The 71,727-nt window shown below is 44.6% G+C and overlaps 1 protein-coding gene and 2 long non-coding RNA genes across 8 annotated transcripts in view; 1 reads left to right on the top strand and 2 right to left on the bottom strand.

Annotated features, from left to right (window-relative positions):
- The first annotated feature begins 31,274 nt into the window (after positions 1-31,274).
- Positions 31,275-43,749, top strand: SMIM20 (small integral membrane protein 20). 6 transcript variants are annotated; one of them, XR_011073935.1, is made up of 4 exons: positions 31,275-31,477; positions 31,962-32,016; positions 42,255-42,311; positions 43,070-43,113. XR_011073935.1 is itself a non-coding variant. In XM_068543132.1 (3 exons), the coding sequence occupies exons 1-3, from the start codon at positions 31,369-31,371 to the stop codon at positions 43,105-43,107; spliced, it is 204 nt and encodes a 67-aa protein (XP_068399233.1). In that variant the 5' UTR covers positions 31,275-31,368; the 3' UTR covers positions 43,108-43,749. The 6 variants fall into 6 exon arrangements, 4 of the variants coding, with proteins under 4 accessions (XP_068399233.1, XP_068399234.1, XP_068399237.1 ...); XR_011073934.1 differs by having other exon boundaries at positions 31,941-32,016; positions 43,070-43,092; XM_068543132.1 differs by lacking the exon at positions 31,962-32,016 and having other exon boundaries at positions 43,070-43,749.
- A 1,076-nt stretch (positions 43,750-44,825) lies between these two features.
- LOC137764227 (uncharacterized) lies at positions 44,826-59,187 on the bottom strand. The gene is made up of 3 exons (XR_011073936.1): positions 59,032-59,187; positions 49,503-49,609; positions 44,826-45,381 (listed from the first exon to the last, which is right to left on the bottom strand). It is a non-coding gene; the product is annotated as an uncharacterized lncRNA (long non-coding RNA).
- A 12,384-nt stretch (positions 59,188-71,571) lies between these two features.
- The window catches only part of LOC137764228 (uncharacterized), a 9,789-nt gene continuing 9,633 nt past the window's right edge, over positions 71,572-71,727 (bottom strand). The window contains exon 2 of the long non-coding RNA XR_011073937.1: positions 71,572-71,727. This exon is cut by the window's right edge and continues 80 nt beyond it. This is a non-coding gene — a long non-coding RNA (uncharacterized lncRNA).

Raw genomic sequence — 71,727 nt, 5'->3', positions numbered from 1 at the left:
CAGTGGTTAAGAATCCGCCTGCCAATGCAGGGGACGTGGGTTCGAGCCCTGGTCCGGGAAGATCCCACATGCCGCAGAGCAACTAAGCTACTGAGACTGTGCTCTAGAGCCCGCGAGCCACAACTACTGAAGTCCGTGTGCCACAACTACTGAAGCCCGCGCGCCTAGAGCTGGTGCTCTGCAACAAGAGAAACCACCACAATGAGAAGTCTGTGCACCGCAACAAAGAGTAGCCCCTGCTCGCCGCAACTACAGAAAGCCCGTGCACAGCAACGAAGACCCAATGCAGACAAAAATTAATTAATTAATTAATTAATTTTTAAAAAGAGCTAAGGACAAAACTCCTTTAGAGTCCACAAGGTCCTACCCACGCCCTTTGCTCTCTCTCCTGCCACACTGACCTTCATTCTAATCCTCACATAAGGCGTACTGTCCCACCACAGGACCTTTGCACAAGGTGTTCTCATTTCCTCAAGCTCCCCTCCACTCCCCCAACTTAACTTAGTTAATTTACTTGCTCATTTAACCGACATCAGCTCAGCCTATCACTTCCGTAAGAACTCTTCCCAGACCTCCGTAAGTCAAATCCCTCTAATACACATTCCCACTGTACCTTGCTCTTTCTTCAGAGCACTCACTGGTGCAGTTTTACAACTCTTTGTGTAATTATTTGAATAATGTCTGGCTAGGACACATCATTGTACTCTGAGCACCAAGCACAACACTTGGCATATCATAGATGCTGGGGAAGTATTTGTTGCCTGACTATTTAATTAAACAAATGGACAAATGAATGAATGAATGAATGAATCTATCCTAAAATGTACAATCAACAGCAATGCCATAGGTGTGAAACTGTGTGTGTGCTTAGGTCCGGGTAACCATCTGGATTGTCAGTATTTGGTATTTAGATTATTGAAAGGAGCAGAAGAGAAAACTGGCCTACAAAACAACTGAGAAAAAATTGTATACCTCACTTAGAGCGTCATTAAGTTAGAGAACAACTCCCACACTGTGCTTTAAAATGAAGCCAACATCCAGATTCTCATTGCAAAGTTGGCTCCCCTAGAATTCTCCTCTTTCCTGGTCCTGCTGCTTCCTAAAAGTGAAATATCCATAGCTGCACCATTCCTTTACTTTTTTCTTTTTTTTGCTTGGTTAAGCTTCCTTCTTCAGTTGTATGTTGTGCAATACCCAAGAGGCCAAACAGTACCATGTGAGATATTTAAATACAACTTTGAGAAATGAGTCTGTCTTAGATATAAAAGCCTACCGTCACCATGATGAACATGGCTGCAATGTTTAAAATCCCTAAATAAAGAGATGCAGAACTTTCTGCATATTCATTGCTGAAATGAATATTATATATGATTCCTGATTTTGTAAGCATTCAAGCAAGGCAGGAGAAGGGAATGTGGATTTACTTATTTTTATCAATGAAAACAAACGGCACTTGACCAAAGAAAGAATTGTTTCCTCTAGGATAAAGAGTGAGGTGTACGTGGAAGGCAGTTCTGTGCATTAGTCTCTGAGCAAAGCTTTATTTTTAAATTATTGTGTCATTTTATGCACAGGCCCCAAATGCCTTGTCAGTGACAGCCACTCATTAAATCACTTAAACTATCATATAAAAATAAAGATGGAATTTAAGCTACACTGAGTCAGGCAGTCCATTAGCAAATCCTGACTGCTCCCCATGGGGTCCCAAGAATTCTTGCAGGTAATGGAGGTATATATTAAGGAAGTATATGGTCCGTTTCCTTGAAAGGACTTAGAGGCGAATCTAAGTGACAAATAGATGAACGTGTGATCAAAATAAGATTATTCAGATAAGTACTGTCTTGAAAAAATAAACTAAAGGCCAGCAGTGGATCCTCTTTACTGACAGAGAAGGGAAGCTGGTCCCTGAATATGAAACAGTTTGGTGAAAGGCCAGAAGGTCATGACTCTGGATAAAGAATCTCCAAGAGGGCTTCCCTGGTGGCGCAGTGGTTGAGAATCTGCCTGCCAATGCAGGGCACACGGGTTCGAGCCCTGGTCTGGGAAGATCCCACATGCCGCGGAGCAACTAGGCCCGTGAGCCACAACTACTGAGCCTGCGCGACTGGAGCCTGTGCTCCGCAACAAGAGAGGCCGCGATAGTGAGAGACCCGCGCACCGTGATGAAGAGAGTGGCCCCCGCTTGCCACAACTAGAGAAAGCCCTCGCACAGAAACGAAGACCCAACACAGCCAATAAATAAATAAATAATAAAAGTGTTTTAAAAAAACAAAAGAATCTCCAAGAGGTCAGCTTGGTTGAGCTCCTCCACTTTGGGACAGGTGAAGCCACAGAATTAACTTGGTACATCTTCCAGAAGGGTCATTTTCCCTTTCTGGCAAAAAAGGTATAAAAATTTTCAACATGGAAACAAACATGGCTATATCATAGGGAATAATTTTTTTTAAAAAAACCTATGAAAATGTGGAGCCACAAGAACTCTCACAGACTGAAGGTGGGCGTACAGATGGGTTCAGTCACTCTGGAAAACTGTTTGGGAGTACTGACTAAGTTGAAATATGCAAAACTCACCATCCAGAAGTCCATTTCTAGATATATACAATCCCAAATTCATGCTCAGGGGCACCAACAGATATTTACAAGAATGTTCACGGAAGTATTAGTCATAATAACCAACCTATCAACGATGACATATATAAATACATTGTGGAATACTCACATAACGCACACATGGCAATGAAAGTGCATGAACTAGAACAACACAGAGCATCGTAGATGAATCTCATGTTGAGTGAAAAAGCCATATACAAAGGAATAAATAGTGTTCGATTCCATTTACATAAAATCCCCAAATAGGCAAAACCAACAATAGTAGTTGGTTTCCTTTGGGGTGAAGATAGTGAGGCACAAAGGGGCAGGGGGGCTTCTGGGGGCATTTCTTTACCTGGTGGTCATACACCTTGTGATAACTCATTAAGCTGTCTATTTACGTTTTGTGTACTTTCTGGAATGTATGTTATGCATATTTAATTTAATCATATTCCAATGATTAAAACTTTTTTCTTAAAACATGTAACCCTTTGAAAATAAAAACACTAGCTTTCAGAACAATATATTGCTTGTGGGTGGGACTACCTCCCACCCCCAGGGCCCCCAATTTGCTGAAGTATGTGTTCATCCTTTGTGATTAAGTTCAAGAGGTATTGGCAAGGGAGAGGGGTTATCGTAGAAGACATGGGAGCTGGAAGGTAGGTGGGAGTTGGCCAGGTTCTGTTTCCTAGCCTTAGGGGGAAGCCCATCAGGGACACTGTCACCTGGGGACTGCCAAATGTAAGCACTAGACCAGGGTTACCTGAAGAGACTGGAAACAGATTAATCCACAATGCAAGAGGAATTGGGTTTAAGTATAGAAGTCAGAGGGTAGAGCCAGATAAATGGCACCAAATGACAGATATAACAAATGAGACAGTAAAGAGGAGACAACTGGAGAGAAGTTGCTGAGGAGTTTAAGTGAGATCAGAAAATAGAAAGGTGGGTTAAGAGCTGGGACCTGGGGGACTAGGGCTGGCTCTCCCATGCTGCCATGTTCCAGCATTAAGACTCTGAGGACTCAGAGAATCTGAATTTGAATCTAGGCTTCTAGGTGGTGTTAAGGTAGGAAGATAGAACATATTTTGTCTAGAAGCTTGTTAGACTGATTTATAACTTCTAAATATTTGGATATATGGTATGCTGGTCTTCATTTGTACTCTCACCCCAGGGCCCTGGAATGTTAGGGGTGGACCCATAGGAGCCTCACATTTCCCCCTTAGGAAAGCACATTTTGGTCACTACTCTAGCTTATCAAGAATTTTTTGGAACAGTGATGCCAACATATCGATGCCAGTTATTAGCTGTTCCCCATCCCCCAGCTATGGGCAAGCTTCACATTGATAACATGGCTTCTGATTTATTCGTGCCAGTAAAAATGTTGAGCAGGACAGGAGTTGGGTCCGAAGTCTTGTGAGTACTTGTTAGAGATCTCCACGATTGATGTCAGCCTTTTCATGTGTATGTTTTGGGGGCCATTGTTTGACCATCAACATAACCACCTAATCAGTTCTGCCCTATCTATAAGGACATGGTGGGAGGTTTTTGAACTCTGATTCAATCAGTATACTTAGCAGGCTGCTGATCTCATACTCGGGGACTCCTGATGAGAAGACATGGAGTGGTTTGACCAGACTTGCCTGGTTCCTGGTGCTCAGTGTTTTGCTGCCTCTTTTGTATGTGACTCTCCACTCTGTTTCCTGCTACTGACTTGAAGAGCACAGTCAAACTTGGCCACTTGATAAAGGCGGAGGTAAGCAGTACACAAGGTAATGAGGCAAACCTTCATGGTGATCTCTGAAGTTTCTGGTCTGATGGGAAATTTGGCAAAGTCTTTGGAGAACCAAAGGGCAGGGGTCAGCCCACTTTTTCTGTAAAGCACCAAATCATGAATATTTCAGACCCTGCAAATCATACAGTCTCTGTTGCAACTACTCAACTCTGCTTTGAAATCAACCATAGTGGGAAAACAGCCATAGAGAGCACTGAATGAAATGACGAGGCTGTGTTCTAATAAAACTTTATTTACAAAAACAGGTGGCGGGCCAGATATGGCTGGTGGGCCATAGTTTGCAGACCCCTGTTCTAGGGTATAAACACCCCCTGGGAATAAACAAAGAACTTTAGGAAGTGGATTAATTTTCTGAATCAGTGAAAAAAACAACACCGTGTATCACCTTAAGGAGGATCTCACTGAGAGGCTCTGCTCTGCAGATCAAAGGCCATCAGGAGAAACCATCTAAAACACCAATCTGTTTGTGCCTTTCTCAGCCTGAAAATCTTCAGGGCTCATATTCACACGGAGCCTGGCCCAGCCACCCTGCCTTCTTTTCCAGCTTCATCCTTCATCATTTTCACATACACCATGCCGTCCAGCCATGCAGACCTCTTTCCCGATCCCTCATTAGCTGGGCAGAGTCACATCCCCCAACCTTTGCCCATGCTGTTACTCTGCGGAGAAGACTCCCCTTGCCATTTGCAAACTCTTATTCATCCTTCAAGACACCATTCAAATGTCTCTGTCTTGACATTTCCCCAGTCCCCCTAGGTTGCGTTAATTTCCGCCTCTTCCATGTTCCCAGCACACTCTATACATAATCTACTCTTCAGTGCAACTTCAGAGTGATCCCTTCTAATTGACTTCTAATCGTTTAACCTTGTCTTGTATAGTATTTTTAAGACCTGTTTGCTTCTTCCCCACTCGGTTGTGAACACTTTCAGACACGGTGTTGCCTTGTGAAACCTCCTTCACCTGGAGTTAGGAGCAGATCTGCCATGCAAAGGAAGGTGAGTTCATGTTTGCACAACTGTTTAACTCAGTGCAGAATCCAGTCTGGGCCACCAGGGGTTCGTGAAATGATTCACAGTTTAGATTGTCTGTATTTTTATACTTTCAGTGGCTTAATAAGCAACTGTTTTTGACAAGGCACTTGGGAACTGTTCATAAATGACAGAATGACATGAAAATCAAGTCAGGTTCGGAGGTAAATATACGAATCTCTCCTCTACCTACATTATACGTTCCCTTCAAATCAGGAAAGATGATTGTTTGAGTTTATACAGCTGTTGTCTGTTTCTGCATATGCATTTTTCTCTTTGAAAGACATCTCATGAAAATCTCATTCTTGTATTAGATATGGGACCATGTTGCATTTTTTCTTCTTTTAATGGATTTCCTAGAACTTGTTGATTTGCTCTCCAGTTCCATTTAGAACGCTAAAATGATCATTTATTCAGGGGAATCCTAGCAGCTCAAAGTGTGGCTGCAATTTCTCAAAGTGCCTCCTGGATGATCCCTCACAGGGTTAAATCCAGGGGACAAGAGAGCCCATAAAATGCCAGGTGTCCCCAGGCCTACTGTTACATTATTTGTCCAAGGGAAAGACAAATCGGTATTTGAGATGGACACGCATTAAGTACTTAGTTGAACCCTGCCACGTCATCAGGTTTTCTGCAGCACCCACTTTCCAGATGCTGCTTTTTCTGCATATTAATGAATAGGGCACACAGGACTGGGGGTGGAGGTAGGGCAGTTGTACAGGTGTGTTCTGCCCCCAGGCTCACCCAAGAGGGCAAGTGGGAGGTCAGTCACGCTGCCCTGACATTAGTCCTAGCCTTGGGCTGCCCAGGGTATGGGGCCAGGGGCAGGGGGTCATCTTTTCATAACTTACACACAGACACCTTATGGACCAGGACTGGCCCCAAGGAAAACCAAGGCAAAAATTCCAAAGACTGAGCACACCCCAAACCTCAATAAACCCTCACTTCCTGTAAAACTTCAGACAGCCTCACATTTTTCCCCTTATTTGCCCCAAGAATTCTTGGGGAAACAGTAGGTCTATGAGAATCCCCGCAGCTGACAAGGTAGACTTGGTCCTGCCCCCGGTTAGGCGGTGGCATCCTCACCTCTCTCCCTTCATCCCAGTCGCTCCCTCACCAGCGCCTCTGGCTGCAGTGAAGAATCCACCCTGCCGGGAGCGCCACGCCAGCCTGAAGCCCGCGCAGGCCAGCTCCGCAAGGTTACAGAGGCCACGAAACGAGAGAGAGGAAAAGGAAAAGTGGTGGAAATCAGTTTCTTTTCGGCTTGCCTGATTTCCTCTGGGCTCTGAGTTTGGCAGAGCATAGATAGATAATCAAAGATTTTTACTTTCCCAGGTTGGAATTATGTAATCAGAGGCTGCTACTCCTTTTGTTTTTCTGAAACTTCACTGGAAGGAAATTCCCCTTGCGTTCTCAATCACACTGAGCGTTTCCCCTCTGTTTTTACTTGGACATCTTCAAGTCAACAGCCTCTGAAGCTAATCAGATAATTCTGTGTAAATTAGTGCACACACTGGAGTTTTAAAAATATATCCTTTATGATCCTTTGGAGTGTGTGTGTGTGTGAGAAGAGATATCATATACCGACATGGATAACCCATTTCAAAAATAGCCTTGATTCCTTTTCCCAGATCCACTGGACCCAGGAACTTGGCCACACTCCCCTCCACCCCAGAGCTTCAAAGATGCGTAAGTGCTCTGTCCCCGCTCCCGTTCTGAGAAGGTGAACCTTTTAACTCCTCTTGACAGAAGAAATAATTTCTTCCCTTAATGCATGGATTCTGACTCTCCGAGGCTTCAGCCTCCATTGCTGGTGACTCCCAACTCTACCTTTGGCTCCTGAGACCCACCCTCCTCCTGGACGTCTCCACATATTTATCCCCAGCCATCTCCAGCTCCGCCTGTCTGTCCCACCATCAGCCCACCAGACCTGCACTTCCTCTGGCATTTCCTGCAGCGCTGGGAGTATGCCCAGTCATCCAAGCAAGAAATGCAATGCCCCTGGCCAGGAATTCTTTTCTGGTAAACAAGCCTTACTCCTACTGTGTCCCGGCCCTGAGCCCAGGTCCACAGGCATCAGGATAGCCAGGGGAGGCTCCTACTTCCTGCTTGTCTCCGCATCCAGGCAGTTTTAGCCCCTCCATTCCTTCTCCCCTTGCTCTGGCTCAGGTCCTTTGCTTCTTCCCCAGACCTCCTTAAATTAGAATGATGCCTCGTGGGCATTTGGAAAGACAGGGGTTGGCAGGCTTTTCCCATAAAGGGCTCAGGTAGTATTTCCAGTTTTGTAGGTGAAGATGCAAAATTAAGGCTATGATATAGGTACTTATATAACTAGAGAGAGAATAAATTTCCACAACATATTCTACTGACAAAATTCAAAATATAATAATAATTGAGGACTTTTTTTTTAATAATATAGATCTGCTATTTTAATAATACGGAGAACAATGGAATTCTATTGGGGGGGGGAAGATAGTATTTTGCTTAATTAGGTTCAAAGTTAGGGTTCCCTATCATCAAAATCTTTTGCAAATGTTCATCTGTGAAAACTCATGCTTAGCTCGTGGGCTAAAAAAAAAAAAATAGGTGGTGGACTAGATTTGGTCCATAGTTCTTCTAAATACTTCAGAGAAAGAATAAGAGATAGTGAAAAGTACCTAACACACTATGAGTATTCAAAGGATGTCGGTTATTGTAATTATTTCTTTTCTTCCTATCCACATTCACCCTTGGCTTCAGCCATGTAAATACTTGGGGTTCCTTGAGCTGTTTCATCCCTCTGAGCCTTTGCTCATACTGTGCCATAAGCCTTCACCTCCTTAGGAATCCTTTCCTGTTCCTCTCCCTTCTTCCATGTCTTTCCATCCCTCTCCCCCGTCAAGGTCCTGCTCAGAGGGACCCTTTACAGAGCCCCCTCCTTGCCATTGTAGCATCTGATGGTGTACTTCCTCCCCTTCAAACTGTGAATAGAAATCATGCATTACTCAAGAGATCCCCAGCTCTGGGCCCAGTCATATTATGTGTTCAACAAATATTGGCTGAATAAATAAATGAACCTCCTCCATGCAAATGGGAGACTCAGCAGAAACCTTCCTTGACTGCCCCAGTTCCCAGGGAGCTCTTCATTCTCTGCATACCTAAAGCCCTCGTGGATTTTCTTATAGGGACCCTTGGCTCTGGGTACAAATCCCACCTCCATCACTTCCTAGCTTTGTCGCTTTGTACAAGTCACTTAACTTCTCTGAGCCTCCACTTCCTTGTTGGTAAAACAGGGATAACAATGGTACTCATCTTACATGCTGTTTGCAGATTAGATGAGATAGAGCATATAAAGCTCAGCACACTGAATACTCTACAAATGTCTGTTGCTTTGTTCACATTTATTGAGTAATGATCATGGTTTAAGTAATATGTTTATTCCTCACAATGACCCTACAAGGTAGGTTCTATTGTTATCCCCATCTTACAGATGAGAAAACTGAGGCTTTAGAGGTTGTACAACTTGCCTAAGGTCACACAGCCCATGTGGCAGAGCCAGGATTCAAAACCAGGTTGTCTGCCTCCAAAGCTGTGCTGCTAACCCTGGCTGGTAGAGATGTGCCCCTTCTGCAAGACTGTAGGCTCTTTGCGGGTCAGGATTGTGTTCCAGAATTCTCTGTATCTTTCCTAGCTACCAGCACAGCACCCTGCATGAGGTGAAGCTCCATAGACACCTGCTCATTCATTTACCCATCCCTCCTCCACCCTGATCCAGAGTATTCTAGAAGTGTTCTAGAGACATTTCCTCTTATCCAGGCTTGACCACCAATGAGCACCTTTGTGTCTCAGAGATGGCGATAGGAAGGGAAACAGAAAAGGATAAACTAAGGAAGGAGTGCAGATGGGGTCTGGGGAGAATTTTGCCTGCTCAGAAGGTGACAGTGGGCTCTCAGCTTATCTCGCAGAGCTCATATTCCCCTTGGGAGCACCAACCCCACCATCAGGAAGTAGCTCTAAGGACACTGACCAACACAGGCTGACTCCACTGATTGTCTGTAACGTGACTGTTCCTCTTAATCAAAGTGATGTCCTCCTTTGATTTCAGAAAGTGAAGGAGAGCAAAATTAATGATGGCTCCAGTGGGCTTCTGATGGCCACAGCCGGCAAGGGGTCATAGGGCTTCGGAGCCTACTGCATTTCAATGATGCGCACGGGGATTTAATCGCTAACAAGGGTGCTCTAAGTCTTAATTACCCAGAACCGAAGCCTCACCTTGCCGCCTGTCCCCCCGGGAGCTCCCTGTGAAGTCAACGGGAGCTTTGCCTTCAGTTCAGCCTGGTGAAAACGTGCCTGTAAATGTTTGCAAATTACCTTGAGCACCTCGGATAGAAACAGGAGAGAATTATTTATTTTTAGAATGTTGGCATAGCCCCGTCACTGCCTTGCCTGACACGTACCGCAATGCTACTCAAATCCCCCTCCCCTTACCTCTGATTAATTCTGGACTGTGGGTCTCTTTTCTTCCTGGTTGATGATACACTTCTTTGGTCTTGCTCTTAGACAAACCACTGGTAATCTCCCACTGTTCTCACCTCTCGCTTAGCAGCTCCTTCTAGAAAGCCTAATGCATTTTCCATTAGAGGAACCGATTTGCCCTTTCCTTTCCAGCAACGACAAGCCGAAATCTACCCCCTTGGAAGAGGTCAAGACCCCCTCGCTGGCTCTTCCTTCCCTCTGGGAGTAGATGCTCTTGGTACCCGACCCATGTCCCCCTGACCAGGAGCTGCTAATAGCTCACAGCTGCTCCCTTCTCCTGAGACTTGCCCTGGGAGAAAAGCACCAGGCATTTTCACCTGGAAATGCCTGGGAGGTTTGTCTCCCCTCTGGGGACAGCCCACGGCCAGGACGGCCTGATAACGAGGCACAAGGCTCTCACGTCCCAGAGCTCCCCGTGGGATCAGGCTGGGGCTAGACCACGTCTCCACCCGCCCTATTCGTGCTTCCTGCACATCTTGTCGGGTTTCACCTGAAAGCACTCCCCCCAAGAAACTGCTTGCCCAGAAAGCCAGTCTCAGGCTCAGCTCTTTGGCATCCCAACCTAGGACGCCTCTCTATGCTACCCTCCCCACTGCAAGCAGTATAGTCTTCAGAACCTCAGCCTGATCTTGTCACTTCTTTTCTTAAAACTGTCCATGCCTCCCATTGGCCAAACTCCATCGCATGGGTCTAAATCCCACAGACCTGGTGTTGTTTACCCCTCCTGCCTCACTTCTCATCACGCCTTCTGCCTCACCTGAGAGGTCACTTCAGATGGGCCCACCCAGACCCGCCTCAATCGGGCCTGAGACATCTGTGTGTGTCTACACAGCCCTCTGGGCTGACCCCTCCCATAAATCCCCTCGTATTGGAACGGCCTGCCTGCTTGCCTTTCTCCTCCTCTAGAACACAAACCCCTCCAGTATTCCCGAAGCCCACCATGCATCTGGCCCACATGAGACTTTCAGTAACTATTTGTTGATCGACTAAATGAACCGATGCATGATTGACCTAGATAGTTCATAAAGGTTTACTAGTGAGAGCCAAATTCCCATTTCAAGTTGATATGTCAACATTGCCTACTTGTGGTTTATCTAAAGTTTTCCTAAATAGAAGAATTCACTGGAAATGTATTAGAAGGATGCAATGTCTTCAATACACACACACATATGCAGTCTGGTTAGGGTGTCTAATATAATCAAGGGATGACTAGGCCCAGATATTTCAGAAGGTTTCCATTTCTCTTGGACCCTGAGCTTGACAATCAAAGATTTCCCAGCCCCACCAGCCTCTAACTCTCAGTGATCCTCTGCTGAATTTTAAATCCGCTTGCCTTCCCTGTCTGCTCCCAACAACAACAAAAACAAACAAATAAGAAAAAAAAGCCAAAAAAGTGTGCAATTCCAAGTGCCAGAATAGCTCTGCTCATCTGAGGAAGAAACCCTTGAACATCAATGAACCGTGATTTTAAACTGCCATTTCACGGCCAACTTTTCAGAAAAGCATCACCCTGTGAAGAAGTTGCTCTTGAATGCAAACCTTGTGACTGCCGGGATCGTCCAAGGTTCTGACTTGCCTCATTCTCTCTTTGGAACTGGGTGTATTAGTCAGTAGAGGTGCATTAATTCTCAGCATGACCTCAGACGAAACACAAGCAGCATTAACAAATTACCAGTAATGGAGAGGCAAATGGAGAAAGGAAGAATATTCAAACAGCCCTATTGCTCTGTGCTGCTACCTCGTCTTGTCCAAAATTCACAGAAATATTAATCCTCCTGGAATGCTTAGCAATGCATATACAGTAACATTCCTGAGGAAGCTAATAATTATCTCTTGTTAGCAAGATCAACTTACTGCAGTCTTTCACTGCAGGGACAGAAAAATATCGTGACTTGCTATGCTAAGTGAAACACGGCGACAGGATAAATTAGGACATTTAAGCTAACGGTAATAAAGACACACAGCTCTGGTTCCCCTCTACATATAACTGATAAAATTAACAGAAAATAGACACCATGGTAATGGAAGACCGCATTGTGAATGGTTGGTTGAAACACAAAGGGACAAACTTTTTCCATTGCTTACGTTGTTAGAGCTAATATTTATTAGGTACCCACTGTGCACGGCACGACTCTTATCAGGGGCAAAGATAATAATAAATTACTACCTGTCAGCCATGTGCACCGTAACTTCATTATGTGACGAGGCAGCACTCTTATTAAGTCTTTGGAATCTATTAAAAGTCTCATTTTGAAACAATGAACCACGAGGAACAAATTTATGAATTGTGGATCCCTGGTATTAACCCAAAGACTCAGCCTTGGAGAAAGAAAAAAAAATTCTTAAGAAAAAAATTAACTTCTGCCAAGGAAAGTCTAAGAACATAACGTTAGCTGACCCAACCAGATGCCTCTGGCTGTGCTGTAACAGAGATGAGGCAAATATCTAATTTCACAGGAAAAAAATTTATAGACCAGACTTTGAATCAGGCAGAGTCCAGAAACCTTCCCTGCCGGGTTCTCAATCAAATGGCGTAATAAACCGCCCTGGCCTCGCATGTCCGAGATGGCCCTCTGATCCCTGGCTCTGGTCGGTATCATGCTGTCACCTCCAGAAAGAACTTGCCCTTTACATTCACTAGCTTAATTTGCTTAGTGAACATTGTAGATTGTTTACAAATTTGGTTGCAATAAATCCTCACATCAGTGCATGCACATCCCTTTGCAATGTTACTTTGAACCATCTCCTGTTGAATGGTGGGGTCTATTCCTCCTTGCCCTGAACATAGGAAGGCTTTGTAACTTGCTTTGACCAAAGGAATACAATAGAAATGATGTTTTGGTGACTCCTGAGCCTAGGCCTTAAAGGGCTTTGCAGCTTCTGCTCTCACCTTCTTAGAACCCAGGACCACCATGTAAGGAAGACCCAGCTAGCCATCTTGAAGATGAGAACTTCGATTGTACAGCCAACAGCCAGTACCAATTGTCAGATGTGTGAGTGAGGTCATCTTGGACCATCTAGTCCCAGTGCTATGGAGTTGTGTCCCTCCAAATTCACATGTTGAAGCCATAATCCCCGATGTGATGGTATTTGAAGGTGTGACCTTTGGAAGGTAATTAGGTCATGAGGGTGGAGCCCTCATGAATGGGATTAATAACCTTATAAGAAGAGAAATGAGAGACATGGTCTCTGTCTCTATCATGAGAGGACACAGGGAGATGACATCCCCTGCAAACCAGTTAGAGAGTCCTCACCAGGAACTGAATCATCTGGTACATTAATCTTTTTTTTTTTTTTAATTTATTTATTATTTATTTTTGGCTGTGTTGGTCTTCGTTTCTGTGCAAGGGCTTTCTCTAGTTGCGGCAAGCGGGGGCCGCTCTTCATCGCGATGCGCGGGCCTCTCACTATCGCGGCTTCTCCCGTTGCGGAGCACAGGCTCCAGACGCGCAGGCTCAGTAATTGTGGCTCACGGGCCTAGCTGCTCCACGGCATGTGGGTTCTTCCCAGACCAGGGCTCGAACCCGTGTCCCCTGCATTGGCAGGCAGATTCTCAACCACTGCGCCACCAGGGAAGCCCTGGTACCTTGATCTTGGACTTCCTAGACTTCAGAATGGTGAGGAACAAAGTTCTGTTGTTTAAGCCACAAAGTCTATGATATGTTTATTACAGCAGCCTGAACGCAGTCATGCTGCCAGGTGACAGAAGCTGCCTCGGGGACTCCAGAAGAGATCAAGCAGAAGAACCTCCTCACTGAGCCCAGCACAAACTGCTGACCCTCAGAGTCCTGAACAAATAAAAGAGTTACAATGGTTTGTTATACAGCAATAGGTCACCAGACCATGAACCATGGAACAGACTTTAAAATTTCATGCATTGTTTTAAAAGTGTGATTCTGCTCTAACTCCTTGTACAGAACGGCAGCTTCTAGAAATGTATTAACTTGTGAAGTGAAGGAATTTCTTCTCGTTTCTTCCCCATCATCACTTACAGCAATTCACACTGAGACTGAACTGTTCAACCTTCCTTTGTCAAGGGAATAATAAAAATTGAAGGCTCAGAAATGCTTGTTCAGTGGGTGACTGATAGTTTGTTTACAGTGAAGGGGGTTGAAAGGCAGCCTCAGGTATTCAGCTCTGTCTAGGTGAGGCATTGCCAGCCCTGCCAAGATCCTGAGGCCTAAGGAGGAGGGGGTCTGGGGACGGGGACCGTTGGATGTTGCATTAGTCAGGGCTCTTCAAAGAAAGAGACCATGTATAACTATATTTCTATCTATATCTATATCTATATGGACTGAGTGTGCAAGAGAGAGAGAGAGAGAATTTGTTTTAAGAAATTCACTCACATGATTATGGAGGCTCAGCCAATCCAAAATCTGCAGGGTAGGCTGGAAGGCTGGAGATCCAGGGAAGGATTTCAGCAGGAGTCCAAAGGCGGTCTGCTGACAGAATACCCTCTTCTTCCAGCGAGATCAGTCTGTTTCTATTAAGGCTTCAGCTGATCAGATGGAGGGTAATCTGCTTTACTCAAAATCTCCTGATTTAAGTGTTAATCTCATCTGGAAAAATAACTTCACAGAAACATCTAGAATAATGTTGGATCAGGTATCTGGGTACCGTGGCCTAACCAAGTTGACACACAAAATTAAGCATCACAGATGGTGTTATGAGTTGAGTTGAATCTCCCCAAAAAAAAGATATGCTGAAGTCCTAATCTCCAGTACCACAGGATGTGACCTTATTTGGAAACAGGGGCTTTACAGAGGTAATTCAGTTAAAATGGGTCTTTGGGGTGGGCCCTGATCGAATAGCACTGATGTCCTTGTAAAAATGGGAAATTTGGACACATGGCCAGATATGCACAGAGGAAACACCACATGAGGACACCCAGGGAGAAGACGTCATGTGACTGAAGTGGTGTATTTACAAGGCAAAGGAGGCCAGGGAGTGCTGGCAAACGGCAGAAGCTCGAAGAGGCAGGAAAGGGTTCTCCCCTGGAGTCATCACCATGGCTCTGCCAGCACCTCAGTGCTGGACTCTAGCCTCCAGAACTGTGAGACAGTAAATTTCGCCTTTAAGCCACCTAGCTTTGGGTACCACGTTACAGCAGTCCTAGGGGATTAATACTGATGGATAACTGGAACCTTGCTTCCGCATCTGAGAGACTAGGGGCACCTGCCCATGTGGGGAGGCAGGGAGCTAAGCAGAACCTTAAAGTGGTCTTCTCTCCTTGAACTCCTGTCCTTACAACATGGGCCTTTGACAAGCCCTGGGGGAGAGGGAGACCTAAAGGAGCCTGGAGAGCTTCTATTTCCCCCAAAGAAGCAAGGACATTCCCTAGATTTCTGGATCACCAACTGCGGTGGGAGGATGGGGTTTCTCGGTCGTGAGTTGGTGGGAGGCATAGGTGCCCAGCCATCTGTGGAAGGGGTTTAGCAACGACCAGCGACCAGCGTGGCTCTTACAGCAAGAGGTTGCTGGTCCTCCATCGTTATGACTACCACCCTGTGGTGGAGAGCAATCCAGTAGAAGTCATGCTGAGTTCCCAAAATGGGCAACGGCGGGGACTCTGGAGCCAGACAAGCCTGGGTAAGTCCCGGCTCGGTCAGTCACTAGTTAATAATAGTAATAATGGCTGTCATTTTCTTGAATGCTAAGCACTTCGGGTACATATCTCATTGACTCATTCTAACAGCTTATTTAACAGATGAGAGGCTGAAGCTCAGAGAGGTTAACAAACTTTCCCAAAGTCGCACAGCCAGCTAGCGTTCTAATCCAGGCAGTCTGACTGCCAAGCCCCAAATCCCAAACTCTTAACCAAAAAAACATACTGGGGATACCATGGCCCAAATTAAATCTCTGTACTTAATCAGGCCTACCAGCAGGCCAGAAGCACCCACTCTGTTAGATGTTCTTAAAGATACCAAAAAAAAAGCAAGATGGGGCCTTGGCCTTGAGGTGTTGATGATCTAGTGACAGAACGCCCATTTGGGAGTAATTATGTCTGCCATGACCCCTTCTTCGGGAGTACGGAAAGTTTAAGTTCACCCACAGGGAAAGCTTTAGTTACCAGGAGCGTCACTATTTTTAATGAGTTGGCATTTTGCCCTCCAAACACATCAGCAGCTGAACGCTTTTTATTAGAAGAGTTCTGTGGGCACTGCGAGACAGTTAACAACTCGAGGAAGTTGGGCCATTGCTTAAAATGCTAGGCAGAAGGTCCAAATTGTTGCTCAGCACTACCCTAGGCAAATCGTTGATTAATTCAGACATCATCTCCCCTCGTCTTGCATCTTCTTCCACATCTGTGCTGCTTACCTGACTTGCAGGAACGGGCGGGGGTGAGGGCTGGTCAGATAAAAGCGCTGTCATGTTTGCCAACCAAAGGCTGTGTGCCTTCACCAAGTTATTAAGGCAGTACATCAAGAAATGGCTTCAACATTCATCACAAAGGAGAAATCACGAGACAGTATCCTGGAAACGGAACAGTCTTGGTATATAAAGGAAGGGCAACACCCTGGTATTAGCTGTCTGCTGCCTCCAGGCACTTGCCCATCCGGAGCAAACAGTGGAGCCCCAGGCAGCCACTGGGGCCAGAGTGTGTTCAGAGGGCAGGGGAGGGAAGAGCGGCCACACAGGGTGGCTCCTGGAGATGGGCACTCCACGACCTGGTGGCTTCACACACCTGTGGCAAAGAGGGCAGGGAGCTGTGGCTAAGAGGAGCCCACGCGCAGGGTGTGATGGAAGGACAAGGTGGGACTCCCTGGCTGCAGAGACCTGTCCCTGGTGGTGGGGGGATCTGGGGGGGCCACAGGCAGAGCAATCTTAGGTGAGATTCAAATAAATGTAGGTTGCTGGGGACAGGACCCTGGGTGACTGTATGTGTTTCCTGGGGCCGCTGTAACAAAGTACCAAAAACTTAAAAACTGAGTGGCTCGAAACGATGGAAAATTCTTGTCTCGCAGCTCTGGAGGCTAGAAGTCCTAAATCAAGGTGTTGGCAAGGTTGGTTCCCTCTGAGAGCTCATCGGGAGAATCTGTTCCACGCCTCTCTCGCAGCTTCTGGTGACAGCAGGCAATCTTCATTGTTCCTCGGCTTGGAGATGCATCACTCCAAGATGGAGGCCTTGAAGGAGGCCTCCATCTTCACGGGGCCTTCTCCCTGTGTGGCTCTGAGTCTAAATTTCCCTCTTTTAAGGACACCAGCCCTACCGGATTAGGGCCTGCCCTAACAGTGAACTCATTTTAACTTGATTACATCTGCACAGACCCTATTCCCAAAGAAGGTCACATTCACAGACACTGGGGGTTAGGGCTTCAAGATTATCTTTTGGGGGGAGACAGTTCAAACCAATGAAGACCCTGATGAAGGTCCCCCAATGGCCTGTAAGCAATTGAAGGATGTGCACTATTTTATGTATTTCATATCCCCAGTGCCTAGGACCACCCGGCAAATACCTAATGTCTGATTAGTGCTGAATGAATGAATTAGCGATAATCTTAGCCGGATCTGTATGATATGGCTCATCTGGCCCAAATTCTGAGTGTAAAATCCTGGCTCCATTACCTTCTGCCTGAATGGTCTTTGGCAAGTCTCTTAGCTCCCCTGAGCCTCGATTTTCTCCTTTCTAGAATGAGTATAACATGCAGGATGGTGGTGAGAAGCCAAGAGATAGAGTATATAAAACAGCTGGCACGTAGTTAAGTGTTCAGTAAATGGGAGACACTATTTTTAAAGGCAATTCCAAACTTAACCCTACATGCTACCCTCTAGTTCACATTTCTTTCCACTACATTCATTCCACCGTATCCATTCTTCAATATTTTCAAAAAGCCTAATATACAGGCTAATCTAACTATTTTTCAGGATGCTTTCAGTGGGAACTGGCAGAAACTCCATTCAAACTCCATTCAAAAAGCAGCATGGAAGGTATTTATTAGCTCACATAATGCCCTACTGTTTGGCTTCAGGCAAGGCTTGACCCAGAGTGCAAACAATGCAATCAGGGATCTCCTGTTTCTCCAAGAGGCCCTCGTTCTGTGGCTACCAGAGCCTCAGACTGAAATCCTCCCAGCCTAACAACCCCAGGGGAAAGACATGGCCTTTCCTGATTGCAGCATCAGAAAAGATCCAAAAATGATTCCAATTTGCTTGATTTGCATCATGTGCCTGTCGGAACCAGTCTAATGACTGGTTAGTTAGTCAAGAGCATAGGATACGTGAATTGGGCAGTTCCAGACTCCTTTGAAATGGACTCCCTACAGAAAAAAATGTTCTGTTACAGAAAGAGATGCTGAAAAGATTTAAATAAGAAATGCCCCTGATCCTTAAAATTGCCCATAGAACAGAAAATTTTAAATGAGGCTAAAAACCATCAGGCTTCTGGAAAAGTACCCAGTGTAGTTTTTGAAAAAAATAAAAACAGAAACCATAGCTTATATATAATAACTTGCTGCTTCAATATAAAAATACTGCCTTTGTGGTCCTCATAGCACATCAATTACTGCTGGGGATAAGGAGGGCTGCTGGGAGTGACATAGAGTGAGAGGGCCTATCAACGTATCAGCTGTTAACACTAGGATGTCCCTGCTAGGGAGACTGGACCACAGCCAGGTGAGGCAACTCCTTATGGATACCCCGAGGTCTCCCCAGGCTGAGGACGTGGGGTGGGGTGGGAATAAGAGGAGGTTCTGTGGCAGGAGTGCCAGTGTGCTCAGGAAAGCCCTGCCTGAATCCACGTAGGTTTGCCTCACAGTGTTTTTTTAACTTGTTAGTTTTATACTAGACTTTGCTTTATGCAAAATACCCCATAACTCAGGTTTAATTTCCCTGGGGGAGACAGATTTTGAAATAACCATCAAATCGTTTTTTTTCTCCTCTTTTTGCTGCTCTAAGCAAACTGGGAAATATTTCTCCCTGAGGGACGATAGTCCGGTCACTCATGCAATAATCATTTAAATGCTATTTTCTTTTTTCTTTTTTTTTTTTTTTAACTTTTCAGCAGTGTTTGCATACAGCCCTCCCCATTTTATATTTCTACATTTTTAAAAACTGAGTAAGAGAGACGGCATGTCCATGTTTAGGGTTTCATGAGAAAGTCAACTTAACTTAATGGCCAGGGGTAGATGCAGATGACTCATTGATGAAATTAGCTAGGATTTGTACAGTGCTTTTGACTATTTATCTTGCATTCTTATTTCATCGTCACACAATCACATTATCCCCATTTTATAGATGAGGAAACTGAGGTCCAGAGATGTGAATTAGCTTGTAAGTTGCCACACACAGACTTGAACTCAAATAATATCAGCTGACATTTACTATTCTAAACAACCGCACGCAGTGTCTCATTTAACCCTCTTTAAAAAATTGCGTGGTAGGTTATACTTATCATCCTCATTTGACAGATGAAGAAATTGAAGCTTAGAAGGTTAAATAAAATTGGTAAGATGCAAACCCAGATCTATCTCACTGCAAAGCTGCATCCAAATACAGAACAGGCCAGAGTGGGGAGTGGTCAGATTTACCCCATGCTCCACTGAGAAGCCTTCACCTGCCGAGCCGGGTCTGTGGATGAACTATTTCCAGACTTTGCTCATTCAGAAGTGCTGAGGCAGCCTAGATGGAAGTCCAAACACTGAGACGAAGGTGCCCAAATGACAAAGCATCAGAGTGAGCTGCTGCCTGCTGGTCTCACCGGCTGAAAACTTGGGGACCCCCACGTCCACAAAGATGCTGTAGACAGAAAGAAACGTCTGATCAGTAGAGAGGTCCCAGCAAGTCCAACCACCCACTGCAGCCAACAATCGTGTGCGTGTCCATCCTCCCACGTGGGGTGTGGACCACGTGGATATGGGGTGGAAGCAGCTAGAACACGCCAATTCCTTCACCAGCAGCTAAGGGCAGCCCTGGCATCTCTCATCAGCCCTAAGCACCCTCCTCCAGACTCCTCTAAATGAAAAGCTCCCACTTACAAGTTAATCAAAATTCTGACCATGAATGAGAAAGAAAAAAAAATACTCCATTAATTAAAATCTCAAAAGATGTCAGTGGTAGCAGTCTGCAGACGCTTTCTTGCTGTACTAATCCTTTCAGGAGACCAGACACCACCAAGCAGTATAAGAGTCACAGTATAATCAAAATCCTGACCATGAATGAGAAAGAAAAAAAAATACTCCATTAATTAAAATCTCAAAAGGTGCCAATGGTAACAGTCTGCAGACGCTTTCTTGCTGTACTAATCCTTTCAGAAGACCAGACACCACCAAGCAGTATAAGAGTCACAGGTGCTATGATTAGGCCTGAGAGCATGTAGCTGTGATAAGTGGAATAGGGAGGATTTTTAATCTTCCTGAAATCCCAAGCTTTGAAGGTAATTAAATAATTAATGAGAAGCAAAGCTTTTCCTACCTTCCCAAGAGAGGTTAAATTTCCAACTATCTCCCCTGTACAAGAGTTTTTCTAAAATGCCTGGAGAACATAAGAAAACAGATATCTTCAGTCATTCAACAAATATTTATTGAGCATCTACTATGTGCCAAGTATTCTGGAAGGTGCTAGAGATGCAGTGGGGAAGTAGATAACGTTTCTGCACTCATGATGCTTACATTCTAGAGTAAGGGGCGATGGTGAATGTGTAAACAGGTAGGTTGAGGGCGCTGTAGAAAAGAGAGCAAGGAGACGAATGGAGGGTGAATAGAGGGAGATGAGATTGGAAGAGGTAGGCAGGGGCAAATGATCTAGAACCTACTAAGGACATGGTAAGATGTTTGGATACTACTCTAAGTGATTGGGAAGACTTGTGGGTATTTTCGCAAGAGGTCATACAATCTGATTTCAATTTGTCAAAGTTAGCTCTGGCTTATAGGTGAAGAATGGTTATGCGGGTGACTGGCAGGGATAAAGGGGACAAAAATATTCAATGGGACCAACAGTCCATGTTAGATCATATTGCCTCTGATAGAGCCCAATTTTCTATTGACTTTCCTACACAACTAGTTGGTATTTTCAGGACGAATTTTCTCTGTTGTTTGGCAGAGTTCCATCATTTCAGACTTTCTAGGGTCTTAAGGCAGTATTTTTATAAGCTGACCTACCCTTTTATCCTTCTCGGGGCTCAGGGGTGGACCTGGAACAAAGAGAATTGACTGTAAAGGATTAAGAATGTCAGCTGACCAGGCCAACCAGTGAAATTCTTTTTTCATTTCCAAGGTACATAGAGGCTGCATGACTGTGTCCTTGAAGTAGTACAGACACGCCTGCATTGTGATGTCCAAGAACTTTCCAAGGCGATGTTCTTCAGGCATGGTGAGCATGTGGGCAGGGGACCATCAGCCCTATGAATGTGGGAGTGACAGGAGAGAGAGGCTAAAAAAATCTGTCTCTGTTTTCTGCACCGACTGTTCACATTCCCATTGAGGAATTGCTATGGTCTGAATGTTTGTGTCCCCTTAACATTCATATTTTGAAATCCTAACCCTCAAAGGTGATGGTATTAGGAGGTGGGGCCTTTGGGAGGTGTTTAAGTCATGAGGGTGGAGTCTTCATGAATGGGATTAGTGCTTTAAAAAAAAGAGGGTTCAGAGAGATCCCTCCCCCCTTCCACCACATGAGGACACAGCAAGAAGGACACAACTTATACAGAATTAGGGCCCATACCAACCATGCTGGCACCATGATCTTGGACTTTCAGTCTCCAGACCTGTGAGAAATAAATGCTTGTTGTTTATAAACTATCCAGTCTATGGTATTTTGTTACAGTAGCCTGAATGCACCAAGACAGGAACTAAGGCTGTTTTTTGGACTTTTGGCCCGTCGATGCCCTTATGTTCATAAAAGAACAGAGGTGTAAGAGGTGGTTTAATGTAAGAAATATTAAAATTTTATTTGTCATCTCTCTGGATATGAAGTTTCCACTTATTTTTTGTTTCAGTGTCTCTTCTTCCACAGAGAGGGACCTTCTACACATAGATTGATGTCCCCAGGATAAAAGTGGAGTCTTTTAAAACTAGGATCTCATGGAGCACAGACGTTGTCTTGTTCCTGATGGGAAGTAAATCTAGATTCACTTCTAGCTAGAAGGAAGCAGGCCAGAAATTCAGAATTGTAGGTCCCTGGGCTGGGTGGATGTGCTAGAATGGGAACCACAAACCTCCATCACTTATCTTGGCAGATAGAAAATTGGGATTTGGGAGGAAAGTTTTGCATCAGGTGCTCAGACCGAATAAATACTCCCACTTCTTGCTGAGATCCCAAACGCTCCGCACTCCGTCTACCAGGCTGCAAAGGACTGGACTCCTGGACCATGTATTGACTGGAGCCACCTGGAGCACCTGATGACAATTCCATGCCACCATTCACTTTCTGTATTGCTTCCTTTCTTCTTTCCTTTTGTTCTTCTGCCCAGCGACACTTCTGTAATGCCAACACAGATTGACTCGAGCACGTTTCCTTGGTGCCAAAACTGTAAGATGACAATAGAACAGAGAATGAGAGCACAGATTCTTCAGTGGGTTCAAATCCTGACTCTGCCATTTACCAACTATGTGGCTTTAAGCAAGGCTGAATTTCTCTGTGCCTCAGTTTCCCCATCTGTAAAATGGAGATAACGTCTACCATATCTGGGTAGAGATTAGATGAGATTATGTCTTTATTTAGATGAGATCAAGTACATAGCAGGCACTTAATATTTGTTGTTGCTATTGTGGTTATCACATTGAAAGAACTGGGTTAAATAAGATGTAATCTCTCAGCAGGGACTTAAAATCTAGTATGTGAGGTAAAAGACACTTAAATAATTTTAATATAGGCTAAAGGAGATAAACATTCTAATCAGTATGTGGGAAAATCACCATGCGAGCTATGGTGGATTAAAAATAACTGCAGAGCTAGGGGCTAGCCCCCATCCCGTGCCCCACCCCCCAACCCCTTAAAACTAGTCCAGCTATGACCTTTGACCAATAGAATGTAGCTGAAATGACTCCAGGTGCCTTCCAAGTCCAAACCATCAGAAGTCTTGTGGCTCCCTCCTGATCTCCTTGGGACACTCCCTCTTGCAACGGAGCCTCCATCTGAGAAATGCCACCTATGGGTGCTCCCATAGGCCCCGGCTAAGCATCAGCTGTCAGCCATGGGAGTGAGTCATCTTAGATGGTCCAGTCTAGCTAGGCCCCCAGACGACTTCAGCTGTACCAGCGCCCAGCCACACCTGTGATGCGCAAGAACGCCTAGTAAAGTCACAGCATTTCAAGAGATAGTAAATTGTTGTTTTAATTCTCAAGCACTAAGTTTTGGGTCATTAGTTATGCAGCCAAAAATAATACCCATGGGAGTTTAGGAGAGAAGAGTCCATTTCCAGTCAAGTGATCTAGAAGGTTTCCTAGAAGAAGTGGGATTGGAGAACGTCCTAGGAGAGAAGGACTGCGACAAGAGGCTCTGGAGAGAAAGTCATCCATAGACAGGGAAGAGTTAAAGCAAAGCGTGGAGGCAGGCAAAGGCGGGCTGCATTTAGCACCTGGCAAACAGATCCGCGGCTGGAGTGAGGCCCTGGGACAGACGGGTGAGACGGAGAAAGAGAAGCCCAGAGCATCGTCGTTCAGGGTCAAATCATGGGGACGCGCTCACTTTGTTGCCAGGAAGGAAAACTTGTTCCTGCTCTTGAGTAAAGGGGCTTTGTGGGAAACAACGGGGCCCCATGGGTAAGGGAGACAGGCGTGTCTGCGGGAAGAATGCAAACTGCAGAGCAGGTGGACTTCCCCCAGAGACCCTGGCACTGGAAGGTTGCTCCGGATCCCCCAGTGGCTCTCCACCGCCCCACCCCCGACCCCAATCGCACGCACCGCGACATCCTGAGCGCTCCGCAGCCTCCGACGTCCCGGGCACGGTGCTCCTGCCCCGGCCGCATCCACGTCCCCTCCGCTCGCTCAGCTCCAGCCACACCACCTCCCTGCTGCTCTCGGGAGAGCAAGCCCGTCGTGGGCTCAGCGCTTTTGCGCCGGTCGGTCCCTCCACATGGCTCATCCCCCAGAGAGTCACATGGGCCCCTCCTTCCGTTCATTCAGGGGTCTGCTGCCTTCTCGGAGAGACCTTCCTTGACACCTAAATAAAAACAGTTGTCCCCCACCTGGCCCCCTGTCCTCTTGCTGGTTCTGCTTTTCTTTCCAGCACTTACTACTCCATTTATTTGTTTGTTTATTTATTATTATTATTATTATTTTTAAAGATCCTTACTTCACTATCCTTTTTTTTTTGATTGGAGTTTATTTATTTATTTACTTATTTATGGCTGTGTTGGGTCTTCGTTTCTGTGCGAGGGCTTTCTCTAGTTCCGGCGAGCGGGGGCCGCTCTTCATCGCGGTGCGCGGGCCTCTCGCTATCGCGGCCTCTCTTGTTGCGGAGCACAGGCTCCAGACGCGCAGGCTCAGTAGTTGTGGCTCACGGGCCTAGTTGCCCTGCGGCATGTGGGATCTTCCCGGACCAGGGCTCGAACCCGTGTGCCCTGCATTGGCAGGCAGATTCTCAACCACTGTGCCACCAGGGAAGCCCTATTTGTTTATTTATTTATCTTTCTAGGTAGATAGTTATGATTGTCCCTTTAGTTTCTTTTAATCTGGAGTAACCCCTTCCCACAGCGTTTTGTTACGAAATAGATTTTTTTCCCTCCTCAGAATCCATTCCTTCCTCCTATGTCTCCATGATGCCACAGCTTACTAAACCTCTTCTACTTTTGGGGGGGTGGGGGAAGAGGACTTTGTTTTTTCATAGATTTTATTTGGTAGAGCAGTTTTAGGTTCCCAGCAAAACTGAGCCGAGAGTACAGGGAGTTCCCATATACCCTCTGCCCCCATATACACATACCCTCCCCCACTATCAACACCCTCCCCCAGAGTGGAACATGTGTTAACAAGCCATAAACGTACGTTGACACGTCGTTATCATCCGAAGTCCATAGTCCAGAGTTATGGTTCACTCTAGGTGTTGCATACTCTATGGGATGGGACAAATGTATAGTGACAGGAATCCATTATTATGGTATCATACAAAGTATTTTCCCTGCACTTAAAATCCTCTGGGTTCTACCTGTTCATCTCTCTCTGTGCCCTAGCCCCTGGCAAACACTGATCTTTTCACTGTCTCCGTCATTTTGCCTTTTCCAGAAAGTCATGTAGTGGGAATCGTATAGTATGTAGACTTCACATTGGCTTCTTTCACTTAGGCTCCTCCATGTCTTTTCATGTCTTGATAGCTCCTTCTTTTTAGTGCTGAATAACATTCCCTTGTCTGGATGTTCCACAGCTTATTTATCCATTCATCTACTGAAGGGCATCTTGGTTGCTTCCAAGTTTTAGCAATTTTGAACAAAGCTGCTGCAAACATCCATGTGCAGGTTTTTGAGAGGACACTCCTTTGGGATTGTATGGGAAGAGTATGTTTAGTTTGGTAAGAAATTGCCAAACTGTCCCCCTTTATTCTTTTTAATCTATTTATTATTTACCTCCCCAACTAGAATACAAGCACCATGAAGTCAAGGACTTTGTCTAAAGCTTAGAATAGTGTCTGGCATATAACAGGTGCTCCATAAAACTGGTAGAAATCAATGAATGAATAAATGAATCCCAGGCAGTCCTCGGGCTTAAGGTACCTCATTACTTCTCAGCAGCAAGGATTTGTGGATCTTGGTTTTCACTCTCCTCTATTGTGCTCCGCTTCCTGTTCTTCCCAGGCAATTCCTTCCCCATCTACTCAGCCCAGCTTTTCTCTCACAGCTTCTGCTAACTCATCACCATGGCTTACTCACAGTTCCTCTCGCGTTGCTACCGCCTCCCTCTGTGCATCTGTCCAACCTCTGCTCTCTCTGCCGACCTCCCAACTCTCCCTGACCTTCCAGCTGAAATTCCAGAGGCAGAGAGTCTGACTGGGTCAGCCCATTCCCCATTTAGGCAGAGATTTGGGGCCTTTGACTATGTTCTGGGTCTTACATCCCTGCTGATTCAATCAGCCATGGCCATGGGCACAGAGCATGGCAACCAAGACATAGAGCACTACTTTCACGCAGCAGAAGCCCATGGATGCAGCGGTGGCCTTTAATGGCCTGTTGACCGGAGCGTGGGGTCCAGGATGAATAATTAATCCTTTAGAGAGACACTGAAGGCTTCTGAGAAGAGCAGTGATTGACCAGATCTATGGTTTCAGAAAATAACTTCGGCTGCCCTGCAAATGAGACAGTTAGTGACTGAAGAAGATGACGCATGCAAGACAGGTTGGGCCGCCATGGCCAAGTGAGCAGGTGAAGCCTCAGACCAAGCCAGTGACCTTGAAAATGAGGAGGAGGGAGCAGGAGCAAGTGGGTCTTGGAGCTGAAGATGGCCGTCAGGCCCACGAGGCTGGACTTTAGCAGGAAGTCTGGGTCTAGACACCTGGAAATCATAAAGATACCAGTTAAGACTGTAGGGTGGATGGTGTGGCAAGAGATAAGCCAACATGGACATTTGGGGAGATCTCTTAGCTGTAAAAAACAGATCAAAGAAGAAAAACTTGACAAGTAATCTAAATTGGAAATATTTATACAGATGGGTAGGGACTCAGAGAGTCACAGAGCCCAAGAAAAATAGGGAAGCATTTCCCCAGCTTACTCTCATATTCTCAAAAGTACAGGTCCAGAGGGTCCTGTATTAGATCTTGCCCCACTCCAAACCCCAAGCTTCTAGTCTGTTTTCCCGCAGAAGGTAATGATACTTCTTGGGAATCCACAATAGGCTAAAAATACAGCAGCTGGGCTGCAGTGCCACAATTAGTGGAGCTGCTGTCCCAGGAAACCCTCATCACATTTTGCTTAGATCAGAGAGCGGGTTAACTTTGAGGTCTGTCTGAACTCTGCAAGACACCACTGGTGGTCTGCTTCCCGCAAGCATTCAATCTTCACATCCAAGGGAAGAAGGAGGAAGTGCCGGATAGGAGCCCAAAGCAATTTTTCTCTCAGTGACTGAAATGAAAATATGCACCCTAGGACTCCTGACATATTTGATTTGCATCCTGTCTCCCTACGTCCCTTGAGCTCTCTCTCCCTTTGCATGAATACCTTCCCCAGACCCGAAACTCCTTTGGCATTCACAAACATTAGCACAGCTATGAAGCCCCAAGCCCTTCATCTATGTCATGCGTTGGAAGTAAATGTGGGAATTTCTTTATCTATTAGGGCTCCTAATGGCATGCAACTGAAACTGACTCTGACTAACTGAAATCCAAAGGGAGTTTACTGGAAGCATACGGGGTGACCTGCAGAAAGAATACAACGAACAATCGAGAATCAGACTGCAAGGCGGGAAAACAAGGGAAGCTCCAGGACCCCAGGCAACCGGGAGATATGCAATAATCTTACCAGAACATTAGCAATGGAAGAAATCCACTGCAACAGTGCTTTCTGTCCTTGTGTCACCATCCTCATGATTCTTATTTCTGGGAGAAAGAGAACAATTGGACCCGGGTGGAATTGAACCCATACTCAGACAACATGAACTCACTAACTTTGCAAGACAGTTTAGACTGATGGTAAGAGCGGGTCTCTGGAGCCTCACGGATTTGAATCCAGGCTCTGCCACTTACTAGCCATGCGACCTTGAGGTAGTCCTTTTTGCAATGATCCAGCTTCCCCCTCTGTAAACGGGGATGCCTATCCTTGGGGATTGGTGAGTACTAACTGGGTAAACCTGTGATAGTGACTGGCACAAAGGAAGTCTTCTACAGCTTTGATATTAATACTGCTAGGAACGCACAGGGTCCCTGGATTTACAGTCCAACCAAGAATGACAAGATGAGAGGTCATTCTCTGAAAGGAACCAGGAGCTATTATTAGGGGAGGCTGAGTGTCCACAAAGCAATTACTATCCACAGCCAGTATCTTATCCCTCCGCCAGACTGTAACCACCATGAGGACAGCAGACTCTCTCCTTAATTCACCGCTGCATCCACCAGCACCTGAGAAGTGCCTGGCTCAGCGAACCTTTGTCAAATACGCAAATGTGGACTGCTTCCTTTTTGTGTTCCTGATCAACAAGCACAGTGCTTTGCCTGCACACAATAAGTATTTGCTGATTGAATCTATAGGCCGGTGGGATTCTTAGAAAGGGGAAGAACATTGTGATCAAAGAGATGAACTTGTATTTAATAGGACTCAGTGGCAGGCAAGTGATGGTATAATGATGCTAATAAGCTATAGATGGACTATATTGTTTGTACAGATTAGTGTATTTGTATAGATTATAGGCTGGCTGCTGGCCAGTCTAAAACCTCTAGATCAGCATGAGGGGACAGAGAAACCACCAGTTACTTCCCTCATCACCTTGGAGAGGGGGTGGCTCATCTGTCCCACATTGGTCCTGTCCCTGCCTTGGAGGCACTGCTGGTACCTCATGAGGACACCCTGGCACCCTCCACACTGGCTTTCAGAGGCTCTGTGGATAGGGCTCAGCCAGCCATCTGCCAAGCTTGCTCGCAAAGACAGTAGGATGTCATGGAGGAGCATATTCGATTAGGAATCATGAGAGCTCAGTCCTGGTCCTGGCTCAGCCACTGGTGTGAGGTCTCTTGCTCTCAGTGACCTGATCTAAATAATAGGGTAATCCTTGACTTGGAGCTCATGGAGATGTAGAGCAAATGAAATCACACCTGTGGTGATTTCATGTGGAATTCCTTCTGTTTTAAAAGAGTCATGCACCACAATGTTCATTGCAGCACTATTTACAATAGCCAGGACATGGAACCAACCTAAATGTCCATCGACAGATGAATGGATAAAGAGGATGTGGCACATATATACAATGGAATATTACTCAGCCGTAAAAAGAAATGAAGTTGAGTTATTTGTAGTGAGGTGGATGGACATAGAGTCTGTCATACAGAGTGAAGTAAGTCAGAAAGAGAAAAACAAATACCGTATGCTCACGCATATATATGGAATCTAAAAAAAAAAAAAAAAGATGGTACTGATGAACCTAGTTGCAGGGCAGGAATAAAGAGGTAGACATAGAGAATGGACTTGAGGACATGGGGTGGGAGGGGGAAGCAGGGCGAAGTGAGAGTAGCATCGACATATATACACTACCGAATGTAAAATAGTTGACTGGTGGGAAGCAGCCGCATAGCAAGGGAGATTGGCTCAGTGCCTTGCCATGACCTAGAGGGGTGGGATAGGGAGGATGGGAGGGAGGCTCAAGAGGGAGGGGATATGAGGACATGTATATGCATATGGCTGATTTGCCTTGTTGTGCAACAGAAACTAACATGGTATTGTGAAGCAGTTATACTCCAATAAAGATCTATTAAAAAAAAAAAAAAGAACCCAACTCAAACTGGCTTCAGTGAAGAGGAGACTTTACTGGTTCATGTTACTGAGAAATCCAGTTTGGGGCACAGTTGGCTTCAGGGGCTCAAATGTAGTGTCAGCATCTGATTTCTCTCCATCTCTCAGCTCTCCTTCTGCTATGCTGTCCTCATTTTCAGTCTCTAAACCATGGTCCCCAGCAGTTCCAGAGTCTCATCCCTTCAAGTTCAAATCCAGCCTCCCAGCAGCTGGGATAGACTATGGTTGGCTCAACATAGGTAATGTGGCCAGGCTGGACAATCTGGATGCAGCCACCCTGGACAATCAGGCCTGGGTCCAGTGCCTACCATCCCCATGATGAGTGAGGGAGCTTGGTCAGGCCTAGTTATATGCTTAACCTCCAGAGCTGGGAAAGAGTAAGGACTGGGGTTGGGGGGAGAAGCCCCAGTTTACCTCACAGATTGGGAGAGGAGTGGTTTGCCAAAAGATATTTGGGGTACTATTAACAGAAAGAGAAGTGGATGCTGGGTGGCTAAAACAACAAATGTGCCCTACACCTGGGATTTTTATATCACATGATATAAAGCATGCATTGCAGCTTCCCTCTCTCCTATGAAGTCTTTTGTCTTCCCCCTAACAAGCTCCTGCAAGCGCCTGAGGAGCAGCTGTCTCACCCTACAGTCATCTGTCTTCCTCCTCTGAACTTGGTAGCCCACAGGACCGTATCACTCACCAGCAACAGGTGGCATTGGGTCATTAGTTATCTTTTTATGTACATGTCCTGTCTCTTCATCCATATAGCAGGATCCTGAAGAACAAGGGTCACGTCTTATTCATCTTTGTGTCCCCCAAAGCACTTTGCCTGATGTTTGGGGCATAGCAGACAGTCCCTAAATCTGCTGACAGATCAAACACCTGGTTTATATGCTTCTGGAACTACGGAAGTAAATAGCTTGACTCAACTACAAAACTACAAAGAAAGAGGAAACCTGTGTCCTCTACACCATTTCTGAAAGATCGTAGATCTTTTCTGGACTAACTAATGATGCTGGGGTCAAGATGTGCTGGGGTCTTTTTTCCTCTGCAGCCCCCAGCCACTGGTATCATTCTTTTTAATAAAGGACTGAATGAAGGCCCAAGGAATCTTAGTCTCAGCTGCCCAGTACCCTTGGGTGGGTCATATGCCGGCGCAGCCCACCTGGAAGCATGGAGGATGGCAATCTCAGGAAGAGGAAGCAGATGTCTGTCCTCAGTGGCTCCCACCTCAGGCCACAAGGCAGAGCCCCAAGGTCCCATCAGTGGGACTGGCTGCTGACTCCCCGCCCTGTGCTGATCTCTACTCCCCATCCTCATTCGTAACCCTGACATCCAGCAAAGGGAAGAACGAGAGAGGAGGGCATGGAAAATCAAGAGTCAGATGTAGCTTGGATGTTGAAACCGTCCTCCCAGGTGGTTCATAAGCCCCTGTGGCTCCGATTTCAGAATCCCCTGCGGGCCATCCTGGGCCAGGCGATTTGCACCTTTGTCTCTAATCCCCTCAAACCGCCCTTTAGGCCAAGTGACTTGTCCAAATCCGCGCAGCCAAGCCAGGATTCCCTCACCTGTAAAAAATACAAGGATTAAATCAACGAGCCATAGAGAGCATCCACCTCCTGGTATAGTCACAAAAATCAAATCAATGGGGGAAGAACGAAAAAACGTGGTTGGTAAAGGAGGGAGTGGTAAACGAGGTCAGAAGATGAGTGGGTGGAGCGGCTGAGAGAAAAACCAGGCTGGGGGGTCGGGGGCAGAACAGGAAATCAATTAAAGCTCCAGTCTCTAGCCGCGGCTCGCGCTCGCCCCGCGCTACGCGCTGCCAGGGAGCGCCCGGGAGGCGGTGCGCTGGGTCCCTGGCCCCGCCCCACCCTGCCCTAGCTCCACCCAGTCCTAGGCCCCGCCTTTGGTCCCACCCCTGCCTCCAACCCCACCCCGCCCCCGGCCCCGGCCCGCCTCCTAGCCCCGCCCCCAAGGCCCGGAAGCGAAAGCAACTCCTCCTCTTCCGAGCGGGGTCACGATACCGCCGGCGGGATCTGTGTTTCCGAGAGCGAGGGCTGCTCGGCGGGTCAGGGCGGCCACCGGCTGGAGCCATGACCCCGAACCTGCGCACCGCGCTGATTTTCGGCGGCTTCATCTCCCTGATCGGCGCCGCCTTCTACCCCATCTACTTCCGGCCCCTAATGCGGCTGGAGGATTACCGTGAGTGACCTCTGACCCCACGCGGTGGCCAGGGCCCAGTAACCGAGAGTGACCTCTGACCCAACGCGGTGGCCTGGGCCTAGTAACTGAGAGTGACCTCTGACCCCACGCGGTGGCCTGGCCTCAGTAACTCCCCTCCCTTCCCCACGTGGGGCCATGGTCAGAGCTTGGTTTGCCAGTCAGGAAGACCCAGGTTCGAATCTTGCTGTGTGCAGCTTTGTGACAGTGGACAAGTGACTCAACCTCTCAGAATCTCAGCAACCCCTTTAGTAGTTATCTGTTTGTATAATAAAATCATCTAGCCTCCGGTGAGACTCAAAGGTGGTAGTGAAAGCAATCTGCACATAGTAGGTCGACACTAAATAGTAGTTCATACTCATAGTTATATTCACTGAAGTCTTTTTATGTATCTCATTAGGCACACATTGGACCATTTAATTTACACACCCTCACTTTGAGGTAGGTATTATTATCTGTTTTACAGATGGGGAAACTGAGGCTCAGCGAGGTTGTTCAGCATGCCCCAGGACACACAGCTAGTAAGTGGCAAGACAAGTATTCCTACTCCCGCCTCTGTTTCCAGACCTTCCAGACACTGAAGCTGGGAATGATAATGTTGAGGGGAGGGAGATGGACCCTAATTATCCTGAGCTTGAAGGTGTTTTTATTGCACTTCATTTCCACTCCCAAAGATGTCTCTGAGTGGATATGTTTCAAACGTAAACTGTTAACCTGGGTTTTTGAGTTTTTCCTCTCCTTTCTCCTCAAATATTTTTCCAGATTCTGCTGTCTTCCTTCATTTTAAGCTGGTTGCTCACATGACAATGGCCAATATCCTGGGAGTAATTTTCTTCCTTAATCATTCAAGTCCTATCATTCTAAAAGCCAAGCTCTCCTTCCTTGAGACCTATACCTCAGCAAGGATTAGCACTTTGATATGTCTGAAACCATCTGTCAGAGAGAAAATATTAGGCATTAGAGGCTCATTTTGTTTTCCAGGAAACCTGAATCGTCTTGAAGATGGAAGAGGGCCAACTGTGCCCCTTGACAATACTAGCGAAGGCTGAAAGCTTGGCGGTTTGAAGGCGAAAGCTCCGTGTAAATGCTCTGCCCATTACAAATGCTACAACATTTGGTTTCTGAGTTAAGAGTGTTTTAAGTACACAGATTTCCTTGTGGCTTCTTTTCATCAGCCAAGATTGAAATGGCCTCTGCATTCTGCCTTCCAGCCTATCTCCATGCACCATGCGTGAGGGTGAACATGGGGCTGTGTGAAGCCCTGCATAATCTATCTACATTATCCCTCCTTACTGCATCCTTGCCCCATGCTGTTTTATGACAGCCTCTAGAGTTGAACTTGGGACAAGGGGGTCTGCTTTGGATCCCACTAGAAAAGTTTCAGTCACGAAGACTAGAGCAGTGGTTTTCAACTGGGGATGATTTTTGTCCCCCTAGGGACAATTGGTTCTATCTGGAGACATTTTTGCTTGTCACAAAATGGGCGGCATGGGGTGGGGTAGTGTGAGTGTGCCACTGGCATCTAGTGCATAGAGGCCAGGGGTGCTGCTAAACAGTGCAATGCACAGGACAGCCACCCCTAACAAAGAGTTATCCAGCCCAAAATGCGCATGGTGCCAAGGCTGAGAAACCTTCCTCTGGGTCAGATGCTCAGGGTGTGGGTTTGCGCTGTGTCTCCCAACAACAGTCTTATAGGGGTAGTCCGGAGTCTATGGTTGTCTGAGTCGCCTTGAGACAGACAGATTAAGCCTTTTAAGTGAACATTTAGTGTGTGTGGCTACAATATCTGCATTTTTAACTGTAAGGCAGTCAACACCTGCCCACTTTCCTGGTTCAGTTTTAATTAATTTGGACACTCTTATCTGAGAGTCATAACTGATTCCTTAAACAGGTAATGATACTAAATAGCTAATATTTATTGAAAGCTTATTATATGTCTGACACTCTTCTAAGCACTTCTTATATATCAATCCATTTGGTGCTCATAACAACCCTTCATTGTAGCTGCTGTGTGACCATCATCCCCATTTTATATGTGGACAGACTGAGGTATGGAACAGTTAACTTGTACAAGGACCCACAACCGATGAGTTGCAGATCTGGGATTTGCACCAGTGCCCTTAATCGTTACATCACGGCACCATACTGCCTCTCTAAGAGGGTGAGAGAAGTAAGTCAGATGAGGGTCTAAATCCCTTACTAGAGGAGGACCTTAAGGTGCGTTACTTAACCTCTCTGAGCCTGGCCTGTTTCCTCATCTGTAACAGTGGAATTTGCAGTACTGAATTTACATGTTTTGGGGTGAATTAAATGAGATAACAGGTGTGGAAACACATAGTATATTTGTACACTAGGCATCCCATAACAACATTTCAAAAATAAGGAACCACAAGGGCAGGGAAGTGCGACAAGGAGATTTAAGCAGGTGGACCGACCCAGGTGAGGCATTCGTGACTGGGTCATGGGGACCCGCTGTGAGGACGGAGCTTCAGTTCATTTCAGCGCATTCAGCTAGCATTTAGTTAGCTTCCGTTTCATTTTTTTAAACCTGGATTTTAGCAATTACTGTGTTTCAGGCACTGTGTTAGGTGCCGGATGTATGTGACCGGACAAGACGGTCAGAGCTCTTCTCTCATGTCACTGTCCTCACCCGTGTCTAGTCCCCCACCCACTCCCTGCACTCTGAGCCGTTCTCCCTGCCCCACTGGTCCCCAGGACCACCCATTCTTTACCCAGCAGCCACTGTGGTCTTTCTGGTTAGTGTGTTGCTGCTGATCTACCTTCTTTGCATTTGTGGTCAAAGAATTCAGACTATATGATTTTGATTTTTTGATAGGTCAAGATTTGCTTTGTGACTTGGTACAAGTCAGTTTTTGCAAATGTTCACTGTGTGCTGGGAATGATGTATATTCTCTTGTTTGGGAGTACAGAGTTCTGTATATGATGGTTCCAGATCATTCTTAATTCTGTTACTTAGATATCTTGAGGCCATATTATTCTGTGCACACAATCTAGAATATTCTGGGGGGGGTTCAATTATTATTATATGAGTCCTCTTTACCCCTAATATTTCTCCCGAACTCTGTTTTATCTGATATTATCATAGTTACCAGCTTTCTTTTGGTTAGTGTTTTCTTGGTGTGTGTGTGTGTATATCTATATGTATATAGATATAGATATAGATATAGATATAGATATACTCTTATATTTAGCTTTATTTGTCCTTAATTCTTATAACCAGCCTAAACTGGGGTTTTTAAAAAATCCAATCTGATAATCTTTTTAAACTGTTGGATTGAGATCATTTTCACTTATGTTTACTGATATATATACATTTATTTTTCCTATCTTATGTTTTCTATTTATTCTTCTGTTTCTCTACTTCCCTTTTTTCTCCTTTTCTGCCTTCAAGGCTTCTTTATTTAATTCTCTTCCCCTCTACTCGTTTGAAAGTTTTACATTCTCTTTTTCTTTTGTGGTGACAGTTTAAAGTTAGTCAGTATCTTTACCTCCTATGAAATATACAAAGACCTTAGAATGCCTTAGCTCCTGTCCCAGACACACCGCCCGTCTTGCCTTGTGTTTATTACTCCCCAGATCACTTAGTACCATCAGTGTTTTATACAGTCACTGATTGTTTCTGTTTACCCTCATTCTTTACTCACTGATCCTTCTTTCATCTCACACCTTTCTAGTTTCAGTTTTCTTCATTCTGAAATACATCTTTGTGTTTCTTTGGTGAGAATTTGTAACTGGGAATATCCATTCTTGTGTGTCAGAGAGTGTATAGAACTGCAGGTCTTCCATTGTGGCTGTCGAAAAGTCTATTGTGCTGTTTGCTTTTTGAATTCGATCCTCTCACTTGCTTAGTCAAAATACTTCAGTAACCCTGCTCTCCTCGGAGTCCAGCCGGTGGAAAATCATTGAAGAATTTTAATCCGGAGTGCAAGGTGATCTGATTCACTCTTTCCAGGAATCTCTGACTGTGTGTGACGGAGGGGCTGGGAGGGTCAAGGTTGGAGGTAAGAAGGCCAGGTACGGGAAGGCTGTGCTTCCTGTGACCTCAGGGAGAGGTGACTGTAGCCTTAACCAGAGTGGTGGTGGTTATGGGACTGGGGAGAAGGACTGAATTCCAGAGCCAGATTTAAGAAATAAATCCTCTACAGGGATTTGTGACTGATTAGCTCAGGGGTGAGGGAGGCAGAGGAAAGAGATTGATACCCAGCTTTCTGGGTCCAGCAGCTGAGGAGATATGGTACTAGGCATTATGAAATACAGGAAGTCTGTTTGGAGGACGAGAGGACATGCTAGTTCGGTTTGGGATGTATTGAGTTTCAGGTACCTGGATGTGCTCTTGGAGATTTCCTATAGGCGATGGGAGCTGAGCCACAGGGTCTGAGCTGGAGCTAGAGATGGCACATCATTGACATCGGATGGGAAGCAGAGTCATTGCAGTAGGTGGGGCTCCCAGGCAGTATTCAGAGATTGAAAAAGACAAGCTGGTCCAGGGCAGAATGCAGGTGAACACTAGCATTTGAACGTCTGAAGAGCAAGTGGTCAGAGGAGGAAGGGCCCTCAAAGGAGTGGCCAGAGCGAGAGGATTAAAACCAGAAGAGGCTGCAGTCACAAGCCCCAAGAAGATAGCTCTTCATGAAAAGGGTGTGGTCAGCAGGGCTAGGCTGCTTGAAGACGGTAAGAAAGATAAAAAGTGAAAATATCCATTGGATTTAGCAAAAAGAAGGTAAAGCTCATTGGTTGTTTTGTTAGAAGTGCTTTCAATGGTTTGATGGCAGAAAGCAGATAGCAGTGGATTGAAGAGTAAATAGTACATTAGGTTGACTGTTTAAAGATGTTGAGCTGTATGGAGAGGAGAATGACGAATTATTTTGCAGCTGGTCAAGGGGGCTGTTGTGTTTTCGTTTTGCCTGGGAGCAGTGGGAGAGCCAAGAGAGCCTCTGGACAAAGAAGACTGCTGGAGAGAGAAGACAATCCATAGAGTAGGAAGTGGCATGGGATCTTGAGATCAGATGGAGGAGGGAGACTTGGACCAAAGGCAGGACACCTCTTCCAGCAACTGAGGAGGAAGGGCAGGTGTGGATACCGCTAGATGTAGGTGTGATGTTGGGAGGTTGTAGATGCTTCCTGTTTGTTGTGGCTTCTGTTCTCTTTGTGACGCAGGAGGTCAGGTGACTATGCGTGAGAGGCACAAGCCCCAGCCAGACTCTCCCTCCTTGAGACACTCTCTTCCCTGGGCTTTGTGACTGCCCCTCCCCCAGTACTCCTGGCTTTGCGCTTTTGCTCCTGTCTTTCATCCACTCCTTAGCCTCTCTTGTTGGCTGTTTCTCTTCTGAGCATTCTTCATACATTTATGGTCCCCAGAATTCTGGGCAGACCGAGGAGAAGCCCACAGTCCTTGGAAGGGCCGGGCAGACACCCAGTCCTTGAGAAGGGGAGCCAGAGGCTAGCAAGGAGCCCAGGCCATGTAGGGCCCAAGTGTCGAGACACTGCTGACCCTTCATCTAGGCCAGCCTGACTGATGCTGGCCGGCCTGGGTATGGGGAGAGGGAGGCTCTAGGGCCCCTGCTGGAATAAGCCTCAAGGCAGTAGAAAAGAGGCACAAGGCTGCTTAGGTAAAATAAAGCCAAGGGGATCTTCTATGATTTAAAAGCAGACAGGCCATTATCACAAGACTGCTGTATTGAATTTCATTTTGACATTCAGTGTGATCTCTAGCTCTTTCACTAACTCAGCCAGACTTTACGAAGTATTAGGGGGAATACAAGGTCAGTTCCACACGTGATACCTGAGTACTGAAATGAGCACTGGGGAGATGGCAGTTGGCATTGGCAGTTGTCAGTCCCACACCAGAAGTATGGGGACAGTTCTGCTGTGCTTCTGGAGGGAATCCAGACGTTGCTTATTAGCTTTCAGCCGATCGGCACAGCATGGTTCGTGGGAAGAGCCCACATTCAGGGAAGCATACATGAAGCTATACATATAGCACACATTCAGGCGCTGTAACTTGAAGCCTGGTCTGCCTTTTGTCTCTGCATCCTAGAACCAGACAGTGATCCTGAATGTGGCTTTAAAAAATAACAGCATTTCAGGGCAACCTGTGAAATGAGACAGAATAAGATCATTTTCTGTGATCCTGTTCATTTTTAACTTTAGTTAGATGTGCAGAAACGTAAAATCATAGGGTTTTGCCAGAAATCTTGTGTTCATTCAGTCCCCTCATTTAGGTGACTTGTCCAAGGTCAGTTAGCACATTTATTGCTGGATAGACACTAGACCCTAACTCCCCAGCCTTGTCTGCTGCTTAATGATGCCCTGTTTCACCTGCTTTTAGGACAGGGGAGAGTGTCTGCCAGTAAAGCCAAAGGTTACGTGGGAGAGCTGTGATACCTCACTTCTCCTCCCGTTCCCCTTCCGCCCCCAACTCAAGTGTGTGGTACAGAGTCAGAGCAGGCCTGCGAGAAATCACTTGATTCAGAAATGCTTCTTACCTTGGAAGGGCATTTTCCCGATTATATGGCAAGTGCTCAGAATATGCTTTTTATTCCTTTCACCTTAGAGTCGAATGAAATGCACAGACTAAAGTCTTATTTTCTAACAGGCCTTACAAAGCTGCCTGGATTCTACCACACACCCTGGTGAGAAACTAAAGTGTTCATGGTATTGGAAGGAGTCCACGCTTCCAATGGCCCTTTGGTCCCCTCAGCCGCTGGCTCACACTCACCCCCAATACACACATCTAGTTCTGGATCACCCCAAGGTCAGACTGCAGCAAAGTGGGAGCACTAGAAAAAGTATTATTTTATTTTTGCTATTTTTAAAAGAGACTTTGAATTAATCATCATGGAATAGTCACAGTGCTGTTGGACTTCCTTGTACTTGTTTTGCAGTTGTGTATTTTTGTTGTTAAAAAAAAAAATCCAAACCGACAGAGAAGATCTAAGAATAGTACAATAAATCCCTTTATGTCCTTCACCTAGATTTACCAGTTGTTAACATTTTGCCACATTTGCTTTCTCTCGCTATATATGTTACACATCTATACATGCATACATACATATGGACACGCATATGTTCATATATAATTATATTACATATATAATTATATATTATAATCATTACTACTATTTTGCTGAACCATTTGAGAGTGAGTTGAAGACCTTGTGAGCTTTGATGCCTAAACACTTCAGCATGTATTTTCTGAGCACAAGGACATTCTCTTACATAATCACAATTATCCAATCCAGGAAATTTAATAGTGGCACAATGTTATTATGTAATATACAGTCCATATTCAAATGTTGACATTTGTCCAATTACCTCAGGTTGTGAGTTGCTTTTATTTTAACTGTTCATTGGCAGGAGGCGATGGAGGGGGTGTTCCCGAGGTGGTGGTTTCACCGTGTAGGGCCCCGAGGTCAGATTCTGCACCTGCTTTTAGGTTTTTATCTGCTGGTCCTCCCCAAGAGCACCCTCAACTAGTCAGTAACAAGACCACTGAGGGGGCTGGCGTTTGGGCATGCTGTATCAATTTGCTGTGAATGTTAAATAAAGTAGCAAGTCACACAGATTTCACAGTATGGACGTTTAATATAAGGATAGGTTTCATGTTCAAAGACTTAAAAATTACGAGGTAGATTCTTTTGCTACCATACAAAAATGAGCCCGTCTGCATGTATTACTAAGTTTTAAATAATATACCTTGGCCCTTTGAGTAGAGCTAAGGATCGTCAATTAAAACTGCGAATCAGGGCTTCCCTGGTGGCGCAGTGGTTGAGAATCTGCCTGCCAATGCAGGGGACACGGGTTCGAGCCCTGGTCTGGGAAGATCCCACGTGCCGCGGAGCAGCTGGGCCTGTGAGCCACAATTACTGAGCCTGCACGTCTGGAGCCTGTGCTCCGCAACAAGAGAGGCCGCGATAGTGAGAGGCCCGTGCATCGCGATGAAGAGTGGCCCCTGCTTGCCACAACTAGAGAAAGTCCTCACACAGAAACGAAGACCCAACACAGCCATAAATAAATAAATAAAAACAAATACTTTAAAAAAAAAAAAACAACTGCAAATCAGCTCCCTGCCTTAGCACCAGGGGGCAGAGTCGGGCTTGCTGAGACACTGGAGAGGGAACTTCTAAGGGACATCGCAAAGCTCCAGGCCCCATGCTGCATATTTGCGTTTCAATCATTTCACTCCTGATAGAAGCATGCTCACTACTAAAAGGTCAGTAATTAGCTTATCCTGATTTGCCCACATAGTTAAACCCCTGACTTCTGTGTTGCCCTTTTTTCCAGAGGTTGAGAGACATTTGCTGTTTCTCTAATGATAGCAAAACAGAAACCTACTGTCAGCCTCATCAAGATGTGCTTGCTCAGTCCCGAGGGACCAGTTTGTTTTCCCTTTAGCATATCTCGCATTCACAAATAAAGTGTGTCATATCATGAATTTATATAAGACTGCTTTGGCCTTAGAGTATTTATAAAACATTAATGGATTAAAGAACCAGGGGATGTAGATAGGATGCTAATACCGGTTATCACTTGGTAGGAACTCGTTCTGCAAATCGGTTTAAATTGCCGGTCCAAGCCAAAAAAAGAGGTGGTTGCATAAGGACAAGGATTATAAAGAGATTATGGTCTATTTAAAATAAATCCTCGGCCTCTCTCCAACCTCATTAGCAATTAGCAAGGAAGTGTGAAGACAGGGATTCTTTTCACTTGGTTCTCCATTTCATTGTAAGAGGTGAGAACACAATTAGGCATTCTTTTGCCACCAGAAGTCAACTTCCTTTGATGCTCGGCAGTCTGCCAGCTTCTTTGGCTTTGCAGGACCTGCCTCTTGGAGAATGTGTTCCGTTCACCAGGATGTCTGATTCTCTCAAACCTGGACATCTAGAATGCTTTCTGGCAATCAAGCATGTGTTAAAAATTCATCTCTTCCTTCTTCCATGATACTGGAGAATAGACCTTTTAGGTGTGAAAAATGGTATCTGTTTTTGTTCCTGGCACGATTGATGACAGTGTAGTCTTTTACTAGTTGGCATTTTCTAAGAGCATGTTTGAGACACATCCATACTTGGAGACTTACATGGTGACAGCATGGTAGGGCTCGGTCCTACAGGAATTTAACTTCTTAGGAAATGAGATCGCCTTTTGTGTTATTTTAGAAAGTCTGACACCTCAGAGGTCCCATTGTCACCCACTCTTTTGGCATCTCTTGGTCCATAGGGTCTTGGTTGTTGTTTACCTGCTACTTTTCAGAGAGGCCCAGTGGAGCCATCAGACCATTCTGTATAAGCAGCTTTCTTGTGCTGTGTTTTCTCTGTCTTGCTTAGAATTGGATGTCAAGATTCAGATAATCCCTGTTGCCCGGTGTTTTATGTGCCAAAGCGAAACTTAGCGTTGATAAAACTCTCAGACAGGTCACTTAGGATTGACTTTCGGTCACAGCACCGGAGAAGCAAGTTCAGTGAATATTTGATTTGGAAAAGCCCTGTTTCCTATACCTTTATGCTTGTGTATCTTTATGAGAATAAAGAAAACTGCCTAATATTAAAGAAGAGCTAAACGTGGATTTAAAGAAACACTGTCAGCCTGATTAAAACAAAGGCTTGGGGGCTTCCCTGGTGGCGTAGTGGTTGAGAATCTGCCTGCCAATGCAGGGGACACGGTTTGGGCCCTGGTCTGGGAAGATCCCATGTGCCGCGGAGCAACTAAGCCCGTGAGCCACAACTACTGAGCCTGCGCGTCTGGAGCTTGTGCTCCGCAACAAGAGAGGCCGCGACAGTGAGAGGCCCGCGCACTGCGATGAAGAGTGGCCCCCCGCTCGCCGCAACTAGAGAAAGCCCTTGCACAGAAACGAAGACCCAACACAGCCATAAATAAATAAATAAATAAATAAAATTTTTTAAAAAACAAAGGCTTGATTACAACACTTAATTACTATAATATAGTAGTAAACATCCTTTGGCTGCAAGTCTTTCTGCTGAAAAGCCACCATTTGTTTTTCAAGATACTTAAAATAATGTCTTTGTTTTCACAGGCCTTAGGTTTATTCCACAACACTTAGAAAGATGTGTCAGAGGGCTTGAAGCCCACAGACATAAAATGCCCAGTTTCTCTTGGCCTTCGCCTGTGGGACATCTCCAAAGAGACTGGCTAAGCTGCTGTCGCTAAAACGCGCTTACTGATTGGCGTAGCACCTGCAGTCAATTAGGGAAGCTTCAATTATCCAAACCAAATCCACCCACTCAAAGATTAATTTTCTGCTCTATTTCCTATCAAAAACATAGCATATTTAGCTCTGGGTCTAGGCCCTCAGTGGAGTACATTTTAGACACCTAAACTGCATCGTTTTCTCGTGAATTGTACTTGTTCCTGCAGTTCAGCAGCCTTGCCCTCCTCATATCACACCCACCACCACCACCAGTTCTTTCAAAATTGTTCTTTTTCTGTTGTTTTTGTTGCCTTTCCAAACTGCTGAGATCACCCAGAAAAGATGTTCATTAGGAGCTTTTCTTCTGAAGTACGGCTTTCTTTCTTTCACTGAAAATATCCAGTCTTTTTGTTTGTTAGGATCTAACTCCTGTAACCTAAAAGCTTTGGGCAATGGCAGCTCTGAATTTAATAGCACTCAGATATATTGTCTCCTAATTGTCCCGTGTCGTTGTTCCACGTAGATACAAAGATTTCCACTGCCCTGCCCCGCAGTCCCCTCTCTAATGAGTAATTTTTCTGTTGTGTTTCTCAGAGAAGGAACAAGCCATAAATCGAGCTGGTATTGTCCAAGAAGACGTGCAGCCCCCAGGTAAATGTAAAAATCAAAACAAAGGCTCACGTGTACTAGTGTGTTGTCGTTGGGAGTGGTGCTTTGCAGCGGGAGAAATCTTTGCTTCGAGGCTAGATTGTAATTGTGCTGTTATTTCCCAGCAGTTGCCATTTTAGAGGTTGCCACCCCAAGACTTCCTCTTAATATGTCACTCCAGAAGAGTTTTTGCGAGTTTGCACGTTTCTCTTCTGCATTTGATAAGTGGGCATAAATGTGTAACAAGTGCGCAATTAGCTATGAAGCATAAGTAGATGTTTTGCAGACATATTTACCAAGCACCTATTTAAACACCACCCTCATGGGAAAATACTGTTTACTTATGAGCTATTTTAATCGATGCAGGATTCTGCTTTATACAGAAGCTCAAAAGTTCCCTGTATGGCTGAATGGTTAGTTACTTTGAGACGATCCAAGTTGGCTGAGAATGAGAGGTTTCTAGCTTATTAGCCAAAACTCTTGTAATCTGTGGCAGCGGTCTTTTTTTTATTCATTTATTTTTTAACTAGGCCAGATACATACCTCCCTGCTGTGGGGCAATTTCTGAGCCGTTTAAAAGTCTCTTGTCAGCTGCCCTGGCTTCCCAGCCGTCCTGTTCTGAGGTTCCGGCAGCTTGCCCGCACTAACTCCAACTACATGGAAATTGCACACCTTCATTCTGATGTCATTTGTTTGGGGTTGAGGGAAGTGGTAGGAAATTTAAAAACGAATCCTGTTTTCATTCGTGTTTCTTTCTATAGGGTTGAAAGTGTGGTCGGATCCATTTGGCAGGAAATGAAAAGGCTATCACCACCTCTGAATATGAAAGTAGACAGAGTCTTCATGCTTTCAGTTCTGCAGCAAGTACAATAAATCACCTGGCTAAAGAACAATGGCTGGAGAAGAAAACTCTAGAAGGCTGTAAAGAAGAGTACTGTGCACCAGGATTAATTCCCTTCTTAAGTATCAAAAGAACCCTGAAACAAATCACACCATTACGAAGGTTTTCATGATTTGGTTTCCTTTCTAAAAATGAAGCTTTCTCACCCAGCTGCATTTGGAGGTGATCTACTTATTATTCAGTCTCTACCTCTTACCCACCTGAGCTGTGATATGAATACAAGCAACCAGTAGACTTGGGAAGATCCTAGTCTGTTTTGCCATCTTCCAAATAAGAAGTTTAGTGAAAAACCACCATATTGAGCAGCCTCATAGGGCTCTTTGAAAATGTTAAAGTTGATAAAACTCTTTGAGGACAAGGTACATTGTACTCTTTAAGAATAAACAGTTCAACTCAACTATCTCATTGGGAGGGTTGCTGCATGTTGAAAAATAAATAACTATGAAGCAAACCAAACTAAATGGGTATGCATGCCTAGTACAAATCATGTTGAATTAAGTGAAAATGTGTATATTAAAATGATTTCTTTTTCCTTCACAATGGTGTAAGATTTTTTGTAAATCCTTTTTCGTAAGCGCATTAAATGATACCCAGAAGTATTATTTGACTAGATTATACTTGACTAGGTATTTGACTGTTTGGTGTTTGTCAGATTGTATACAAGTAAAAATCTTAAAGGTAAATAGCAAATGTGTTGAGACAAATATTTATTGAATGTGATTCTCTACCAGATACCTCACCAGGTGCTGCAAAGATGAACATGAGAATACGAATTTCTTTCTCTACTGCTCTGTCTGGCCCCTTACTAGATTATGTGCTTTTGAAAGACATATCTTTTTCATTTTTAGATTTCCCAGAGTGCCTTGCACATTACTGTATGCTGTCTTTTAGATGAGCTGCCTGATGACATAATTTTATTATTGTGAACTGGGAGATGGCTTAACAGACAACTGGCATAATTATGTTAATTACTGTCAAAAAAAAAGATTGATAGTTCCAAAACCAAAGTCATCGTTTTTGGTAGGCATTCCCTAACATTTAATTGACTTACAGTTAACAGCCCGATAAAAGAACTGCCTCATTTGGGGTACATTTGACCACTCTTTTCCATGGAGGGGGCACCAGAAGGTTGTGTGACTTAAGAGTCAAGCCTCTTGTGGGTGCTTAATTGAGATTCCTCTGTGAGTGAGGCCAGTGCCTATACCTCTGCTTTGGAAGATATCCAGGCTGAAATGACTGTGTCTGCGTGTCATAAACAAGAACTTTGGGGCCTCGATGGCCTGTTTGTCGGCTCGAACAGACTCAGTTTAGTCTCCTGAGTGAGACCTATGTCCTGGCCTTGACCCTACCCTTGGTCTACCTCTTTGCAGAGATAAAGAGGCTTTCTGTCCCGCTCAGCTGCCTTGATGCTTACAGAAGGATTGCTCTTGATGTTATCAGAGCTGTAGTGTCAGTCTGTGCTGCCCACGCTTGACAAAAGCCAGGTTGTAAGAGATGCTACTTGTGAGAACTGCCAGAGGGCCTGGTGGTTCAGCCACACTCCTCCCAGGTGTGCCTCCAGGATGATGAGGAAAGCACGCGAAAGAGGGGATCTTAGTCAAGTACAGTTAGGAAACAGAGAGTTCAAGTTAATTAGGTTTATTTGCGTCTAATTTGACAATTTCCAAGAGGGACATAACATTTCCCAAGTGTATTTGATCACAGAACATTTTTTTTTTTTAAACGTGATGATCCATTTATTTATTTATTTTTGGCTGCGTTGGGTCTTCGTTGCTGTGCGAGGGCTTCCTCCAGTTGCGGCAAGCGGGGGCCACTCTTCATCGCGGTGCGCGGGTCTCTCACTGTCGCGGCCCCTCCCGTCGCGGGGCACAAGCTCCAGACGCGCAGGCTCAGTAATTGTGGCTCACGGGCCCAGTTGCTCCGCGGCACGTGGGATCTTCCCAGACCAGGGCTCGAACCCGTGTCCCCTGCATTGGCAGGCAGACGCTCAACCACTGCGCCACCAGGGAAGCCCCCACAGAACATTTTTTTACCGATTATCTTCTGGGCCTAGTGGCCAACAACATCCTTTTGGGAACATTCTCCAAATAGTCTCAGGACCCTTTAACACTCAAAAATTTTTGAGAACTCCGAAGTGTTTCTTCTTAGGTGGGTTATATCTATAGATGCTTACTGTATTAGAAATTAAAACAAATTTTTCATTTAAGAATATCAGTAATAAACCCATAGGTTACTATGACATATTTTTGTGTGAAAAATTTATTTACCAAGATGAAACATAATTTGCAAATTTCTTTAATGTCTGGCTTAATAGAAGATGCTAGATTCTCATATCTACCTCTGCATTTGATCTGTTGCTGTATCACATGTCATGTGGCCTCTGGAAAGCTACTGTACACCCTCATAAGAAGAGAGTAAAAGGCAAAAAGCCTTTGATAGTACAGTATTATAAAAATACTTTTGATCATGCAACCCCCCTAAATAGATTCCAGAGACCCCTCCAGGTACCTCCAGGTACCACAATTTGAGTCTAGTTTATTTTTTTTCTTGGACTTACACCTTTTGAGAAATGTGTGTCTGTTTGCATTAGTTCCCTCAGAGTTACCTGTTGAGGGAAATTACAAGAGGAGGGGAGAAACTGACAAAATTTCCTGTCCTTATTGCCAAAATGAAGTTGTTGGATCCTTTATTTTCAATATCCTCTTTAGGAAGACTCTGGTTGACTTTATTTTAATCTCAGCACCAGAAATAGCCACACTGCTGAACAGTTGGTACATTTATCCCGTGAACATTGATTTGCGTAACTTGTTTCCTTCTTTGTATTGGCTGATAGGAAGCTCAACCACATTTGTGGTCCAGATTTTTTAAAACTACCTGTGGAATGAATTTGGGCCATTACATTACCTTCATTCTTTTTTTCCCCTGACCTTATTTTCCTTTCTGCTTTCTCACTTCAGTTTCCTATCTTATATTGTATGTTAGACCCATCATTTAAAAATGAGCCAGGGCACAAACAGTATTTATTCAATTGAAAACCCACTTATAATCTAGTAAGGGAAATGATGTAAATTCACAGATAAGATTAAAATAATGTGGAGTATTAGAAGGACCTTTAAGGAGGTTCGGAGTGTCTACTGACCCTGGGCACATGCAAACCCTGTGTCCCTGCAGTTCTACTAGTTATTTATGCAGCAGAAATGCATCCATAAATCCACCAAAAGACATGGACTAGGATGTTCCCAGCAGCTCTGGAAACTCCCCAAATGCCCATCAACAGTACAATGACTAAATAAACTGTGATATATTTCACACAATAGAATACAACATGGCGATGAAAATGGACAACAATGCAGTGAATCTCACAAACAATACAGAATAAACAAAAGCAAGTTGCAAGAGTACTTTTAGATTCCATTTAGAGAAAGAATACAAATGGTAAATGAAGCCATAGAGTTGGAAGTCAGGGTAGTGACTACTCTTAGGAAGAGGCGTTGCTATAGCGACTGGCAAGGGATACAGGGGTCTTCAAGGCGCTGATACGCTATTTTTTGATCCGGATGCAGGGTACACAGGTGTACTGAGTTTTTGAGTACTTCCTTGAGCTGCACAAGTTCACGTACTTCTCTAAATGTATGTTGTCCTTCAGTAAAATTTTTAAAAAGAGATGCAAAGATTGTGGAATCAGGAAACTTTCCAGACAAGCTCGTTGTCCGGTGGGAGGAGCATGGGTTTCAGGAGGGATGATAAAACGTACCCCTCAGGGTTGTTGGGGAAATTAGGAATACTGTATGTGAGATGCCTAGCAAATACCTGGACCTGGCAGAGGTCAGATTAATGATAGCTATTATCATTGATGGAGTAGCTGACATTTAAACAGAGCTATGAAAAAATGCCTGGGACTCAGACATGCGGTGAGAGACACAGGTGCAGAGGCAGCAAAGCTAAGCATTTGAGGGATGGCTTGGCTGGGATGTGGCGGTGTGTGGGGAGACCACTGACCCAGGAGCTTTGCCCGTCCTGTGCACCACCGGCCCGGGCTTGACATATAGCAGGCACTCGTCAGTATTTGGATGGATCGAATGAGTAATCGAAAGAAAGACTGAGGGAACAAATGAAGGGAATGGTGTTTAAGACCACGTGGTGGTCACCCTTAAATGTCAAGCTGACAAGCTTTACTTAATTTACAGACATGGAGTACTGGAAGCAGGCAGTGGTCTGAAAACTTTCCAACAAAGCCAGAGTTCTCTCCCCAGAGTAGTGCAAGACTGTTACCTGTCCGCGTGAGGAAGGTACAGAAACAAAGAATAAGTAGTGAGAAACATCAATAGCAGTTTGACAGAGTAGTTTTTATCTTTTGAATCTGATTTTTAAAAATGGGGCTTTCCTTAACAAGGATTTACTGTATAGCACAGGGAATTATATTCAATATCTTGTCATAACCTATAATGGAAGACAATCCAAAAAAAGAATATAGATACATCCATGTATATCTGTATAACTGAATCACTTTGCTGCATACCTGAAACTAACACAATATTGTAAATCAACTATTCTTCAGTTTTTTTAAAAATTGGGCTTTCCTTTTGTACTTTTTTGGCTTTTTAAAATTTTCTAATAAAATTAATTTTATTGTATTTTATAGGTCTTCAGTAGATTGGTGGTTAGAAGCAAACAACTGGGCTTCACCCCAGGTAGTTTGAAAAGCACTGACCTGGAGGACGGATCTGAGAGGGTGTTCTCGGGTCTGGCCCCGAGGTTCAGAAGCCTGAGCGCCCAGCTGGTGAAAGAACCCCCTGCCTGCTGGCGGCTCTGGGTTCTGAGGCATCAGCAGATGAAACACCCCGGCTTCTTAGCCCAGAGCCGGCCTCCACGGACAAGTGATTTCACTCTCCCGGACTTCACTAGCACCTGCTGAGCGTGGGAGGCCTCCTGCAGTTCATTCTAGCCCGTTGGTAACAAAATACACAGTTCACTGGCAACCCCTGTGCGTGGGAAGGTAGCAGGGGCACTGGGGGGCCTGTGGCTCCACTGAATGTGGCCTGAAGAGGGACATTAACTCAGCCGCCGTCTTGCCTGGAGCAGGACAGCCAGCCAGTGGCAGTAGGTCGCCCTCCCCGAGGATCCCCCAGCTGACTGGAAGCAGCAGGGTGCCTTTCACTCCTCACTTCTGCTAAGTGGTGTTTCCCAAACTCCAATCATCTGAACACGATGGGGAGAAACGAGGAGTCACTGCTTCTCATAAGAGTCAGGCAACGGTGTGCCACAGTCTCTGCCTGGGGTTCTGTGTGTCACCTTATGTGATTAAAATAAATGCCAAAAAAAATGGGACGCTTTGTCCAGACCTTTTTGGTTGCAAGCGACAGAAAACCAAGCTCCAAAGAGTGCAAAAAGAGAATTCAGTCATGTAATTGAAAACTCCAGTGTCACAATTATTTTCTATTGTCACGATCATTTCTTAAACTGTAAAGGTCATTAAGTCACAATCATTTGTGAATGTAAAATGTAATTATATCCAACGCCCTCAAGAAAGAGTCATGCTAGATATCTTCCGTAGTTACAGGTTTTCTCTCTCTGACATTAGCTGCTCTCTCTGCCCAACATCTTACTCCCTCTCTCATGGGGACATTTACTCCCAACTCTAAGTTTTGTTCATATTCCTCCCAATCTGTCTCCCTGCTTTGGGTGGAGCTGACTTCACCCCATGCACCAGGAACAGGCGTCTGGTCCAGGTTTGGCCAATCGGAACATTGGGCAAACTCCTGGCCACAGAGATTGGATCTGAGATGAGCATGGGGCCCAAACCAAGCTAGTCAGCTTAATCAAGCTAGTAGAGTTAATCTTGCCTGTTGGCTTGTGTGGTCAAACTAGAGGAGGGTATCTCTTTCACCACATTTGGAGCTATTGGCAGCCACCTTGCCACCATGAGGGCTGACCTGAGACTAACACCATCGTAGAAGGAGACAACAGGAGATGGAAACCAGGTCCTAATGATGTTGTTCACACCTCCTGAGTCCACTTGTGTCTGAAGCAAGGATATCTCTGGATTAATAAATAATGTTAGTAAATTCCCTTTCTGCGCCAGTTTAGATTGGGTTTTGTCACATGCAACCAAGAGAATCTTGACGAGGCATCTCAACTTCATATTTTAATCATTTTTTCTAAAATGTATTCCACATGTCATTTCCACCTTAAATAAAGCATGTTGAACATAAGTCAGCCTCCCTTTATGACTTGGGCTTATTATTATTATAGAGTTGTCCCTAAGGGGTTATTGGGGTGGGTCAGACATTTACCTGCTGTGCTTGTGAGATTTCTGGCTTTTCTGTTTTTCTTATCTCTGCCCTGCCTCACAGCTATAAGGAGCAGGCTCTGGCTTCATCTTGAATTTGCTGCTTGTAGTCTGTAGTGAGATTGGAAAGCATTAGCCAAAATTCAGGAATCTGGCATCAAATGAAAGTAAATGACTTTAATGTGGATTTAGAGGCTCTGGTAAGGATAATGGCAAGGCCTTGTGACATTTTGGCTGCCCTGAGGTGTTTCTTTCTTTCTTTCTCTCTTTCTTTCTTTCTTTCTTTCTTTCTTTCTTTTTCTTTCTTTCTTTCTTTCTTTCTTTCTTTCTTTCTTTCTTTCTTTCTTTCTTTCTTTCTTTCTTTCTTTTCTTCCTTCCTTCCTTCCTTCCTTCCTTCCTTCCTTCCTTCCTTCCTTCCTTTCTTTTCTTTCTTTCTTTCTTTCTTTCTTTCTTTCTTTCTTTCTTTCTTTCTTCCTTTCTTTCTTTCTTCCTTCCTTCCTTCCTTCCTTTCCTTTCCTTTCCTTCCTTCCTTCCGTCCTTCCTTCCTTCCTTCCTTCCTTCCTTTCCTTCCTTCCTTCCTTCCTTTCTTTCTTTCTTTCTTTCTCTTTCTTTCTGTCTTTCTTTCTTTCTTTCTTCTCTTTCTCTCTTTCTTTTTAATAGTATTTGCTTTCTGTTTCTGCATTGTTCTGAATGGATAAGTTTTCTTGATGTTTCTGTTGGTTGAGAATTTTCCCATAACAAAATTATCACACTAAAGGATTGTGCCATGTGAGCAAATGAGCTAGGGTTGAAATGTCTTATAACTTAGCACAGTTACTTAGTTTCTTCGAAGAGGGAACAGAAATACACAGCAATATTCTGAACCTCAGGCTGACTTTTAACTTGTTTTTCTTCTTTTCTAAAATAGCCTCCTTATTTTCAACCTCTAATAGCATACACTGACTTGCGAGGGGAGGGAAAAAAAAAGCAAGCATGTTTGTATCAGAAGGAGCAGGTTTACTTAAAGCAGATGTGGAATCAATTTGGGCAAATGTGAGTTGCCAGCCTCTGAACTTTGCTGCTAAGTACATGTGCCCTGGAATACATCGGAGTCACTTAAGCCTCATAAATGTGGTGCTGGAATACAGGGTAAGCATGTGTAGGGGGCACGCAACTCGCTGCCCTTGCAAAGTTGAGTGAAAACGCCAAGGGGCACACTCCCTCTGAGAAGTTCAAATGAAGACAATTGTGTTTAGAAAAAAATATAACCAATGTCTGGTTTTGAAATTACTAGGAAAATGGCAGCTCTGGTGATTTATCTTGCGGAATAAGCAAAATCTGCTTTCTAAAATGGCTATTTTTATTTTTATTTCTGCTGCCACTTGATGTGGACTCACATTACAGACATAAAATACCCAAGCACAAAACCATTATTTGGTTTCTGTAACGAAGAGAGCAGGACTTAATTTTTGCCAGTCCCTGCCTTTTGAACATTCGGTCTGCGTCTTTGCAGAACAAGTTAGGCAGCAGACTGAGACTCCAGAAGGGTGACTCCTGTTCTTCACTAACTGAACATGTGACTCCTCAGCCTGTTGGGGCTCCCTGTTAACGTTTGCACCAGCTCTTGCGAAACACAGTAGATTTCAGTGATGATGAGAGTGATTGCAGTGAGCGAATGTCAGAGAACACGGGACAGCCAGTTGCCAAGGCCCTGGCTTCCTGGCTGTGTTTCCAGTAAAGGGATGGGAAGACAAGGATGGTGGTTGCTTCTCTAGTCTCTAGATGCCTAACACGATTACACGGACTAGTAGGTATGATGGGCTCAATTGCATCCCCTCAAAATTCATAGGTTGAAGTCCTAACCCCCAGCACCTTAGGAAGTGACTGTGTATGGAGACGGGGTCTTTAGAGAGATGATTAAAATAAAATGAGGTCATATGTGTGTGCCCTGACCCAATATGACTGGCATCCTAATAAGAAGAGGAGATTAAGACATAGACCCACACAGAGGCAGGACCACGTGAGGACGCAGGGAGAAGACAGCCATCTACAAGCCAAGGAGAGAGGCCTCGGAAGAAACAAACCCTGCGATAATCTTGATCTTGGACTTCCAGCCTCCAGAACTTCAAGGAAATAAATTTCTGCTGTTTGAGCCAGCCAGTCTATGGTACTTTTGTTATGGCCGCCCCAGGAAACTAATACAGTAGTTGGCCCGTAAACACTTGTTGGATGTTGTTTTATCATCTCTTGTGAATAGTTCTCTAGAATAAAATCTCTTTGTCCTACAGAATCATGGCCTTAGTTTGAGGCTGAATTTCCTCCAAGGTTTACCCTGCCTCCCTTCCCATATTGCTCACACACGGGACCCTCCAGTTTAGCCCCCCTAAATCTATTCATGACCCTCAAAATACCATTAGTGCCCTCCTGCCCCCTCCACCCCTCTGCTCACGTTAAGTCCTTGTGCAACTCCTCCTCCCTTCTCTTCACCCATCTAAGCACCGCAGTTGTTTCCAGACCTATTTTAAATTTGTCCCCACCCCCAAGGCTTCCCTGATCTTACCAGTCTGGGGAGACTACTTTCTCCTTTGTCTTATTGGTTCACACCATTCATATGGCATAAAGTGGCATGGCTACCTTGGGCTGTGATTTTATTACCAGCAGATGACAACTCCCTCCCACCTTCAGCTCAGGATAAAATCCTTGGCATCGTCCTTGCCTCCTCTCTTTCTCTCACACCTAACAGTCAGTTGGACAAGAAACCAATGGACTCACCCATCCAAAACCTCCCGACTCCGAACCGTCTCATCCCCTCCACTGTTACATCACCAGCGTCTAAGCCGCAATCTGCTCCTGCCTGGATTATGGCAACTGCCTCCTAACAGCACCTTCGGCTTCTACCCTCGTCCCCCGTGGTAGGCAGAATTCTACACTGGGCCTGCATACTCCCCTCCCCTGAGCACGGGTGGGACTTGTAGATGTGATGGATGTCAGGCTGTGATTAGGTTACTGATGAGTTGACTTTGAGGGATATCTTGGTTGGTCCTTACCTAGACAGGTGAGCCCTTTGGGGGCTGGGTCCTTCCTGAAGGAAGAGATTTGAAGTGTAAGAGAGATTCCCCTCTGGCCTTGAAGAAGCAAACAGCTATGTTGTTAACTGTCTGCAGAGGGAACCACACGGCAAGGACTTGAGAATGGCCTCTAAGAGCCACCCCCAGCCAACAGCTGGCAAGAAAATGAGATTTCAGTCCTGCAACCACAAGGATGTAAATTCTGCCAACAACCAGTGAGCCTGGGAGAGGACACTGAGCTCAGGATCCTGAGATCATAGCCCCAGCTGACACCTTGATTTCAGCCTGGTGAGACCCTTGGCAGAGGACCCAGCTGACCCAAAACTGGACTACTGCTGACCCAGGAAACAGAGACAATAAATCTGTGTTGTTTTAAGCTGCTAAGTGTGTGGTCATTACTTATGCAGAATGGATAACTGATACACCCCACTTCAGTCTATTCTCCCCACACTGGTCAGAGTGAGGGATCCTCTTGGGACACAAGGCAAAGCATGTCCCTCTTTCTCTCAGGAGCCTCCGATGTCTCCTGTTGCCCTTGAAATAAAAGCCACAGGACACCCTCCATGATCTGGACTCTCCCCGCCTCCAACCTTGTGTCTTCTTATTTTCTCTCATCTTCTCTCTGCTCCAGGCACAACAGCCTCCTCACTACTCGGGGAGCACACTGGGCCTGCTCATGCTTCCACCTTAATGGGTCTGTTCTCTCCACTTCAAATTCTCTCCCTCCAGATTTCCCCATGGCTCCTCCCATGACCTCCTTCAAACCTTGTCTCAGAGAGGGTCTCCTCGTCCCCACACTTAAAACTGCAACCTCTCCTCACAGAACCCAGCACTCCCAATCCCTTCCGCGCTCCACTGACACTGTATGCTTTACATGTTTACATGTGTATATTATTCTGTAACATTCTGCATATAATTCACTTATTTATCACATACAGTATGTGTTTGCTTCTTCTCCTGTTGAAATATACACTCCACACAAGCAGGGATCCACGTCCCTTTTGCTCACTGATATATCCAAGCTCCTAGAACAGCATCTAACATCAATCAATACTTTTCAATCAATACTTATTGAAAGAATGGATGGATATTGTTGTGACTTTTAACAGTGGGATGCTTTCTGCTTAGTCTCCCTGGAAAAGCTGTTGATGGCCCACTGTTGATGGTCCTCCACCCACCCTAGAGGTCACCTACGGATAGTTCCCAGCAAGCAGATGCACCCTGGGTCACGGGGCAAGTCAGAATTGTCAGGGAGCTGACCCCAAGGAGCAGCCCCCAGTAGAAGGGGATGGCAGTTGGTGGAGAAACACCCCAGCTTTCTTACCCCACCATGGGACTGAGCCCCAGATGTACATAGCAGCAGTCCACTCACTGACACCACTTAACTGGCATCCTTCTTTTCCTTGTCCCATTTCTCTCTTCTCACATCACCTTCCAAATAAATGGCATGTCTTTAATCCCTTATTTCAGGATCTGCCTTTAGCCTAAAGGAACCTAAACCAGTTTCTTTGTTTGAAGTATTAAGGTTGCAAGCCATCTTCTTAAAAACAAGCTTTGAGCTTGACCAGTAGATGAAAACTCAAATATTAACCCCCGAGGAAGATCACAGGATTCACCCCTGTAATAATTTTAGAACCAGAGGACTAAAGAAAGTTTTAACCCAGTGGATCCCAAGACTTCTTGGGATGGGTTAGAGATGGAGTTCCATCAAGGTAGGAGGGAAGATCTATGAACTGCACTCAACATTCTGATAGCCTGAGAGAAATCATCCATTTACCAATGACCAAACCATGCGGGTAAACATTTACATTCACTATTGGGGTCTGGAGGCCTCTCACCTTCTTACGGCATACAGTATTATGCTGATCAAAAGTGATTACAGTAATGGATCTGTGATTAATTTCTACAAAGAGGGGAAACACCTTATCAATTCATCAAGGGCATTGGTGTTTGAAGAGATTTTTCTAAGCAGAGCCTTTTGGTGTGAGCACAGTTGGAAACCACTAAATTAACCCAACCCCCATGTTCTACACAGGAGGCATCTGAGGCCAGGGGAGACCAAGGGGCTTGGCCAAGGTCACTCAGCTCAAGATGAAGAGCCAGGGCTACAAGTGGGCCTCTAGACTCCTATTTTCACACTTCTCACTTCACACAGGAAGAGAATGGCATACTGCGGAGAATCTGGGATTGTTGTTTCATCTGGAGAATATTTTGACAGAACCAAAATTTTCCTTAAAAAGCACAGTGAATGAATTTTACCCACTGGGAGATAAATTAGCCACATGACAAAATGCTGAATATTTACGACAGCAAATGAGCTTCTCTGTGGGAAACAGCTGCATGGCATCCGAAGAATAGTACTAAAAACACATTCACTCATTCCAGAAGCAGTGTGGTGTAATTACATGCCTGGCACGTACCCGGCACATAGTAGGCAATTAGTGCTTAACTCTTTGACCTTGGACAAGTGACATGACCCCCTCCAGACCTCTTTCTACTAATGCGGAAAATGTGGGGAGGGAGAGTTCATGATATACTGGGAAGACCTGGTTTCCAGTCTTAACTTTGTCATGGGATCCTGCGTGAATCACGCCATCCCTCTGAGCCCTCAATCTCCACATCTGCAAATAGAGAATCGATTATAAGCTCTCTAGCATGTCTTTTAGCTCAAAAATTCTGAGTCTGATGGCCTCAATGTCCTCACACATCCCTTTCCAACTCTCACAATCTCTGATTTTATTGGATTTAGAATTGATTTGTTTCTGAGATTGATTTTTTTTAGCCTGAGTAAAAATGAAATGACACCTCCCCTTCAGTCGGGCTAATCCCAAGCAAGTAGCTCAGAGATGAGCAAAGAAGTGTCAAGTAGACAAATGGAAGTGAGGGCAATCGCAGCAGGGGTGTTCTGAAACCTGTCTCCTTTCTGCCAAAGGTGATCGTTGGGCAATTACTCTCACCAGTGTGCTAGCTGGTAGGAAAGGAAGGCCAGAGGCCTTACTCTGTTAAAGCCCAGGCAAGGTTATGAGCAAGAGGGTTGTTAAAATATGGATTTCCTCAAAGCCTTGTTTTTAGATTCCTATTTGAAGACAGCAGACTGCTTCAGGGGGTGTCTCGTTCCTGATCATGATCTTCCCAGAACTCTTAGCAGGATTTCATGTCTCTACCCCAACCCGACCTCTCTCATGGTGGGATGGTGGGTGCTCCAGGGGCAGAAACATAGGTTTTTTTGTTTGTTTCAATTTTTTAAAAAATATTTATTTATTTATTTATTGGGCTGCATCATGTCTTAGTTGCGGCATGTGGGATCTTCCTTGTGGCATGTACGATATTTTGTTGCGGTGCGTGGGCTTCTCTCTAGGTGTGGCGTGGGCTCCAGAGCGTGCAGGCTCAGTAGTTGTGGCACACTGGCTTAGTTGCCCCGCGGCAGATCGGATCTTAGTTCCCCGACCAGGGATCGAACCCGCCTCCCCTGCATTGGAAGGTGGATTCTTAACCACTGGACCACCAGGGAAGTCCCAGAAACATAGGTTTTTGAAAAAAAACACTGCATAAAATAAATTTTGCATTAGGATTTAATTCCTGATCTGTTTGCAATATTTGTGTGTGTGTGTGTGTGTGTGTGCATGAGTGTGCATGAGGGTGTGGTAGTTAAGTAATGCGACTGATTTCTGTTCTAAAGAGAACTTTTAGAAGTTATATGCCCCAAAAGTCAGGTACCTTGAACAGCCATGTACTTATCCCAACGATGCTACCGCTGGGGAAACAATTTTGACAATTCCCTTCTCATTCTTGCTCTCTGAGTCGAAGTCACAGTCTCTGGAATTTCCTCAATGGTAGAGAAACAAAGTATTTTAGGAGTGATTTTGAGTTTAAATAGCCTTATGTAATTCAGAGCAAGACTTGTGGGTAAGGTGGATTCTCCAGCTCTTTAAAAACAGGCAGAATTCTGCCTGATGAATGTGGAAGGCATGAGAGACTTAGAAAATCATCATTTTGTAACTCCTAGGGAAATCATTGATCCAGACAATGGTCATCAATGCATGAACTCGTTAGATGAAAGATTGGTGGAAAGTTGACCACAGAGGGATCAGCCTGTCACTTCCTGAACCAATGATTAATCTTAGCATTACTGAAAGGAGGACATTGTGTGTTTCCCAATGTGATGTGATATGTAGCATGCGGTATCACCAAAAGGGGTTCCTGCCACAAATGCCAGTTGTGCCCCTAGAGCTCGTTTCCATTTACAGGACTTATGGAGGATTAGAACAAGTAAGATGACTTAAATGACACTACAAGAAGGCAAAGAAACAAATCCAGAATGTGGGTCATTTTTTAGGGCAACTGGCCCAATTTCTGCAAGTTAGTGGTGGGACCTAAAGATGGTGGTGGGAGTATTTAAGGTTAAAAGAGAACGGGGGGAAAAAAAGATTAAAAGAGTGAAGAGATATAAGAACCAAATGTATGAATCATTTTGAACAAACCAACTATAAAGGGGACAGTTTTACAACAATTGGGGTAATTTGCTTATGGACTGCATATAAGGCCATATCAGAGAATTATTGTTAATTTTGTTCAGTGCAGTCATAACTTTGTGAAACTGTGTTGACATGTTTTAGAGCTGCACAGTGAAGAACATAGAAGTGAAATGACCCGATGCCAGCTTTGCTTTGGCCTACATCAACCGAGAACAAAAGACAGAGAACTTTTAAATGGATAAAGTAAATGCCACAGAATTTTAATAATTATTGCATCTGAGTGATGGGTGTATGGGGCTCCATTGTACTAGTTTCCTTATTTTTGTTTAAAATTTAAAAAAATAAACACTGGGAGGAGGAAGTGGGGGTGACTTTCAAAAGCTTGTCTTTCTAAGTGTGGGGATCAGACCACAGGCTCTCTGTGGTCCCTTCCATGTCAGCTAATTAAACATATTTCTTTACAAGGGAAAGAGGAGAAGAAAAGGAGGAGGGAGGGGCAAGGAGAAGAAGGAGGCATATCTGCATATACAGGATATAATGATCGCCAAGATATATTTTTAGTGATAAAGCAAGAGATAGAATAATGGGCTTAGAATGCTATCATTTGGGTTAAAAAAAAGGGGGGACCTTGGTGGCGGGGCATAAATCTATCTTCCTCTGGAAGGATGCAAAGAAAATCAATGGTTGTTGCTTCAAAGAAGAGAAACTGGTGGCTGGGCCAGGGGAGAAGGAAAATTTACTTGTACATCATGTACCTTCTGTACTTTTTGGATTTTGTACAGCATGCATGTATTACCCATTCAAAACTACAATTGAAAAGAAAAACAACCAAAAAAGAGCATTGCATTTATCCCTCTGTTTTAAGCAGGGCATTTCTAGTCTAGAGCGGGTCTTAACCTTTGAGGGATTTTAAGTTTGGGGAGATATCCGCTTCATTTATGCCTCTCTTCTTCAAGAAACTCCTCCCCCAGAATGTGCTGAAGGAATGGCCTGGGCTACACCATTTACAGGGCAGCTGCAGCTCACTGACCACAGCTGAACAGGAACCCCACCCCCACCCCCGGCCTTGCGATCGTGCATGCATGCTCGCTCTCACTCTCACTCTGTCTCATCAGTTTTATTTCTTCTCCTCCTCCTCCTCCCCCTCCTCCTCGTCTTTCTTCTTCTTCTTCTTTTTCCTCTTCTCTTTCCCCTTCCCCTTCTCCTTCTTCTCTTTCCTCTTTTAATTAAAACAAAATTTATTACTTTTGATAAAATGTACATAACATAAAATTTACTATCTTAACCATTTTTAAGTGTAGAATTCAGTAGTTAGCACATCCACATTATTGTGTAACCAGACTCTTTTCCTTTTGCAAAACTGGAACTGTGGGTTTTGAGGGAAGAGCTTAGCCCAACCACTTCTACCAGTTCTAACCTGAGGCTGGAATATTCCACTAGCCATTTTAAGGAAGTACATTCTAGTATACTAAGAGTTGCATAGATGGCATATAAATTTATACAAAATAAAAATTACATGTGTGATTGGTTCAAGATAGCAGAGTAGAAGGATGTGCTCTTACTCCCTCTTGCGAGAGCACCGGAATCACAACTAACTGCTGAACAATCATTGACAGGAAGACACTGGAACTCACCCAAAAAGATACCCCACATCCAAAGACAAAGGAGAAGCCACAATGAGACGGTAGGAGGGACGCAATCACAATAAAATCCAATCCTATAACTGCTGGGTGGGTGACTCACAAACTGGAGAACACTTATACCACAGAAGTCCACCCATTAGAGTGAAGGTTCTGAGCCCCATGTCAGGCTTCCCAATCTGGGGGTCCTGCAACAGGAGAAGGAATTCCTAGAGAATCATACTTTGAAGGCAAGCAGGATTTGATTGCAGGACTTTGACAGGACTGGGGGAAACAGAGACTCCACTCTTGGAGGGCACACACAAAGTAGTGTGTGCATCGGGACCCAGGGGAAGGAGCAGTGACCCCATAGGAGACTGAACCAGACCTACCTGCTACAGTTGAGGGTCTCCTGCAGAGGCGGGGGGTGGCTGTGTCTCACTGTGAGGACAAGGACACTGGCAGCAGAAATTCTGGGAAGTACTCCTTGGCATGAGCCCTCCCAGAGTCTGCCATTAGCCCCACCAAAGAGCCCGGGGTAGGCTCCAGCGTTGGGTCACCTCAGGCCAAACAACCAACAGGGAGGGAACTCAGCCCCACCAATCAGCAGACAAGAGGATTAAAGTTTTACTGAGCTCTACCCACCAGAGCAACACCCAGCTCTACCCACCACCAGTCCCTCCCATCAGGAAACATCCACAAGCCTCTGACATAGCCTCATCCACAAGAGGGCAGACAGCAGAAGCAAGAAGAACTACAATCCTGCAGCTTGTGGAACAAAAACCACATTCACAGAAAGACAAGATGAAAAGGCAGAGGGCTATGTACCAAATGAAAGAACAAGATAAAACCCCAGAAAAACAACTAAATGAAGTGGAGATAGGCAAGCTTCCAGAAAAATAATTCAGAATAATGAAAGTGAAGATGATCTAGGACCTCGGAAAAAGAATGGAGGCAAAGATCGAGACGATGCAAGAAATGTTTAACAAACACCTTGAAGAATTAAAGAACAAACAAACAGAGATGAACAATACAATAACTGAAATGAAAAATACACTAGAAGGAATCAATAGAAGAATAACTGAGGCAAAAGAACTGATAAGTGACCTAGAAGACAGAATGGTGGAATTCACTGCTGCAGAAAAGAATAAAGAAAAAAGGATGAAAAGAAATGAAGACTGCCTAAGAGACCTCTGGGACAACATTAAACGCAACAACATTCACATTATAGGGGTCTCAGAAGGAGAAGAGAGAGAGAAAGGACCCGAGAAAATATTTGAAGAGATTATAATCGAAAATTTCCCTAACATGGGAAAGGAAATAGCCACCCAAGTCCAGGAAGCGCAGAGAGTCCCATACAGGATATACCCAAGGACAAACACGCCAAACACATAATAATCAAATTGGTAAAAATTAAAGACAAAGAAAAATTATGGAAAGCAGCAATGGAAAAATGAAAAATAACATACAAGGGAACTCCCATAAGGTTAACAGCTGATTTCTCAGCAGAAACTCTACAAGCCAGAAGGGAGTGGCATGATATACCTAAAGTGATGAAAGGGAAGAACCTACAACCAATATTACTCCACCCGGCAAGGATCTCATTCAGATTCGATGGAGAAATCAAGAGCTTTACACACAAGCAAAAGCTAAGAGAATTCAGCACCACCAAACCAGCCTCTACAACAAATGCTAAAGTAACTTCTCTAATTGGGAAACACAAGAGAAGGAAAGGACCTACAAAAACAAACCCAAAACAATTAAGAAAATGGTAATATGAACATACATATTGATAATTACCTTAAATGTGACTGTATTAAATGCTCCAACCAAAAGACACAGGATCACTGAATGGATACGAAAACAAGACCCATCTATATGCTGTCTACAAGAGACCCACCTCAGACCTAGGGACACATACAGACTGAAAGTTAGGGGATGGAAAAAGATATTCCATGCAAATGGAAATCAAAAGAAAGCTGGAGTAGTTATACTCATGTCAGATAAAATAGACTTTAAAATAAAGAATGTTACAAGAGACAAGGAAGGACACTACATAATGATCAAGGGATCAATCCAAGAAGATATAACAGTTATAAATATATATGCACCCAACATAGGAGCACCTCAATACATAAAGCAACTGCTAACAGCTATAAAAGAGAAAATCGACAGTAACACAATTATAGTGGGGGACTTTAACACCTCAGTTACACCAGTGGACAGACCATCCAAACAGAAAATTAAGGAAACACGAGCTTTAAATGACACAATAGACCACATAGATTTAATTGGTATTTATAGGACATTCCATCCAAAAAAAAAAACAGATTAAACTTTCTTCTCAACTGTTCATGGAACAATCTCCAGGATAGATCACATCTTTGGTCACAAATGAAGCCTCAGTAAATTTAAGAAAATTGAAATCATATCAAGCATCTTTTCTGACCACGATGCTATGAGATTAGAAATCAATTACAGGAAAAAAACGTAAAAACCACAAACACATGGAGGTTAAACAATATGTTACTAAATAACTAAGAGATCACTGAAGAAATGACAGAGGAAATAAAGAAATACCTAGAGACAAATGACAATGAAAACACGACGATCCAAAACCTATCGGATGCAGCAAAAACAGCTCTAAGAGGGAAGTTTGTAACAATACAATCCTACCTCAAGAAACAAGAAAAGTCTCAAATAAACAATCTAACTTTACACCTAAAGGAACTAGAGAAAAAACAGCAAACAAAACCCAAAATTAGCAGAAGGAAAGAAATCATAAAGATCAGACCAGAAATAAATGAAATAGAAACAAAGAAAACAATAGCAAAGATCAATAAAACTAAAAGCTTGTTCTTTGAGAATATAAACAAAATTCATAAACCATTGGCGAGACTCATCAAGAAAAAGAGGGAGAGGACTCAAATCAATAAAATTAGAAATGAAAAAGGAGAAGTTTCAACAGACACCACAGAAATACAAAGCATCCTAAGAGACTACTACAAGCAACTCTATGCCAATAAAATGGACAACCTGGAAGAAACGGACAAATTCTTAGAAAGGTATAACCTTCCAAGACTGAACCAGGAAGAAATAGAAAACATGATCAGACCAATCACAAGTAATGAAATTGAAACTGTGATTAAAAATCTTCCAACAAACAAAAGTCCAGGACCAGATGGCTTCACAGGTGAATTCTATCAAATGTTTAGAGAAGAGTTAACACCCAACCTTCTCAAACGCTTCCAAAAAATTGCAGACGGAGGAACATTCCCAAACTCATTCTATGAGGCCACCATCACCCTGATACCAAAACCAGACAAAGATACTACAGAAAAAGAAAATTACAGACCAATATTACTCATGAATATAGACGCAAAAGTCCTCAACAAAATACTAGCAAACAGAATCCAACAACACATTAAAAGGGTCATACAACGTGATCAAGTTGGATTTACCCCAGGGATGCACGGATTCTTCAATATATGCAAATCAACCAATGTGATACACCGTATTAACAAATTGAAGAATAAAAACGATGTGATCATCTCAATAGATGCAGAAAAATCTTTTGACAAAATTCAACACCAATTTATGATAAACACTCTCCAGATAATGAGCACAGAGAGAACCTACCTCAACATAATAAAGGTCATATATGACAAACCCACAGCAAACATCATTCTCAATGGTGAAAAACTGAAAGCATTTCCTCTAAAATCAAGAACAAGACAAGGATGTCCACTCTCACCACTATTATTCAACATAGTTTTGGAAGTCCTAGCCACAGCAATTAGAGAAGAAAAAGAAATAAAAGGAATACAAATTGGAAAAGAAGAAGTAAAACTGTCACTGGTTGCAGATGACACAATACTATATATAGAGAATCCTAAAGATGCCACCAGAAAACTACTAGAACTAATCAATGAATTTGGTAAAGTTGCAGGATACAAAATTAATGCACAGAAATCTTTTGCATTCCTATACACTAAGGATGAAAATTCTGAAAGAGAAATTAAGGAAACACTCCCATTTACAATTGCAACAAAAAGAATAAAATACCTAAGAATAAACCTACCTAGGGAGGCAAAAGAGGTGTATGCAGAAAACTATAAGACACTGATGAAAGAAATTAAAGATGAAACAACGAGATGGAGAGATATACCATGTTCTTGGATTGGAAGAATCAATATTGTGAAAATGACTATACTACCCAAAGCAATCTACAGATTCAATGCAATCCCTATCAAATTACCAATGGCATTTTTTACAGAACTAGAACAAAAATCTTAAAATTTTTATGGAGACACAAAAGACCCCAAATAGCCAAACTGGTCTTGAGGGAAAAAAACAGAGCTGGAGGAATCAGACTCCCTGACTTCTGACTATACTACAAAGCTACAGTAATCAAGACAATATGGTACTTGCACAATAACAAAAATACAGATCAGTGGAACAGGATAGAAAGCCCAGAGATAAACCAATGCACCTATGGTCAACTAATCTATGACAAAGGAGGCAAGGATATACAATGGAGAAAAGACAGTCTCTTCCATAAGTGGTGCTGGGAAAACTGGACAGCTACACGTAAAAGAATGAAATTAGAACACTCCCTAACACCATACACAAAATTAAACTCAAAATGGATTTGAGACCTAAATGTAAGACCAGACACTATAAAACTCTTAGAGGGAAACATAGGAAGAACACTCTATGAAATAAATCACAGAAAGATCTTTTTTGATCCACCTCCTAGAGTAATGGAAATAAAAACAAAAATAAACAAATGGGACCTAATGAAACTTAAAAGCTTTTGCACAACAAAGGAAACTATAAACAAGACGAAAAGACAACCCTCAGAATGGGAGAAAATATTTGCCAATGAATCAATGGACAAAGGATTAATCTCCAAAATATATAAACAGCTCATGCAGCTCAGTATTAAAAAAACAAACAACCTAATCCAAAAATGGGCAGAAGACCTAAATAGACATTTCTCCAAAGAGGACATACAGATGGCCAAGAAGCACATGAAAAGCTGCTCAACATCACTAATTATTAGAGAAATGTAAATCAAAATTACAATGAGGTATCACCTCACACCAGTTAGAATGAGCATCATCAGAAAATCTGAAAACAACAAATGCTGGAGAGGGTGTGGAGAAAACAGAACCCTCTTGCACTGTTGGTGGGAATGTAAATTGATACAGCCACTATGCAGAACAGTATGGAGGTTCCTTAAAAAACTAAAAATAGAATTACCATATGACCCAGCAACCCCACTCCTGGGCATATACCCAGAGAAAACCATAATTCAAAAATACACATGCACCCCAATTTTCATTTCAGCACTGTTTACAATAGCCAGAACATGGAAGCAACCTAAATGCCCATCAACAGACGAATGGATAAAGAAGATGTGGTACATATATACAATGGAATATTACTCAGCCATAAAAAGGGACAAAATTGGGTCATTTGTAGGGACATGGATGGATCTAGAGACTGTCATACAGAGTGAAGTTAAGTCAGAAAGAGAAAAACAAATATCATACATTAACGCATATATGTGGAACCTAGAAAAGTGATACAGATGAACCAGTTTGCAGGGCAGAAATTGGGACACAGATGTAGAGAACAAACATATGGACACCAAGGGGGGAAAGTAACAGGGGGGTGGGGTGGTGTGATGAATTGGGCAATTGGGATTGACATATATACACTAATATGTATAAAATGGGTAACTAATTAGAACCTGCTGTATAAAAAATAAAATAAAATAAAATTCAAAAATTCAAAAAAAACCTGGAACTGTGTACATTTCTTTTTTTTTATTTTTTTAATTCTTGAATTTTATTTTATTTTTTTACAGCAGGTTCTTATTAGTCATCAATTTTTGTTTTTGCAAGTATACTACAATTTTATTTTTGTTATCCCTAAGTGTACAAAATATATTCATAGAAAAAAAAAAAGACTGAAAGTATATATACCAAAATGAACAGTGATTATGTCTGGGTATTAAGATTATAAGTAATTGTTCTCTTGTAACTCTGCGTTTTCTTTTTTTATTATTATTTTTTAATTTTAATCAGTCATCAATTTTATACACATCAGTGTATACGTCATTCCCAATCGCCCAATTCATCCCACCACCAGCCCCACCCCCTCGCTGCTTTCCCCCCTTGGTGTCCATACGTTTGTTCTCTACATCTGTGTCTCAATTTCTGCTCTGCAAACTGGTTCATCTGTACCATTTTTCTAGGTTCCACATATATGCGTTAATATACGATATTTGTTTTTCTCTTTCTGACTTACTTCACTCTGTATGACAGTCTCTAGATCCATCCACGTCTCAACAAATGACCCAATTTCGTTCCTTTTTATGGCTGAGTAATATTCCATTGTATATATGTACCACAACTTCTTCTAATTCCCGAACATTCCACTAATCCCGAACTACCAATCCATCCTTCCCCCACAACCACAAGTCTGTTCTCTATGTCTGTGAATCTGTTTCTGTTTCATAAGTAAGTTCATTTGTGTCATATTTTAGATTCCACATATAAGCATTATCATATGGTATTTGTCTTTCTTTTTCTGACTTACTTCACTTAGTATGATAATCTCTAATTGCAACCATGTTGCTGCAACTGGCATTATTTCGTCCTTTTTTATGGCTGAATAGTATTCCATTCTATATATACACCACATCTTCTTTATCCATTCATCTGTTGATGGATGTTTAGGTTGCTTTCAGGTCTTGGCTATTGTGAATAGTGCTGCTATGAACATAGGGATACATGTTATCTTTTTGAATTATAGCCTCGTCTGGATATATGTCCACGAGTGAGATTGCTAGATCATATGGCAACTATGTTTTTTTAGTTTTTTGAGGAACCTCCATACTGTTCTCCATAGTGGCTGCACCAATTTACATTCCTACCATGAAACTGAGTACATTAAACAGTAACTCCCCATTCCCTCCTTCCCAGAGCCCCTGGCAGCCACCATTCTACTTTCTGTCTTCATGAAATTGACTTCTCTAGGTAGCTCCTATAAGTAGAATCATAGAGTATTTGTCTTTTTGTGACTGGCTTATTTTACTTAGCATAATGTCTTCAAGATTCACCCGTGCTTATGTCAGAAGTTCCTTCCTATTTAAAGCTGAATGATATTCCATTGTGTGTCTATACCACATTTTGTTTTCCCATTCATCTGTTGATGGACCCTTGGGTTGCTTTTAGCTATTGCGAATAATGCTGCTTATGAACACGGGTGTGCAAATATCTCCTCAAGACCCTCTTTAAGTTCTTTTTGGTATATACCCAGAAGTAAAATTGCTGAATTTTATGGTAATTCTATGTTTAAGGTTTTGAGGAACCTGCATACCATTTTTCATAGCAGCGACACCATCTTACATTCTTATAAACAGTGCACGAGTGTTCCAGTTTCTTCACATACCTGCCAGTGCTTGTCATTGGCTATTTATTTGTAGTAGCCATACTCATGGGTGTGAGGTGGTTTCGTTGTGCATTTCCCTGATGTCAGTTTCTTTTTCTTGACTTGATCCCTTGTCTTCGATCCTACTCTGTTGCTATAGTCCTTAACAAGTCTGTCAGTTTCTTGAGGGTTTTTGTTTTCCAAATGTACCAAGGCATTTATTATTTGTGTCTGTACAGATTTCAGAGGCCAAAGACTTTTCTGACACACATGTTGTAAAGTTTCCATTTAGAGAGTCAGTTTCTGACATGAAGCAGTAGAATAGTTGATTCAGAAGAGCGAAGGTGGGAAAGCTGATTCAATTTAGCTCTAGAATGTCTGCTCCTCAGAGATATATTTGCAATAGGTTTGCGTTTTTTTAGTGAATATTTTTTGAGATTTTAGGTATTGCTTTTTATAGTATTGGCAGATGTTTGTATTTTCCAAGAGGCTCCAAGTGCCTGAAGTGTGGGTGGTTGTCTTTAAAACTTTCCACCTCCTCAGAATGTTTTATGAAGGAAGGCGTCCTGTGAACATCTGAGGTAAATCACTCCAGGAGGAGAGCACAGTGAGTGCAAAGACCCTAAGGCAGGAAATTGCCTGGAGTCTCCTGACCACAGCAAGGAGGCCAGTGGGGCTGGAGCACTGCTGAGAGAGAGGGCAGTGGTGTGAGATGGAGACAGAGGCAGTAACCGTGGTGGTAAAAGGTGTATTCCTTTACTAAGGTCACCATGACAAAGTACCACAAACTGGGTGGCTTCAAACAGCAAAGAGATTTGTTGTCTCATAGTTCTGGAGGTTAGATGACCAACATCAAGGTGTTGGCAAGGTCATTTCCTTCTGGCGGCTGTGAGGGAGAATCCATCCCAGACTTCTCACCTAGCTTCTGGTGGTTGTGGGCAATCCTCAGCATTCCCTGGCTTGTAGATACACTGCTCCAGAGTCTGCCTCTGTCTCTACATGGCATCCTTCCTATGCGTGTCTGTGCCCAAATTTCCCTCTTCTTATAAAGACACTAGTCATATTGGGTTAAGGGCCCTCCCTACTCCAGTATGACCTCATCTTAAGTAATTACATCTGTAGCCACCCCATGTCTAAATAAGGGCACATTCTGAGTTACTGGGGTTGGGGCTTCAACAAATCTTTTTGGGGGACACAGTTCAGCTCATAACAAAGGGCAATACTTTGCTGAACTGGGGAGCTGAAACAAAATGCATTATTTAACCATAAGATAGCAGAAGCCTCACACTGGATAGAGGCCCAGAGACCATACAACTGCAGCCTCCCTGGAGCCTAGAAGTTTAAGGATCTGGGATCCAGAGTAATCAATGAAACCAGGGGATGGAGGCCAAAGGAACACTTGGCAAGGCCACAGGGGATGGAGGAGGTACACTGGGGCCACACGATCCCACCTATACGGGTGGGATCCACTGTTCCAACATGCACCAGAGCCTATTCTTTAACCTGTGGATTGAAGTGTGGGATAGTAGGGTAGGTGTTAGGAGCAAGGACTATTTAGGTTCAAATTCAAGTGCTGTGTGATCTTAGGCAAGTTACTTATCCTCTCTGTTTCTTGGTTTCTTTATCCAAAAGTGGAGGAAAAGAATATAATCCATCTCAAAGGGTTATCATGAGGATTATATCTGTCTATCCAGAAGAAGAGCTTAGAATAGTGCCTGGCCCCTCGTCACTGCCCCCCACATGTTCGTGGATGATGTTCCTGGGGTAGGGCTGGGAAAGATGATCCTTTCCACGTGGAAAGATGGTTAATTCAAATGGAAGTTGAAAAGAGGTTAATGAAGACGAAGACGCTATAGTTTCAGAGGCTTAGGTGGAGTTAAGGGAGCCAAGAAAGAATGATGAAGTATCCAGGGCCCAGCAACAGCAAGATGTCAGGAAGAGCAAGGGGGGCTAGTGGAATCCGACCAGCATTGTCGTAGGGACCCAGGCTGCCTTACAGGCTCTGTAGCTGTGGGGAGAAGCAGCGCTGCCAAACCAAGGCTGGCAGGGAGGGAGTGGGAGGAACAGTGCCTTCTGCCTTCCCTCTCCTCCAGCTTCCTGGTTTCCTGCTGGTAACTTCCCCTTCCCGCTGGTGATTTCTCAGCACGCATTTTCCCCTGACTGAACCCACCTGGAAGTCAAAGGACAGAGGAATCCAGCAGATTCCAGGGCCTAGAAGGACAGAGGATGGATCTAGAAAGGTAAATGCAAAATCCACAGCCCCCTGCCCCCCAAAGACTGTTTCTTACTGGGGAATCCAGGGCAACATATTGAAAGCAGTAGATACTCCCTGAGTCACACCGACTGGGAGAGAAGATGTAGCAGCTGGTGCTCACCCCAAATTCCACGTGTGTCCTATGGTCAGCTCAGGGCCACACCACTACTTTGGGCCAATGGTCTGGGAGCAGAGGTGACATGTGTCACGTACTGGCCCAAACGGTTAGGAGCCAGTGTACCTCCTCCATCCCTCTCTTGCTGTCACACAGTGAAACTGTGGAGGCCACAGTTTCAAGACAGCGCAGCTTCAAGATGGAAGAGGAAAGCCCAGCTTATATCAGATTTAGCCTAAGTGAGAAGAAACCCCAGGAGTGGGGTAAGCCTCTGAGATTTGGGGATAGGGCATAACCTATCACATCCTCACTGACACGGAAGGAGATGACCCAGGCCAGGAGGTGCCCTAGGCAGTGGAGAAGAAGTCCCTGCTGAGACTTGGAAATATGTTGGAAATAGTTAAAACGAAAAAATCACCCCACCCACCTCCATCCCAGAAGGTGGCTGGAAGTTGACTGGTTCCTAGGGTGCTAACGGTGTCCTCTTAGTGAGCGGGTCTCAAGAAGGAGAGCTTGGGGGCAGGGAGTGGGGAGATGAGACTGAAGGTGCAGTGTGTGCTGGGGTGTGGACCAGGGTCTGAGGCTCCCGGGTGTGGAGGATTGAGGCAGGAGGTGGGAGGGGCACTTCCCCTGCGTCCTCAGCCTGGCCGAGGCTCTAATTAGAAATGAAGTGTTTCAACAATAAAGCATTTTTTTCTTTTAAGGAGCTGAGGTGCTGAGGTAAATATTATACCCTTTGAAGATCGCTTTGTACCAGGACCATCAAAGGGTAAGGAGGGTCGCCTTCTGAAATTTAAATGTAAGGCTTTACCTGTCTTGCTGCTGTTTTTTTTCTTAATATTTATTTATTATTTATTTGGTTACATTGGGTCTTAGATGTGGCACACGTGATCTTCATTGTGGCATGCGGGATCTTTCATTGCGGCACACGGGCTTCTCTCTAGTTGCGGCATGTGGGCTCCAGAGCACGGGGGCTTAGTTGCCTCACAGCATGTGGGATCTTAGTTCCCTGACCAGGGATTGAACCCGCATCCCCTGCATTGGAAGGCGGATTCTTAACCACTGGACCACAAGGGAAGTCCCTTGCTGCTGTTTTAAATTAATGCCTAGAACATCACAGGCTTCACAAAGGAAGCAGAAGCCCTGATGCATGAGTTGGGCCCAAAGGGAGCAGGCCCCGGGGCAAGTCCAGGGGGCGAGCGCCCAGCCGGGCCCAGGGATAGGAGAGCTCGGCCCGCGTCAGGTCAGAGCCCAGAGTCCAGGGGGTACCCGGTGGTCAGTGGCGGGGCTCCTGGCCCTGGAAGCTCAAGAGAGATTCAAACCCAGAGACAGAAGGCTGTCAACAGGACCTGCCACCTCAGTCAGCCTTGGCCTGGGTCTCGGGGCCCAGGACCTGGGTGGCGACCTCACAGGACCCAGACATGGGCAGCGGGAGATGCCGATGTGGAGGAAGGGAGGCGAGGCTGGGTGAAGGCACCAGGAGAGGAAAATTTTCAACTGAGTGTAGGAGCTGGACCATATCCTCCCCGGGAAGACTCGAGGCTAAGCTGGCAGAGCCCCCAGTCCCCTAACCGAGACGTCGTGTGCACGGCCACTGCCCCCGCACAGCCACCACAGCCAGGGGTCCCCAGCGCTGCGCACGCAGAAAACGTGGGGAGCGTTAGAAGATGTGGTGCCTAGGCCACACCCCAAACCACTTCAATCAGGATGGCAGCGAGGGTGTGTAGAGCGCTCCCTGGTGAGTCTCGCGTGCCGCCAGGCCCGAGCGCGGCCAAGTGACACCAGCGGTTCTCAGAGTGTGGCCCCCAGGCCAGCAGCAGCACCTGGGAACTTGGTGGGAATGCAGATTCTCAGGCCCTGCCCTATTGCCCCAGAAACTCTGGGGGTGGGACCCGATGAACTATTTCGACAAGTCCTCCAGGTGATCCTCACGCACACCGAAGTGCGAGAACCACTGCATTTTGGTGGCAGAAACGACCACCCGTCTGTCTGCTTCTCCTCTGCGCAGACTGGCCCTCCTTCTGGAGCGATAATCATAGCAGCAGGGGCTGGGTTCTGACTGCACAGAGCTCCGATGGTCCCAGCCGCTCTCTGAGGCTGGGACTTTATTTCTCTCTAACAATCTGGAAACACCCCGCAAGTGATGATGCAAAGAGAGGAGGGGATGGAACGGCTGTGCGTTGGTAGGTTCTGTCTTCTCCTCAAGCCCCTGTGGTCTTTAAAGAGCAGCATGACTCGGGGAGGCTCTGGGCGGGTGGCTAAGAAGGGCTAAACTGTCCCGCTTCTTCCCGATGGGAAGAGGGCCAGCCGTTCCATCTCATCTCAGCCGCAATTTCCCTCCCAGCCCTGTAGCTTCTCTGGATTATTTGGAGCAGGCGTTCTGAGGGCCACAGACTCTGCACTCCCTCGTGGGGTTCAGGGCCCCCTTTACCCTCTGGATGGTCTTAGCACCATGATATGAGAAATACAGAAGGAAGCACCTAGGAGCGCAGGGAGGCCTGGGAAGCTGCCTGCCACTTTCTCCACACACTGAATGCACAGTGAGGCAGGAGAAGGGGTGGCTAAGTAGGAGAATCCATTCTCTCCAAAAACTTCTACCGGCATTGTATTGTCAGGGCTCTCCCGAGAAACAGAACCAAGAGGAGATTTTGCACGTATAAAATAAGTTGGTCTGAGAGAATGAGACACAGGAACAGAGGAAAGTGAAGAAGAGAAATAAACAGCGTTCCAATAACATTGGAATTCCTGGTTCCAGGAACGCCTAAGCCCTCTCCTCCTCTGATTTTATTATGTGAGCCAATCAATTCCAGCATTTTGCTTGATATGAGTATATTAGATTTCTGTTGCCTACATCAAGAGAGGCCTGAGCTATATAAGGAGGGAGGGGAACAGGGCAGGGCTGGGGCGAGCGAGTGAGGCACCCCGGCCCACAGTGCAACGAGGCCTCGGTCCGGCTCCTGAAATTGCACAGCTGGCATCTTATGTGAGCCCCTTCTTAAATTTGGTGCCCCTGGCACTTCTTTTTCCTCACTCTTCCTGGCCCTGGGTAGAAATCCCAGTATTTGGCCACAAATGGAAGTCTTGACTTTGGGGCACTCAAAAATATAATTGTCCACTGACTCCTTTGTTTGTTCATTTATTAAACAAACAGTGATTGGGTGCCTACTGGGTGCCCGATGTTGTCTTTGGCGCTGGAAGGGGCAGCAGATGAAGTCTGGTCCCTATGGGGCTGATAGTCTGGCCAGGAAGACAAATGTTGAGAAAATAGTAACTTGA

This window comes from Eschrichtius robustus, chromosome 4 (genome assembly GCF_028021215.1).
Source record: "Eschrichtius robustus isolate mEscRob2 chromosome 4, mEscRob2.pri, whole genome shotgun sequence".
Taxonomy (NCBI): Eukaryota; Metazoa; Chordata; class Mammalia; order Artiodactyla; family Eschrichtiidae; genus Eschrichtius; species Eschrichtius robustus.
The sequence above is the reverse complement of the archived record's forward strand: the minus strand, read 5'-3'. Positions and strand labels throughout refer to the sequence as shown.

Excerpts from the sequence above, each read along its gene's own strand:
- SMIM20 (XM_068543132.1), top strand. The coding sequence starts at position 31,369 with ATGACCCCGAACCTGCGCACCGCGCTGATTTTCGGCGGCTTCATCTCC. Across the intron at positions 31,478-42,254 it reads AATGCGGCTGGAGGATTACC|AGAAGGAACAAGCCATAAAT; the intron begins GTGAGTGACCTC and ends TGTGTTTCTCAG. Across the intron at positions 42,312-43,069 it reads AGAAGACGTGCAGCCCCCAG|GGTTGAAAGTGTGGTCGGAT; the intron begins GTAAATGTAAAA and ends TTCTTTCTATAG.